Source organism: Triticum aestivum, chromosome 3B, assembly GCF_018294505.1.
Source record: "Triticum aestivum cultivar Chinese Spring chromosome 3B, IWGSC CS RefSeq v2.1, whole genome shotgun sequence".
NCBI lineage: Eukaryota > Viridiplantae > Streptophyta > Magnoliopsida > Poales > Poaceae > Triticum > Triticum aestivum.
Genome location: NC_057801.1, coordinates 438,146,257 through 438,218,345, shown reverse-complemented (window position 1 = coordinate 438,218,345; position 72,089 = coordinate 438,146,257). Strand labels below are relative to the sequence as shown.

The 72,089-nt window shown below is 43.7% G+C and overlaps 1 protein-coding gene across 1 annotated transcript; it reads left to right on the top strand.

Moving 5' to 3' along the window:
• The first annotated feature begins 47,304 nt into the window (after positions 1–47,304).
• On the top strand, positions 47,305–48,802 carry LOC123065485 (protein trichome birefringence-like 21). Its single transcript, XM_044488752.1, has 2 exons — positions 47,305–47,727; positions 47,814–48,802. Exons 1-2 carry the CDS (start codon positions 47,308–47,310, stop codon positions 48,561–48,563), a joined length of 1,170 nt encoding a protein of 389 aa, XP_044344687.1. The 5' UTR covers positions 47,305–47,307; the 3' UTR covers positions 48,564–48,802.
• The last annotated feature ends 23,287 nt before the right edge of the window (positions 48,803–72,089 follow it).

Genomic DNA, 72,089 nt, shown 5'->3' with positions numbered 1-72,089 from the left:
ATGAACATTAGACAAGTCGGATGACGCAACATACATCGTTCACTCAAACTAACCATGTGCCACGCCGGTGCCCCTGTCACGCACACATCCGCACAGTACATTGGCCTCCACGAGGCTCCCCCAAAATATCTGCCCGCCTCGAGGGTTTTTCTATTTCATAACACACGGTTGTTATCTCCGGACCGTGTGCGATGTTTCTTGTTCCCAATCCCGCCTGCATCCCTAGAAAATATCTGCCCGCCTCGAGGAGGGTTTTTCTGTTTCATAACACATGGTTGTTATCTCCGGACCGTGTGTGATGTTTCTTGTTCCCAATCCCGTCAGCATCCCTAGAAAATATCTGCCCGCCTCGAGGGTTTTTCTGTTTCATAACACACGGTTGTTTTCTCCGGACCGTGTACAATGTTTCTTGTTCCCAATCCCGTCAGCATCCCTAGAAAATATCTGCCCGCCTCGAGGGTTTTTCTGTTTCATAACACACGGTTGTTATCTCTGGACCGTGTGCGACGTTTCTTGTTCCCAATCCCGCCTGCTCCTAGAAAATATCTACCCGCCTCGAGGGTATTTCTGTTTCATAACACACGGTTGTTATCTCCGGACCGTGTGCGATGCACCATCATCAAAATTTTCAATAGCCCCGGCATTTCACTCCTGTGTAGTAAAATTTTCAGTACCCGCGTCATTTCCTCAAACACACCCCCCGCCCCCACCCCCTCCACACACACACATGCACACGCGCGCACACACACACACACACACACACACACACCAAAACCTCCTCGGGCGTGTGCGTGCACACACACACACACCCTCCCTCACTCGAAACCCTAGCAAGGTCCCCGCCGCCGCTGCCGCCGCAAGACCTCCATTGTCAACATCTACCGTTTTGCCCGTGCAGCTTACCCACCGATCTCCATACCCAGGCCGCCCTGAGTTTCTTAGATGACGGCTGCCAACCGCCCCCTTTCCCACAGATCCCCATCCCCATCCCCCACTCTAGAGCGTCGCAACCTAAGCACGGTTATGCTTCCCATGGAGCTCGAGGAGCGACTGTCCTAAAAGAGGTGTATCGCGGTCTCTTCGCCCGACGTCACCGAGGAAGTTGACGACCATTACTGCGGCAGGCACCAAGCAGCGGGCTAGAGTATGCGGGTATGTCGCGGACGCCGGCTACGACATCAAGGTCATCGATAGCGATGGCCTGAGGAGGGCTATATCACAGGTTAAGTGGCCCACCCCCAACCCCTCGGGTTGAACCGCCGTCGATCTCATCCATGGCCCCGCCGCGGATCTCCTCTGGCTCATTGTTAACAACTTGCCATCCTACGTCGCCATCGAGCCCCTTTTGTCATTTCTGAAGGACATGTTCTGCGACGCTGGCTTGGGATCCACAGCTTCCAAGTCAGACCTCATCGACAAAGACCATGAGGAGGGCACCCTCTCCGGCTCTTCCAAGGAGAAAGAGCCCATCTGCTTTTCCAAGGGGAAAGAGCCCGTCTGCGATATCAGGGAGGGCACCCTACAGTCGTGCTCTTCCAAGGGGAAGGAGCCCATCTGCGACAACATGGAGCACATCCAAGGTCCGTGCTCTTCCCACGGGAATGAGCCCATCTGTGACAAGTGAGGAAACTCATGATTTGTTTTGCCGTGCCTCTTCACAGGGGGAAACCCATGATTTGTTTTGTCGAGTCCCTTTTGTAGTGTACTGAGAATATGTCCAGATTTAATTGCTATATCTGGTTGTTTGCAGTATGCCTTGTTTATTTCAGTTGTTCACAATGTGATGCTCTATATGTGCAATTATTTACTGTGCAGTACATTTCATCAATCCAGTTTTAAACATACCGATAGGAATGCATATATTTGCTTGTTATTAAGCCTGTTATAGCTAGCATATGCCTCTTTTAAAGTTTTTTGATTGTTCTGTTGTTTGCAGTTAGCATATGTCCAGTTTCAAATGCTATCTCTGGTTCTTCGTATTATGCCTTGTTTATTCCAGTTATTCACAACGTGATGTTCTATATGTGCAAGTATGAACTATGCAGTTCAATTTCATCAGTACCAGTTTCAACAATACCACTATGAATGACTACATTTGGTTGTTGCATCTTGTAGTTAACACGCCTTTCCATTTTTATTTAACAATAACCGATGTATTTAGACCGGCACAATACCAGTTTGAATGACTATGTTTGCTTGTTGTTAAATGTTAGGCATGTTGCAGTTAACACACTTTTCCACTTGTTTTGCTTTACTAGCGTGCTTAAACCTGCACACTGAAGCTATCTTTTGGAGATTATTTTGTCTGCCATGGATAATTTTGGTTGATGTTTAGCCTGTTGTGCTTAACATGCTTCTCGGTGTACCTACACAGGACAATTCTGGGAACAACTGCTATTTTCCATCGAGGTTAGTTTCATCCCATGGCTTATAAATGCTCACTGTTCAGGATATCGGTAGCCGGTACCATATAGGCCGGGGGATGATAAGGGACTAATCGGTGAATTGGACTTTTAACTGAATATATCTGTAACCCATTTATCGTTAGTTTAACTAGGGCCATATGTAATATATCTGAGGCTACATAGCAACATGCACTGGACTTAATGTCTACATATGCAATCCTAGGCTACATAGCAACAAGGAAGAGTGTTACCTTAATGTTCTAATGATGTCTAGATATACGTAGAAGAGCAGCAGCAACAACAACAACACAGCCCTGTTTGGATACTCAACTTAGCTAGAGGTTAGTGAGGGAGTCCTGGATTAGGGGGTATCTGGACAGCCGGACTGTGTACAACGTCTGGACTATTGAAGCGTGAAGATACAAGACTCAAGACTTCGGCCCGTGTCCGGATGGGACTCTCCTTGGCGTGGAAGGCAAGCTTGGTGATCCGGATATTGTGTTTCCTTTCTTGTAACCGACTCCATGTAAACCCTAGCCCTCTCCGGTGTCTATATAAACCGGAGAGGTTGGTCCTTAGAAGGCCCATCACAATTACAATCATACCATTATAGGCTAGCTCTTAGGGTTTAGCCTCTACGATCTCGTGGTAGATCTACTCTTGTACTACCCATATCTTCAATATTAATCAAGCAGGAAGTAGGGTTTTACCTCCATCGAGAGGGCCCGAACCTGGATAAACATCTGTGTCCCTTGCTTCCTGTTACCATCAGCCTTGACGCACAGATCGGGACCCCCTACCCGAGATCCTCCGGTTTTGACACCGACATTGGTGCTTTCATTGAGAGTTCCTCTGTGTCGTCGCTACCGGGCTCGATGGATCCTTCAATCATCGTCAATGACGCAGTCCAAGGCGAGACTTTCCTCCCCGGACAGATCTTCGTGTTCGGCGGCTTTGCACTATGGGCCAATTCGCTTGGCCATCTGGAGCAGATCGACAGCTACGCCCATCAAATCAGGTTTGGAAACCTGAACTACACGGCGGATATTCGCGGAGACCTGATCTTCGACAGATTTGGGCCCGCGCCAGGGGCATCGGACAGTCACGACGAGCATGGCCTAGACCTGTTGTCGTACAACACTCAGGATATCAGCCCTGCAGTAGCCCCGGACTCAAATCTGGAGCAGGCTGCGTTGCCTAGGGACGGAGGGATGGACCCCGCCCCGCAGGCCGTACCCTCATCGGTGGTGGAGCCGAACACAGACCTCGCTTCTGAGGAAACCTGTGACTCCGGACCCCCGGATTCGTATCCGGTTGTAGGTTCCAGTCCGCGCATTCCCGAGCCCGCCGAGCCTGGTTGGGCTCCAGTAATGGAGTTCACCGTTGCGGACATCTTTCAGCACTCGCCTTTTGGCGACATGCTGAACTCATTAAAGTCTCTCTCTTTGTCAGGAGGCTCTGGGCCAAACTATGTCCGGCTTGAGTGGGAAGCAGGCGACGAAGGAATTCACTGCCCACCCACCACCCACTTCATTGCCACGATCGATGATTTAACCAACGTGCTTGACATCGACTCCGAAGACATCGACGGTATGGACGACGATGCAGGAGAATCACAGGAGCCACCGCTCATAGGGCGGTGGACGGCCACCTCCTCATACGATATATATATGGTGAACACTCCGAAGGAAACCAATGGCGACGAGGCAACATAGGATAACCCCTCAGGAAGAAAAGCAAAGCATGGGCGTCGTCGGCGCCACTCCAAGCCCCGCCACAGCAATACCGGCCCCGGAGAAGAAAGCAATCCGGATGGTGCCGAAGAGGAATATAACCCTAACCAGCCTGCCTTCAAGCAGGCCGAACAGGAAGATGAGCAGGTCAGCCCAGAAGAACAGGCGACTGACAGATACCCGGAGGAGGACAACTACATGCCCCCTTCGAAGACGAGATTAGCCTCGGCGACGACGAGTTCGGCGTGCCTGAGGATCCCGTGGAGCAGGAAGCCTGAAGAAGAAGAAGCAACTCCAAGCTGATCAAGACCTGCTCACAGACAGATGGACTGATGTCCTGGCAGCCGAGGAATACGGACACGAGTGCCAAACGGCTGACCAGCCACCTCGTGGACGGGATAAATCGGGATATCAGCCCGAATACCAGTCTGCACCCCCACGCCGATACACTACGGCCCAGGGCAACAGGCAAGACCTGCAAGATATTCTGGAAAACGAAGCAGGATAGCCAAGATCGATCTACGGATCGCGGGGGCGCGCCCCAGCGCGCGATGACGACCGTCACACCGGACACATCATCAACAAGTCCGGCCGGGCCGAACACAGCAACCCAGACCAATTCGAACTGCGTAGCCACATAGCCCGACACAGAGGCGCCGCACACCCCCTCTGCTTCACTGACAAGTGATGGACAAGACCCAATCCTAAGCATAGCACAAGATCGTGTAGTTCGTTTGCTAAAAGCTTTTCTGATGTCAAGTATCATTTCCTTAAACCATGAGATTGTGCAACTCCCGGATACCGTAGGAATGCTTTGGGTGTGCCAAACGTCACAACGTAATTGTGTGGCTATAAAGGTGCACTATGGGTATCTCCGAAAGAGTCTGTTGGGTTGGCACGAATCGAAACTGGGATTAGTCACTCCATGTGACAGAGAGGTATCTCTGGGCCCACTCAGTAATGCATCATCATAAAAAGCTCAATGTGACTAAGTAGTTAGTCACGGGATCATGCATTATAGAATGAGTAAAGTGACTTGCCGGTAACAAGATTGAAAGAGGTATTGGGATACCGACGATTGAATCTCGGGCAAGTAACATACCGATTGACAAAGGGAATTGTATACAGGATTGCTTGAATCCTTGACATCGTGGTTCATCCGATGAGATCATCGTGGAACATGTGGAAGCCAACATGGGTATCCAGATCCCGCTGTTGGTTATTGGCCAGAGAGCTGTCTCGGTCATGTCTGCATGATTCCCGAACCCGTAGGGTCTACACACTTAAGGTTCGATGACGCTAGGGTTATAAAGGAAGTTTGTATGTGGTTACTGAATGTTGTTCAGAGTCCCGGATGAGATCCCGGATGTTACGAGGAGTTCCGGAATGGTCCGGAGGTAAAGATTTATATATGGGAAGTCCAGTTTCAGTCACCGAAATAGTTCGGGGGTTATCGGTATTGTACCGGGACCAACAAAAGGTATCCGGAGGTCCACCGGGTGGGGCCACCTACCCCGGGGAGCTTGATGAGCTGAATATGGGAGGGAACCAGCCATTAGTGGGCTGGTGCGCCCTTCCCCAAGGGCCCGAGGCGCCTAGGGTTGAAAACCCTAGGGGAGGGGGGCGCCTCCACCTTGCTTGGGGGGCAAGCCTCCCCTCCTGGCCGCCGCCCCTCCCCTCTAGATGGGATCTGGAGGGGGCCGGCCCCCTCTCCCCTTCCCCTATATATAGTGGGGGGTTTTGGGGGCTGCCAAGAACATGAGTTTCCCTCTCTCCTGGCCCAGCCCTACCCCTCTCCCTCCTCGTCTCTCGCAGTGCTTGGCGAAGCCCTGCTGGAGTGCCACGCTCCTCCGTCACCACCATGCCGTTGTGTTGCTGCTGGACGGAGTCTTACCCAACCTCTCCCTCTCTCCTTGCTGGATCAAGGCACGGGAGACGTCACCGGGCTGCACGTGTGTTGAACGCGGAGGCACCGTTCTTCGGTGCCTAGATCGGATTCGGCCGCGATCTGAATCGCTTCGTGAACGACTCCACCAACCGCATTCTTGTAACGCTTCCGCATCATGATCTTCAATGGTATGAAGATGCACTCCCCTCTCTCTCGTTGCTAGTTTCTCCATAGATTGATCTTGGTGATGCGTAGAATTTTTTTGAATTTCTGCTACGTTCCCCAACAGTGGCATCATGAGCTAGGTCTATTGCGTAGATTCTATGCACGAGTAGAACACAAGTAGTTGTGAGTGTTGGTTTGTTCAATATGCTTACCGTTACTAGTCTTATCTTGATTTGGCGGCATCGTGGGTTAAAGCGGCCCGGGTCGACCTTACACGTACGCTTACGTGAGACAGGTTCCACCGACTGACATGCACTTGTTGCATAAAGGTAGCTAGCGGGTGCCAATCTCTCCCACTTTAGTCGAATCGGATTCGATGAAAAGGGTCCTTATGAAGGGTAAATAGCAATTGGCATATCACCGTTGTGGCTTTTGTGTAGGTAAGAAACCTTCTTGCTAGAAACCCATAGCAGCCACGTAAAACATGCAACAACAATTAGAGGACGTCTAACTTGTTTTTGCAGGGTATGCTATGTGATGTGATATGGCCAAGAAGGATGTGATGAATGAAATATATGTGATGTATGAGATTGATCATATTCTTGTAATAGGAATCACAACTTGCATGTCGATGAGTATGACAACCGGCAGGAGCCATAGGAGTTGTCTTTATTTATTATATGACCTACGTGTCACTGAATAACGCCATGTAATTACTTTACTTCATTGCTAAACCGTTAGCCATAGTAGTAGAATTAATAGTTGGCAAGACAACTTCATGGAGACACGATGATGGAGATCATGGTGTCATGCCGGTGACGATGATGATCATGGAGCCCTGAAGATGGAGACCAAAAGGAGCAAAATGATATTGGCCATATCATGTCACTATTTGATTGCATGTGATGTTTATCATGTTTATGCATCTTATTTTCTTAGAACGACGGTAGTAAATAAGATGATCCCTCATAATAATTTCAAGAAAGTATTCCCCCTAACTGTGCACCGTTGCGAAAGTTCGTTGTTTCGAAGCACCACGTGATGATCGGGTGTGATAGATTCTAACGTTCACATACAACGGGTGTAAGCCAGATTTACACATGCGAAACGCTTAGGTTGACTTGACGAGCCTAGCATGTACAGACATGGCCTCAGAACACAAGAGACCGAAAGGTCGAACATGAGTCGTATAGTGGATACGATCAACATGAAGATGTTCACCGATGATGACTAGTCCGTCTCACGTGATGATCGGACACGGCCTAGTTGACTCAGATCATGCATCACTTAGATGACTAGATGGATGTCTATCTGAGTGGGAGTTCATTAGATGAACTTAATTATCATGAACATAGTCAAAAGGTCTTTGCAAATTATGTCGTAGCTCACGCTTGGTTCTACTGTTTTAGATATGTTCCTAGAGAAAATTTAGTTGAGAGTTGACAGTAGCAATTATGCGGACTGGGTCCATAAACTGAGGATTGTCCTCATTGCTGCGCAGAAGGATCATGTCCTTAATGCACCGCTTAGTGTGCTGAACCTCAAGCGTCGTTTGTGGATGTTGCGAACATCTGACATACACGTTTTTGATGACTACGTGATAGCTCAGTGCGTAATGTTAAACGGTTTAGAATTGAGGCACCGAAGACATTTTTGAAATGTCGCAGAACATATGAGATGTTACAAGAGCTGAAATTGGATTTCAGGCTCGTGCCCACGTCAAGAGGTATGAGACCTCTGACAAGTTTCTTAAGCCGGCAAACTAAGGAGAAAAGCTTCGTTGAGCATGTGCTCAGATTGTCTGAGTACTACAATCGCTTGAATCGAGTGGGAGTTAATCTTCCAGATGAGATAGTGATGGTTCTCCAAAGTCACTGCCACCAAGCTACTAGAGCTTCGTGATGAACTATAATATATCAGGGATAGATATGATGATCCTTGAGCTATACGCGACACCACGAAAGTAGAAATAAAATAGGAGCATCAGTTGTTGATGGTTGGTAAGACCAGTAGTTTCAAGAAGGGCAAGGGCAAGAAGGGATACTTCATGAAATGGCAAATCAGTTGCTGCTATAGTGAAGAAACCCAAGGTTGTACCCAAACCCGAGACTAAGTGCTTCTGAAATAAGGGGAACGGTAAGCGGAACTACCCTAGATACTTGGTAGATGAGAAGGCTGGCAAGGTCAATAGAAGTATATTGGTGATACGTCTCCAACGTATCTATAATTTTTGATTGCTCCATGCTACTTTATCTACTGTTTTAGGCAATATTGGGCTTTATTATCCACTTTTATATTATTTTTGGGACTAACCTATTAACTGGAGGCCCAGCCCAGATTTGCTGTTTTATGCCTATTTCAGTGTTTCAAGGAAAAGGAATATCAGACGGAGTCAAAACGGAACGAAATCAACTGGAGAAGTTATTTTTGGAAGGAAAGCAACCCGAGAGACTTGGAGTCCACGTCAAGAAAGAAACGAGGAAGGCATGAGGTAGGGGGGTGCGCCCACCCCCCTGGGCGCGCCCTCCACCCTTGTGGGCCCCTCGTAGCTCCACCAACGTACCCCCTGCTCCTATATATACCAATATACCCTAAAACTTCCAGAACAGAAGATAGATCGGGAGTTCCGCCGCCGCAAGCCTCTGTAGCCACCAAAAACCAATCGGGACCCTGTTTCGGCACCCTGCCGGAGGGGGGTCCCATCACCAGTGGCCATCTTCATCATCCCGGCGCTATCCATGACGAGGAGGGAGTAGTTCACCCTCGGGGCTGAGGGTATGTACCAGTAGCTATGTGTTTGATCTCTCTCTCTCTCTCTCTCTCTCTCTCGTGTTCTCTCTCGTGTTCCTCTATGGCACGATCTTGATGTATCCCGAGCTTTGCTATTGTAGTTGGATCTTATGATGTTTCTCCCCCTCTACTCTCTTGTGATGAATTGAGTTTCCCCTTTGAAGTTTTCTTATCGGATTGAGTCTTTATGAGAACACTTGATGTATGTCTTGCCGTGATTATCTGTGGTGACAATGGGATATCATGTGCCACTTGATGTATGTTTTGGTGATCAACTTGCGGGTTTCGTGACACTTGGGAACCTATGCATAGGGGTTGGCACACGTTCTTGACTCTCCGGTATAAACTTTGGGGCACTCTTTGAAGTATTTTTATGTTGGTTGGATGAATCTGAGATTGTGTGATGCATATCGTATAATCATGCCCACGGATACTTGAGGTGACAATGGAGTATCTAGGTGACATTAGGGTTTTGGTTGATTTGTATCTTAAGGTGTTATTCTAGTACGAACTCTTTTATAGATCAATCCGAAAGAATAGCTTTGTGGTGGTTTCGTACCCGACCATAATCTCTATGTTTGTTCTCCGCCATTAGTGTCTTTGGAGTGACTCTTTGTTGCATGTTGAGGGCTTGTCATATGTTCTATCTATGTTATTATTGTTGAGAGAACTTGCACTAGTGAAAGTATGAACCCTAGGCCTTGTTTCCTATCATTGCAATACCATCTACGCTCGCTTTTATCATCAGTTACCTTGCTGTTTTTATTATTTCAGATTACAAAAACATATATCTACCATCTATTTTTCACTTGTATCTTCATCTCCTCGCCGAACTAGTGCACCTATATAATTTACCATTGTATTGGGTGTGTTGGGGACACAAGAGACTCTTTGTTATTTGGTTGCAGGGTTGCTTGAGAGAGACCATCTTCATCCTACGCCTCCTACGGTTTGATAAACCTTAGGTCATCCACTTGAGGGAAATTTGCTACTGTCCTGCAAACCTGTGCACTTGCAGGCCCAACAACGTCTACAAGAAGAAGGTTGTGTAGTAGACATCAAGCTCTTTTCTGGCGCCGTTGCCGGGGAGGCTAGGTAAAGGGTACTCACACTCCGTCATTAAGCTCTTTTCTGGCGAGGTGAGTGCTTGAAGGTATATCTTTAGATCTTGCAATCGAATCTTTTTGTTTCTTGTTTTAGCACTAGTCTAGTTTATAAAAGAAAATTACAAAAAAAATGGAGTTGAGTTTGTCTCATATGCTTCACCTTTTTAATATCTTTCGTGAGTATGATGGAAAGGATAATTGTGCTCAAGTGCTAGAAGAAGAAATCTATAGAATGTTTGGAACTAAATATGTGAATGATGAGCATGATTGCAATGTTGTTAGTATGAATTCCTTGAATATCCATGATGCTAATGATATGCAAAGCCACAAGCTTGGGGAAGCTATGTTTGATGAATATGATATATTCTATTCCCCAAGCTATGATGAGCAAATTTACTATGGTGAAAGCATGCCTCCTATCTATGATGATTATTGTGATGATACGTATGCCATAAAGAAGAAGTTTGCTTATGTGGAGAGTAGTAAATTTTCTATGCAAGTAGATCATGAAAAGAATGCTTTAGGTGCTGGTTATATTGTTGAATTCATTCATGATGCTACTGAAAATTATTATGAGGGAGGAACATATGCTTGTAGGAATTGCAATAATGTCAAGTTTCCTCTCTATATGCTTAAATTCTTGAAGCTATGCTTGTTGTGCCATCCTATGCTAGTTGATTATTGTTCCCATAAGTTGTTTTCTCACAAAATCCCTATGCATAGGAAGTGGGTTAGGCTTAAATGTGCTAGTCATATGATTCATGATGCTCCCGTTATGTTTCAATTCTTATCTTTTATGTGAGCATCATTGTCATCATCATGCCTAGCTAAAAGGCATTAAAGAAAAGCGCTTGTTGGGAGACAACCCAATATTTATCCTTACTGTTTTTGTGTGTCCACATGATTATGCTACTGTATTAATCATGTTTTATAGCTTTTGTTTCAATAAAGTGCCAAGTAGAACCTTTGGGAAGACTTGGGTGAAGTTTATGTGATCTTGCTGTGAAAAACAGAAACTTTAGTGCTCACGAGATTAGATGCCATTTTTTACTGGAGAGTGATTTTAGGTTGATTCTTTTGGCAGATGATTAATAGACAAATTTCTCAGGTCCAGCAATTTATTTCATAATTTTTTGGAGTTCCAGAAGTATACGTTTGATACAGATTACTACAGACTGTTCTGTTTTTGACAGATTCTGTTTTCTATGTGTTGTTTGCTTATTTTGATGAATCTATGAGTAGTATCGGAGGGTATGAACCATAGATAAGTTGGAGTACAGTAGATATTACACAAATATGAATTTAGAATGAGTTCATTACAGTACCTAAGTGGTGGTTTTATTTTCTTATACTAACGGAGCTTACGAGTTTTGTGTGGTTGAAGTTTTCAAGTTTTGGGTAAAGATTCGATGGACTATGGAATAAGGAGTGGCAAGAGCCTAATCTTGGGGATGCCCAAGGCACCCCAAGGTAATATTCAAGGATAACCAAGAGCCTAAGCTTGGGGATGCCCCGGAAGGCATCCCCTCTTTCGTCTTCGTTCATCGGTAACTTTACTTGGAGCTATATTTTTATTCACCACATGATATGTGTTTTGCTTGGAGCATCACTTTCTCCTGTTAGTATTTCCTTGCTTTTAGTTAGGATAATGTTTTTCATCTTTAGTTTCAATAAAGAAGTCAAGGATAGCCCTTGCCATGCTTATTTTGCTAGTATACATGTTGCTGTTTGGAAACAGAAAGTTTACCGCTGTTGCAAAAATTCCCTAGAAAAGTCAGAGAGTGGTATAATGTTGAATGTTTTTGCATATTGAGCTCTGATAAATTTATTACAGTGGGAATTTTAGTTCATAATTTTTGGAGTAAGGGAAGTACTGTTACTCTTGCATTCTTTACAGACTGTACTGTTTTGACAGATTGCTGTTATGTTTGCATTGTTTGCGTATGTTTGCTTGCTTAATGATTCTATTTGAGGATAGGAGTATTAAATATGCAGAGGAATTTAGTATTCAATGTGGAATAATAAATTTAGTGATTTGTTACAGTAAAAAATGATAAGGTTTTGCATTGGTTTATACTAACCTATCTCACGAGTCCTTGTTGAGTTTGTTGTGAATGAAGCTTTTGATAAAAAGAGAAACCATGATATGAGAGGAATTAAGGAGACACAAAAGTTCAAGCTTGGGGATGCCCAAGGAACCCCAAGATAATATTTCAATAAGTCTCAAGCATCTAAGCTTGGGGATGCCCAGGTAGGCATCCCACCTTTCTTCTTCAACAACTATCGGTTAGTATCGGTTGAGCCTAAGTTTTTGCTTCTTCACATGAGTTGTGCTATCCTTACAATGTAGTTTTCTTTAGCTTTGCTTGCTGTTTGAATAAAGTATCAAGATCTGAAATTATTAAATGAGGGAGAGTCTTTGCATAGTTGCATAATTATTTAGCTACTCATTGATCTTCACTTATATCTTTCGGAGTAGTTTGTTGTTGCTCTAGTACTTCACTTATATCTTTTAGAGCATGGTGGTAGTTTTATTTTGGAGAAATAGTTTAACTCTCATGCTTCACTTAAATTATTTTGAGAGTCTTAATTAGCATGGTAATTTGCTTAATGTTAATATACTTGGTATTCAAGATATGTGAAACTTACTTTTGAGTGAATTGAATACTAAGATAAGTTTGATGCTTGATAATTGTTTTGAGATATGGAGGTGATAATATCAAAGTCGTGCTAGTTGGGTGATTATGAATTCAAAGAATGCTTGTGTTGAAGTTTGCAAGTCCCGTAGCATGCACATATGATTAAAGTTATGTAAAAAATTTGAAACATGAAGTGTACCTCGCTTGTGCATCCTTATGAGTGGCGGTCGGGGACGAGCGATGGTCTTTTCCTATCAATCTATCCCCCTAGGAGCATGCGCGTAGTACTTGATTTTTGATAACTTTTAAATTTTTGCAATAAGTATATGAGTTCTTTTGACTAATGTTGAGTCCATGGATCATACGCACTCTCACCTTTCCTCCTTTGCTAGCCTCTTCGGTACCGTGCATTGCCCTTTCTCACCTTGAGAGTTGGTGCAAACTTCGCCGGTGCATCCAAATCCCATGATACGATACGCTCTATCACACATAAACCTCCTTATATCTTCCTCAAAACAGCCACCATACCTACCTATTATGGCATTTCCATAGCCATTCCGAGATATATTGCCATGCAACTTCCATCATCATCATCATGACATACATTACTTTTGTCATATTGCCATTGCATGATCATGTAGTTAACATCGTATTTGTGGCAAAGCCACCATGCATTATTTTTCATACATGTCACTCTTGATTCATTGCACCATCCTGATACACCGCCGGAGGCATTCATATAGAGTCATATCTTGTTCTAAGTTTCGAGTTGTAATCCTTATGTTGTAGTCAATAGAAGTGTGATGATCATCATTATTAGAGCATTGCCCAAATAAAAAAAGAGAAAGGCCAAAATAAAAAAAAGGCCCAAAAAAAGAGAAAGGCCAAAAAAAGAAAAAAAAGAAAAAGAAAGGCCCAAAAAAAGGGCAATGCTACTATCTCTTTTTCCACACTTGTGCTTCAAAGTAGCACCTTGTTCTTCATGTAGTGAGTCTCATAAGTTGTCTTTTTATACTAGTGGGAATTTTTCATTATAGAACTTGGCTTGTATATTCCTACGATGGGCTTCCTCAAATGCCCTAGGTCTTCATGAGCAAGCGAGTTGGATGCACATCCACTAGTTTTCTTTTGTTGAGCATTCATAGCTCTAGTGCATCCGTTGCATGGCAATCCCTACTCCTCATGTTGACATCAATTGATGGGCATCTCCATAGCCCGTTGATTAGCCTCGTCAATGTGAGATTTTCTCCTTTTTTTGTCTTCTCCACACAATCCCCATCGTCATATTCTATTCCACCCATAGTGCTATATCCATGGCTCACGCTCATGTATTGCGTGAAGGTTGAAAAAGTTTGAGATTATTTAAGTATGGAACAATTGCTTGGCTTGTCATCGGGGGCATAGAAGTTGGGAACATCTTTGTGTGGCGAAAATGAAGCATAGCCTAACTATATGATTTTGTAGGGATGAACTTTCTTTTGCCATGTTATTTTGAGAAGGCATGATTGCTTTGATTAGTATGCTTGAAGTATTATTATTTTTGTGTCAATATGAACTTTTGTCTTGAATCTTTCGGATCTGAATAGTCATATCACAAGTAAGAAGAATTACATTGAAATTATGTCAAAGTATCACTCCGCATCAAAAATTCTTTTTTATCATTTACCTACACGAGGACGAGCAGGAATTAAGCTTGGGGATGCTTGATACGTCTCCAACGTATCTATAATTTTTGATTGCTCCATGCTACTTTATCTACTGTTTTAGGAAATATTGGGCTTTATTATCCACTTTTATATTATTTTTGGGACTAACCTATTAACCGGAGGCCCAGCCCAGATTTGCTGTTTTATGCCTATTTTAGTGTTTCGAGGAAAAGGGATATCAGACGGAGTCAAAACGGAACAAAATCAACTGGAGAAGTTATTTTTGGAAGGAAAGCAACCCGAGAGACTTGGAGTCCACATCAAGAAAGAAACAAGGAAGGCACGAGGTAGGGGGGGCGCCCACCCCCCTGGGCGCGCCCTCCACCCTCGTGGGGCCCTCGTAGCTCCATCGACGTACCCCCTGCTCCTATATATACCAATATACACTAAAACTTCCAGAACAGAAGATAGATCGGGAGTTCCGCCGCCGCAAGCCTCTGTAGCCACCAAAACCAATCGGGACCCTATTTCAGCACCCTACCGGAGGGGGATCCCATCACCGGTGGCCATCTTCATCATCCCGGTGCTATCCATGACGAGGAGGGAGTAGTTCACCCTCGGGGCTGAGGGTATGTACCATTAGCTATGTGTTTGATCTCTCTCTCTTGTGTTCTCTCTCGTGTTCCTCTATGGCACGATCTTGATGTATCCTGAGCTTTGCTATTGTAGTTGGATCTTATGATGTTTCTCCCCCTCTACGCTCTTGTGATGAATTGTGTTTCCCCTTTGAAGTTTTCTTATCGGATTGAGTCTTTATGAGAACACTTGATGTATGTCTTGCCTTGATTATCTGTGGTAACAATGGGATATCATGTGGCACTTGATGTATGTTTTGGTGATCAACATGCGGGGTTCGTGACACTTGGGAACCTATGCATAGGGGTTGGCACACGTTCTTGACTCTCCGGTAGAAACTTTGGGGCACTCTTTGAAGTACTTTTATGTTGGTTGGATGAATCTGAGATTGTGTGATGCATATCGTATAATCATGCCCACGGATACTTGAGGTGACAATGGAGTATCTAGGTGACATTAGGGTTTTGGTTGATTTGTATCTTAAGGTGTTATTCTAGTACGAACTCTTTTATAGATTGATCTGAAAGAATAGCTTTGTGGTGGTTTCATACCCGACCATAATCTCTACGTCTGTTCTCCGCTATTAGTGTCTTTGGAGTGACTCTTTGTTGCATGTTGAGGGCTTGTCATATGTTCTATCTATGTTATTATTGTTGAGAGAACTTGCACTAGTGAAAGTATGAACCCTAGGCCTTGTTTCCTATCATTGCAATACCATTTACGCTCACTTTTATCATTAGTTACCTTGCTGTTTTTATTATTTCAGATTACAGAAACCTATATCTACCATCTATTTTGCACTTGTATCTTCATCTCTTCGCCGAACAAGTGCACCTATACAATTTACCATTGTATTGGGTATGTTGGGGACACAAGAGACTCTTTGTTATTTGGTTGCAGGGTTGCTTGAGAGAGACCATCTTCATCCTACGCCTCCTACGGATTGATAAACCATAGGTCATCCACTTGAGGGAAATTTGCTACTATCCTACAAACCTGTGCACTTGCAGGCCCAACAACGTCTACAAGAAGAAGGTTGTGTAGTAGACATCAATTGGATATACATTATATTAATGTGTACTTTACTAGTATTCCTAGTAGCACCAGGGTATTAGATACCGGTACGGTTGCTAAGTGTTGGTAACTCGAAATAAAAGCTGCAGAATAAACGGAGACTAGCTAAAGGTGAGATGTGTTGTAAGTGTTTCCAAGCTTGATGTGATCAAGCATCGCATACTCCCTCTACCATCGAGATTCGTGTTAAACCTAAATAATTGTTATTTGGTGTTTGCGTTGAGCATAGACATGATCGGATTATGTCTATCGCAATACGGTCATTCATTTAAGGAGAATAATAGTTACTCTGTTTATTTGAATAATACCTTCAATGGTCTTGCACCTAAAATGAATGGTTTATTGAATCTCGATTGTAGTGATACACAGGTTCATGCCAAAAGATATAAGATAGTGATGATAGTACCACATACTTGTGGCACTGCCATTTGAGTCATATTGGTATAAAATGCATGAAGAAGCTCCATGTTGATGGATCTTTGGACTCACTCGTTTTGAAAAGATTGAGACATGCGAACCATGTCCATTGGTGTATACGCATGAAGAAACTCCATGCAGATGCATCGTTTGGACTCACTTGATTTTGAATCACTTGAGACATGCAAATCATACCACATGGGCAAGATGACTGAAAAGCCTCGATTTCAGTAAGATGGAACAAGAAAGCAACTTGTTGGAAGTAATACATTTTGATGTGTGCAGTCTAATGAGTGTTGAGGCACGTAGTGGATATCGTTATGTTCTTACTTCACAGATGATTTGAGTAGATTCTGTGTATATTGACTTGATGAAACACAAATCTGAATTATTGAAAGGTTCAAGTAATTTCAGAGTGAAGTTGAAGATTGTCGTAACAAGAGGATAAAATGTCTATGATATGATCATAGAGATGAATATCTGAGTTACAAGTTTGGCACACAATTAAGACATTGTGGAAATTGTTTCACAATTAATACCGCCTGGAACACCATAGTGTGATGGTGTGTCCGAACATCATAACTGCACCCTATTGCATATGGTGCATACCATGATGTCTCTTATCGAATTACCACTATTGTTTATAGGTTAGGCATTAGAGGCAACCGCATTCACTTTAAATAGGGTACCACGCAATTCCGTTGAGACGACATCATATGAACTATGGTTTGGAGAAATCTAAGTTGTCGTTTCTTAAAAGTTTGGGGCTGCGACGCTTATGTGAAAAAGTTTCAGGCTGATAAGCTCGAACCCAAAGCGGATAAATGCATCTTCATAGGACACCCAAAATAGTTGGGTATACCTCCTATCTCAGATCCGGAAGCAAAAGGGATTGTTTCTAGAATCAGGTCCTTTCTCGAGCAAAAGTTTCTCTTGAAAGAATTGAGTGGGAGGATGGTGGAGACGTGATGAGGTTATTGAACCATCACTTCAACTAGTGTGTAGCAGGGCACAGGAAGTTATTCCTATGGCGCCTACACCAATTGAAGTGGAAGCTGATGATAGTGATCATGAAACTTCAGATCAAGTCACTACCAAACCTCGTAGGTCGACAAGGATGCATACTACTTCAGAGTGGTACGTAATCCTGTCTTAGAGGTCATGTTGCCAGACAACAATGAACCTACGAGCTATGGAGAAGTGATGGTGGGACCGGATTCCGACGAATGGCTCGAGGCCATAAAATCCGAGAGAGGATCCATGTATAAAAACAAAGTATAGACTTTGGAAGAACTACTCGATGGTCATAAGGTTGTTGAGTACAGATGGATTTTAAAAGGAAGACAGACAATGATGGTAAGTGTCACCATTAAGAAAGCTCGACTTGTCGCTAGGATGGTTTTCGACAAGTTCAAGGAGTTGACTACGATGAGACTTTCTCACTCGTAGCGATGCTAAGAGTCTGTTGGAATTATATTAGCAATTACTACATTATTTATGAAATCTTGCAGATAAGATGTCAAAACATTGTTTCCTGGACGATTTTCTTGAGGAAAGGTTGTATGTGATACAACCAGAAGGTTTTGTCAATCCTGAAAAATGCTAACAAGTATGCAAAGCTCCAGTAATCCTTCTAAGGACTGGAGTAAGCATCTCGGAGTTGGAATATATGCTTTGATGAGATGATCAAAGATTTTGGGTTTATACAAAGTTTATGAGAAACTTGTATTTCCAAAGAAGTGAGTGGGAGCACTATATCATTTTTGATGAGTATATGTTGTTAACATATTGTTGATCAGAAATGCTATACAATTTCTAGAAAGCATATAGGGTTATTTGAAGATTGTTTTTCAATGGAAAACCTGGATTAGGCTACTTGAACAATGAGCATCAAGATCTATAAGATAGATCAAAATGCTTAATAGTACTTTCAAATGAACACATACCGAGACAAGATTTTGAAGGAGTTCAAAATAGATCGGCAAAGAAGGAGTTCTTGGCTGTGATGTAAGGTATGAGTATTGAGTAAGACTCAAGACCTGACCTCGGCAGAAGAGAGAGAAAGGAAGGTCGTCCCCTATGCTTTAGACGTAGGCTCCACAATATGCTATGTTGTGTACCGCACCTGAAGTGTTCCTTGCCATGAGTCAGTCAAGGGGTACAAGTGTGATCCAGGAATGGATCACAACACAACGGTCAAGGTTATCCTTAGTAACTAGTGGACTAAGGAATTTTCTCGATAATGGAGGTGGTAAAAGAGTTCGTCGTAAAGGGTTACGCCGATGCAAACTTTGACACTAATCCAGATGACTCTGAGTAGTAAACCGGATTCATATAGTAGAGCAGTTATTTGGAATAGTTCCAAATAGCGCGTGGTAGCTGCATCTGGGAGATGACATAGAGATTTGTAAAGCACACACAGATCTGAAAGATTCAGACCCATTGACTAATAACCTCTCTCACAAGCAAGATATGATCAAACCCAATGGGTGTTTGATTCATTACAATCACATAGTGATGTGAACTAGATTATTGACTCTAGTGCAAGTGGGAGACTGTTGGAAATATGCCCTAGAGGCAATAATAAAATGGTTATTATTGTATTTCCTTGTTCATGATAATTGTCTATTGTTCATGCTATAATTGTATTAACTAGAAACCGTAATACATGTGTGAATACATAGACCACAACATGTCCCTAGTGAGCCTCTAGTTGACTAGCTCATTGATCAATAGATGGTTATGGTTTCCTGACCATGGACATTGGATGTCATTGATAACGGGGTCACATCATTAGGAGAATGATGTGATGGACAAAGACCCAATCCTAAGCATAGCACAAGATCGTGTAGTTCGTTTGCTAAAAGCTTTTCTGATGTCAAGTATCATTTCCTTAGACCATGAGATTGTGGAACTCCCGGATACCGTAGGAATGCTTTGGGTGTGCCAAACGTCACAACGTAACTGGGTGGCTATAAAGGTGCACTACGGGTATCTCCGAAAGTGCCTATTGGGTTGGCACGAATCGAGACTGGGATTTGTCACTCCATGTGACGGAGAGGTATCTCTGGGCCCACTCGGTAATGCATCATCATAATGAGCTCAATGTGACTAAGTAGTTAGTCACGGGATCATGCATTACGGAACGAGTAAAGTGACTTGCCAGTAACGAGATTGAACGAGGTATTGGGATACCGACGATCGAATCTCGGGCAAGTAACATACCGATTGACAAAGGGAATTGTATACGGGATTGCTTGAATCCTTGACATCATGGTTCATCCGATGAGATCATCGTGGAACATGTGGGAGCCAACATGGGTATCCAGATCCCGCTATTGGTTATTGGCCAGAGAGCTGTCTCGGTCATGTCTGCATGATTCCCGAACCCGTAGGGTCTACACACTTAAGGTTCGATGACGCTAGGGTTATAAAGGAAGTTTTTATGTGGCTACCGAATGTTGTTCGGAGTCCCGGATGAGATCCCGAACGTCACAAGGAGTTCCGGAATGGTCCGGAGGTAAAGATTTATATATGGGAAGTCCAGTTTTCAGTCACCGGAATAGTTCAGGGGTTATCGGTATTGTACCGGGACCACCGAAAGGTATCCGGAGGTCCACCGGGTGGGGCTACCTGCCCCGGGGAGCTTGATGGGATGAATATGGGAGGGAACCAGCCCCTAGTGGGCTGGTGCGCCCCTCCCCAAGGGCCCAAGGCGCCTAGGGTTGAAAACCCTAGGGGAGGGGGGCGCCTCCACCTTGCTTGGGGGGTAAGCCTCCCCTCCTGGTCGCCGCCCCTCCCCTCTAGATGGGATCTGGAGGGGGCCGGCCCCCTCTCCCCTTCCCCTATATATAGTGGGAGTTTTGGGGGCTGCCAAGAACATGAGTTTCCCTCTCTCCTGGCGCAGCCCTACCCCTCTCCCTCCTTGTCTCTCGCAGTGCTTGGCGAAGCCCTACTGGAGTGCCACGCCCCTCCATCACCACCACGCCGTTGTGCTGCTGCTGAACAGAGTCTTCCCCAACCGCTCCCTCTCTCATTGCTGGATCAAGGCACGAGAGACGTCACCGGGCTGCACGTGTGTTGAATGCGGAGGCACTGTTCTTCGGTGCTTAGATCGGATTCGGCCGCGATCTGAATCGCTTCATGAACGACTCCACCAACCGCGTTCTTGTAACGCTTCCGCATCGCGATCTTCAAGGGTATGAAGAGGCACTCCCCTCTCTCTCGTTGCTAGTATCTCCATAGATTGATCTTGGTGATGCGTAGAAATTTTTTGAATTTCTGCTACGTTCCCCAACATGGTGGGCATGCAAAGGTTAAAGTATTTCTACTAGAACACGATGATTATCTAGATGTTTTCATGAAGACCATGAAGGATGGGCGGTCGGCCATCACAAGGGGTTGGACTAGAGTCGTGTGTGCCTTCTACATGGAGGAGGGCACAATATGGGCATTCCGCTTCACCTTGTTCAGCAACCAGAATGTAATTCGCCTCTTTCTTTACCGTCTTTAATAGTACAAGTATAAAATTGTGGTTCATCATTCTTTATTTGGTTCTTATGTAATTCTTGATATGTACCTATGGATCGAATAATGCATTGGTTGTCTGAACCTGATGGATATGAATAAAGCTATAGCATACATTCAAATTCAAATCTAGTACAATTTGATATAGCAGCAATTTAATTACGGTGAAATTATGCTCCCCAGGTTGTTACGGCACACACGGTTGGTAAAACACAAACATTTGCGATATACACCAAAATCCGAGACAGTTCACAAAGAGGAAACATGTGCAAGCGTGCACACAATTGCTGTTTGCAAAGCATGTGCGATGTCAGACAATATCACAAATGGTGCAGGCAAACTAAGCGTTTGTGATACTTGCCTTATCATACACGATTCACAACCATGAACTGTTTCTGATGAAGTATGCATCGTAAACGTTGCACCACAGAATAGTGTGTGCGATAGTTGTCGTGTACGATGATTTTACGACGGTCCGACGTTTCGTAATCCTGTCCGACACTCGTACGACGATGAGCTAATCTTCTTAATTAGTTATCGCATACGATTTGGCAATGCTTATCATACACGTTCTATAATAGTGAACCATTTGTTATGGGCCGCGCATCGTAAACATAGCACCACAGAATACTGACTGCGATGGCAATGCGAGCACAATCGAGTAGGAGTACTGTATATGCATCTTGGCTCCCTATCCCCGACGGTTTCTGGGTCGTGTGGGAAGGACCCCCATATTGCCCACACTCACTTGGTGACGGTTCCAAATGCTCGCGAAAAGGGGTGAAAACCCATTTGTATAGCACCGACGCGTACTAGTGATTCTACGAAGATCTTATCGGTCGAACCTCGATGTCAAGGATTCGGCTAATCCCGTATGCAGTTCCCTTTGTCTATCAGTATGTTACTTGCGCGAGATTCGATCGTTGGTATCTCCATACCTAGTTCAATCTCGTTACCGGCAAGTCTCTTTACTCATTTCATAATACAAGATCCCGTGGCAAACTCATTAGTCACATTGCTTGCAAGCTTATTGTGATGTTGTATTATCGAGTGGGCCCTGAGATACCTCTTCATCATACGGAGTGACAAATCCTAGTCTTGATCCATGCCAAGTCAAAAGACACCCTTGGAGATACCTGTAGAGCACCTTTATAGTCACCCAGTTATGTTGCGATGTTTGGTACACACAAGGTACTCCTCCGGTGTCACTGAGTTGCATGATCTCATGGTCATAGGAACATATACTTGACATGCAGAAAACGATAGCAATAAACTTGACACGATCATATGCTACGTTCATAGTTTGGGTCTTGTCCGTCACATCATTCTCCTAATGATGTGATCCCGTTATCAAATGACAACTCATGTCCATGGCTGGGAAACCATAGCCATCTTTGATCAACAAGCTAGTATGGTAGAGGCTTACTAGGGACATGTTGTTGTCTATGTATCCACACATGTATTTGAGATTCCGATCAATGCAATTCTAGCATGGATGATAACGATTATCATGAACAGGGAAATATGATAATAACTAATTTATTATTGCCTCTAGGGCATACTTCCAACAAATAGACCATGACATTATATAATGCTTACAAACACATACCATAACCCTAATCCTAGTGCATAATGCTTACAACACATCATAAACCTCATAGAAATTCCACCATTTTTACAATGAATTTATGACAAACCCCCCAAACTTGGTATTCAGTTTGCCCAAAAGTTAGTTGCGCCACCAAAAAGGAGATTCAACCAATCAAATCGTGGAAGTTGAGAGAGGTTACCTCAAGGGATGGGATTCACCGAACAAATGTCACCGATTTGAGGTGCATTTGAGAGGAATTTGAATGAGGGAGAGAGGGCACCACCTCGGGTGGGAGAGAAGGAAGAAGGATGGGGGTTGAATGAGTAGGAGGGTGGCCACCCGACCATGCCCCCAACCACTTAACTCTTCTGGGGGGCTACAGTGGCCTTTCGTGGCGATAGGGTATGTAGCTAAGATATGACCATGGTCAAAGTACTCGCCGCTTGGCCATGTCAGAACAGTTAACGGGGCCTGCGGTTGTTTGAATTTTATGAATATTTTTTGAGATCATCAATAATTTTTAAATTTACAAACATTTTTAAAAACACAATCATTTTTACAAATTCACAAATACTTTTTAAATTGTTAACATCTTGAAATCCGTGTACATCTTTTTGAAACTCGTGAATATTGTTATTTTTAATCTATGAACATTTTTGAATTAGGGAACACTTTTTGAAATTCATGGACTTTTTCTGAAACAATGAACTTTTTCTCGCGAACATTTTTTCCAAAATCATGGACATTTTTTGATTTTATTATTTTTTCATAAAATTGTGAACATTTTCTGAATAAGCAAACATTTTTATTTACTCAAAAACATTTTTTTAATACACAAACATTTCATGATTTCATGATTTCTTGAACATTTTTTTTCAAAATTCACTTTTGTTTCAAATTTGGAACTTTTTATAAATCCTATATTATTTAATAAAAATGAAACACAAAAGGAAAAGAAAAAACGAAATGAAAAAAAACAGGGGGTTATCCCCACCCTACTCATGGGTCGGCCCAAAATGGCGCGGGTGGAGTGGAGGGTGCGCACTGCGCCTCTATCCAGTGCTTATTGCGCCAAATTGGAGCACCCCTCGCCCGCTCGGCTCTCCTGATCGCCTTTTTTTTGCGAAATAAATTCTTGCATTACTCAGAATTACATATTACAATCTCGTCCAACAAGTTCTACGACCTCCTCTGGACCAGAACAAAGCCAAACAATTATCCGGCGTTGCAATCTACCAAAATTAGCCAAGGCATGACTAACAGTATTATAGTTTCGACCGCTTCTTGGCTTATTAGCTCAGCTGGCCCGGTCTCTAGCCGGATCGGGTTGTTTTTTATGTTAGCTTAGGAAAGACACCGACCACCATTTTTATGGTTTGCGAAAAAAAAGTTTGTAGATTTAAATATGTATGATTATTTTAAAGTTCGTGAATATGAAAAAAAGGTATGAACTCAAAATCCGTTCGGTAGTTAAAAAATGTTCGTTGATTAAAAAAAGTTCATCTAATCCATTTTTTTCATTATATTTACAATTCTTCATCAAATTAAAAAAACTGCTCATCGAATTCAAAAAAAGTTCAACCTTCTTTTGTGTGGTTTTTTGTTTTGACAAAGAAAATACAAAGCATGGAATATTTTATTATTAAGAACATAGCATTTTATTATCTAATAGGATGGAATTTTTAATACTATGAACATGCCATTTTTATTCTTTAAGAGCATGTCATTTTTATTTTTAAGAGCATGGCATTTTTACTATTAAGAGCACGGCATTTTTAGTTTTCAAGAACTTTTTTTGTGCTTTCCAATTTATACAGCTAACATGGCAAACTATTGTTATTTTCTTGTCCCGTCACATGGCAGTTTTGTATTGGTCGATGGCAAAAATAAAGAAAAAAAGTTCATATTGCCCCTTCTTTTTTCGCATGGCAACTTTATGTGTGTTTTCTATTGACATTTGGCAATTTTATGCTATATCGCATGGCAAATCTATGTTTTTGTATGGCCATGATTTTCTGATTTTTAGAGCATTTTTTCTTGATTTTTATTAGATGTGTTTTTGCCATGTGACAACATTTTTCAAAAGGACTACTTTGGTATTGAGCCGGACAGTACTGAAAAATAAAAAGTTATTAGGATCTTTTTTAAAACATTTAGTACTAGTGCAGCAAGTACTATGTGATTTCTGTGACCACATATAAATGTAGAAGTGAGGAGAATAGTTCCAGAAGTTTTCTTTTTTGCGAATACGCAAAAGCTTTGCGTATCGTTGCATTGGCGTATCACCTGGCGCTCCTGGGTGCCGCTTCACATCAAATTCTTCATCTAGCTAGCGCTGCTTGGCCGCTGCTGGACCGCCGACCGCCTGGCACGCCATGACCTCCCCCACGAGCCGCTTTGCCAACTCTATGATCATGAACCAGAAACCATGCAACATCTTCTAGTTGGATGCTCCCTCTCCCGCCAAATATGGCATGAGGTGCTCTCGTGGTGCCGATCCACTGCACCCGTCCCCAACCCTGACGAGGAGTTCATCGGGTGGCTATCTTCAGCTCTATTTGCTACTACGAGTTGTCTGCGGCGTGGCCTCGCCTCTCTCGCCATTCTTACCGCCTGGCACATTTGGCGGCACCGCAACGACTGCCTATTCGATGGCGGCTCTCCGGATGTCGGTCGCGCTGTGGACATGATACGCGACGAGGCATGGCTGTGGGCTCGTGCTGGCGCTGCAGGGCTGGCCCTGCTCCCACCCGAGACGTAGCCTATGCCACACGCGGCTGACACGCCCGCTATCTCCGTTTGTCATGGCCCACCCTCTACGCGCCATCTCTGTGTACTCGCTAGTCAGCTGGGCATCCCCCCCTCTCTGTATTCACCAAATGTAATTTTAGTTCCAGAAGTTGCTTTGGTATCAATACAGGTTGTGCACTTTAAACTGGTTAGACCGGCTGATTTCATTCAAAACTGCTCCGCGTTGCGTAAGATAGAAGAATTGTTACGATTTTTGTACGATGACGTGAGCTCGTTACCCTGCCATGTGGATCCATAGTCATCTCTCTCTGTTCGTGCCTTGCCCTCCAGCCATCCTCCCGACGCCCAACTCCACACCACCAAGGCCACCGGCTGCCAGGAGGAAAACCTTAGCTGGCGTAACTGGCCTGAACCTGATTCGTAGCAGCCCCAGGTTGGAAGCAAAGAACAAAGACATGCCAATCGCGAAAATAGCTGAGAGATTACTTTGCCAGCGTTTGGGCATTGTTGAGGAAGGCGAAATGATCACTGAAGCAGCCATACAAAAGTATGTGTCTCTCTTCCGCGATCAGCTGCCCGACCTGGCGGTTGTGGCACTGAGAGCCCTGTTCAAGCTTGATTGTGATCTTGCAACTGCTGTTGAAGATGCCCTGCTGGACCATGGGGGAGAGGCTGGTTTGGAACTCCAAGGCCAAGGTGAAGAAGCCGCGACGGCGACGACGACTTCTTGATGCTTCTGCTTCGAGTAGTAGTTGATGTATCCCAGTTCTTATGATTAGCAATCTTCATGTTTTTATCCCGTTTGCTGGACTAGCTAGGCATGGTTGTCTACAACTATCTAGCGATGTTGCCCAGGCAAGACTTTTGTTAGTGTTAATAGTCATCAATGATGTAGCCCTTGTCTGCAATGAATGAAAGTTTATCTATCTTAAACTGGAATGTCCGTGGCCTCAACAGTCCAAACCGTCGTGCAACCGTTCATGAAACAATCGCCGCTACCTCTTGCAATTTTGTTTGCCTACAGGAAATGAAATTAGCTATTGTTGACCCTTTCGTGGCTTCTTTCCTTGGCGGTCAAAGACTGGAGAATTTTGCAGAGAAACCTGCCGATGGCACCAAGGGGGGAATTCTTATTCTCTGGAATGATGACTACATGAAGGTGGACGGCATCCATGTTGGCACATTTTGCATCTCCGCAAACATTTCTATTATCAATACTCCCATCTCCTTCAAACTCACTTCAGTCTATGGGCCTACAAGAAGTAATCTGAAAGACTCTTTCTTCCAAGAGCTTGTGAGCCTCAAGCCTGCACAGGGCACTAGATGGCTAGTGACGGGAGACTTCAACCAAGTTTATCGTGCCCAGGACAAAAACCATGCAAATGTGGACCGCTATCACTTAGTGCGCTTTCGAAATGCCCTTAACTCCTGTGAGCTGAAAGAAATCCATCTGCAAAATCGAAAATTCACTTGGAGCAACGAACAGACTAACCCGACTTTGAGCAAATTAGACTCTTTTTCTGCAATGAGGAATGGGACCTAGATTTCGGCACACACATTCTCCATGCCCTGTCGTCCTCGCTCTCGGACCATTGCCCGCTCCTGTTGGCTAGCGACAAGGGGCCAAAACGGCCAAAATCTTTCCGTTTTGAAAACTTCTGGACTAAAATGCCTAACTTTAAGAAGATCGTCCAGGATGCCTGGAATGAGGAAACCACCCACTCTGAGCCCTATCAGGTGCTTTTCCACAAGCTCAAGAGAACAAGTTAGTGTCTTCGCAAGTGGAGCAGGTCCATTTTCTCGAACAACAAAATCCAGCTCCACATGGCCCTTGAGATCATCCTCCGTCTCGACATCGTGCAAGAACAAAGGACACTATCAACGGGTGAACGAATCCTGAGAAAGGATCTTAAGAGAAAGGTTGTGGCCTTGGCGGTTCTTGAGCGGGCAAGGAAAAGGCAAAGCTCGAGAATTAAGTTACTCAAAGAAGGGGATGCAAACACTCGTTTTTTTCACCTTCGTATCAATCATCGACGGAGAAATAACTTCATCCACCGTCTTAAGCACAATAATGGCTGGGTTACGAGCCATGATCACAAGAAAGAAATTATCCAGAGCCACTTTAGGAAAGCCATTGGGAAGGCCCCCCCGCGCTCCAAGGACTTCAACTGGGCCTGCATCCCGTCGTCTCCCTGCGACCTCTCGGACCTTGGGACACCATTCACCGAAGAGGAGGTCCGCTTGGCGATCCAAGAGCTCCCAGGAGACAAAGCTCCGGGCCCGGACGGATTCACTGGAGTTTTCTTCAAAGTATGTTGGGACATCATTAAGACGGAGATTATGCTTGTGATCAATAATTTCTCCAATCTGCATGTGAACAACCTCCATTGGCTCAACTCAGCCAACATTGCCCTCATCCCAAAAAAAGATGGGGCTGAAGACATCTCTGATTTTCGGCCTATCAGTCTCATTCACGCGGTTGCAAAGATCATAGCTAAGATGATGGCTACTCGGCTAGCCCCTCACATGTCCGCGCTCGTCTCCAACACACAAAGTGCCTTCATTAGGAAAAGAAGTATCCACGACAACTTCATGTATGTCTGCAACTTGGCCCGCAGACTCCACCGTACCAAATCCCCTACTTTGCTTCTCAAGCTAGACATCAAGAAAGCCTTCGACTCGGTTAGGTGGGATTACCTTATGGACTTCCTGCGCCACCATCACTTCCCAAGCCGGTTCTGTGATTGGATATCTGCTCTCCTTTCCACGGCCTCCTCCAGAGTTCTACTCAATGGTGTTGCTGGCGACCCAATCACGCATGAATGTGGGCTTCGGCAAGGGGATCCTCTCTCCCCTCTGCTCTTTGTCCTTGCCATTGATCCCCTGCACCATATCCTAGCCAAGGCTACCGCGCAAGGCAACCTCCATCCACTCCGTGGCAACCCCATCCGGGCCTCCTTATACGCTGACGATGCGGCCATCTTTTTGGCTCCTTTTAAGGAAGATATACAATTCCTCGCTTCAACGCTTTCTGCCTTTGGTGAAGTCACTGGATTAGTCACCAATTGCAACAAGAGCTTAGTTGCGCCCATCCGTTGTGCCGACTTGGACCTTGATGACATCCTTCAGGCTTTCCCAGCGGTCCGGACATCTTTCCCCTTGCGGTACCTTGGCCTTCCCCTGTCGGTCACTAGACTCAAGCGCATACACTTTCAGTATCTTGAGGACAAGATTGCGGGCAAGCTGCCGCCTTGGTCGGCTATGCATGTTGCGACCCCTGGACGCATTGTTTTGGTCAAAGTTGTCCTCACAGCCATTGCGATCTACCATCTCACACCGATGGAGCTCCCTGCTGAGGTGTGGAAAAAGATTGACAGCCTGCGACGTGCTTATCTTTGGGCTGGCTGTGACAAGGTGTCTGGTGGAAAGTATAAGGTTAATTGGGAGCATGTTTGCAAGCCCAAGATCTTCGGTGGCCTGGGTGTGCTCAATCTTGAGAAATTTGCGACGCCCTTCGTCTTCGTTGGCTTTGGTTCGAATGGGCTGACCCTCCCAAAACTTGGATGGGGATGGAAACGCCCTGTACTGATACTGACAGAGATCTTTTTTCAGCATCCACGATTGTGACCGTTGGTGATGGCAAAAAAGCAAAATTCTGGGAGTCATCTTGGCTCAATGGCCTCCGACCTAAAGATATCGCTCCTAAAATCTTCGAAATATCCAAAAAGAAGGCATGTTTGGTTTGTAAGGCTCTTGACAACAATTTCTGGGTCCGGCAAATTGACATTTCACAGGGGCTCACTTTGGCACATATCCAGGAGTTTGCGGTCTTATGGGAATTGGTTACTGAAGTTGCTCTCAATCCGGATAGGAAGGACACCATTTCCTGGAAATTCACTTCCAGTGGTGAATATTTACGGCTTCAGCGTACATGGCACAATTCGAGGGCCTAGTTCTCAGCCCAACTGCTCCCACAATCTGGAAGAGTTGGGCTCCCCCAAAATGCAAGGTCTTCACTTGGCTTATCATCCAAAACCGTGTGTGGACGGCGGATCGATTACAATGGCGAGGATGGCCAAACTGTGGACTTTGTCCCCTATGCAAACAAGTCCAAGAGTTCGCCTCCCATCTCCTCTTCCAGTGTAGGTTCACTACCCGTGTCTGGCATGCGGTGGTCGCCTGGCTCGGCATGCAGGACCACTCGCCACTGATTTGGCGCCATGAAGACACGGTTCAAGATTGGTGGCTCAAGACGATAAACTCTGGAGGGCACATCAAGAAAGCCGCTGCCTCTGTTCTGATGCTTGTCATGTGGGAAATGTGGAAGGAGCGGAATGCAAGAGTCTTTCTCAACACGGCTTCACCGACCACCATTATTGTTGCCAAGATCAAAGAGGAGGCCCATCTTTGGGCGTTGGCGGGGGCCAACCACCTGAGTGAGCTTATGTCGCGAGAGTAATCTTTCTTTATTGCCGCTCTGCGGCTCTTGTCTAAACCTTCTCCTTAATTAATGAAAGTGGCAAGTATTTTACCTTGTTTCAAAAAAAAAAATCTCTCTAGATGTTTTATGCTTGGATCCGTTACACCGATCTCCGTATAACTAGAGAATACCACCTTTTTTTCATGCATATTGAGGTGAAAAGTGTGCATGAGATCAACTAATAATGGAAAACTATTGATGAGGTGACATGTTAAGATAAATAGGATGCCTCTCGCCGTCCAAAGTAGTGTGTCCCGCTCCTGATCATTTGCTATATGCCTCATCACGTGGAAACTGGGATCCTACGGCGTATCTATTCAGCACTGCCTGGATAGTTGAACTTGGATTCCTCGAAGAGATAAAACAAATGTTTCCATCTCGAAGCAAACGCAAGTGGTTTTGCGCCATTGCTAAGTTCAACTTCTTGGTAAGACTAAACAAGCAATTTTACGGGGGTGGTAAACCTTGATATCCATTGTTTTCTTGGCTGGTAAGCGTTTCAAGAATTGCACATGTGGATTACGAGGTACTTAGATCGACGCCCACTGTTTCCAGCTCTTATAATTTTGATCACCCTTTACGTTCCGAATTTTGACTTTGGTTGCAGTCTGGCACCAATACACAAAACGTGCACCTTTGCAGAGCATGTCAGGCTAGTCATTTTTTGGATAAAAGACATTTTATTGAACTGATACATCGAGCTAATACAACCGCATCAAATAATGTCCGGTCTCTGCATAGCGAGATCCACTCAGCCAACAAGTCTAACACACCTAAAAATAAACATCATTTTATAGTAAAAATAAACAAGTCCAGCCTAGAGTGCGGCGTTCCTATCCAGATATTACATCGTCATCCATGAAGGAAGAAAATCTCCCTGGCCGTATGCTCCAGCCGTGTAGTCGTCATCGTAAAATGGTATTTGTCCCCCCGCATCTGCAGGATAAACCAAGTACGGAGTCATCATGTACATGCATGAATAACCTGCACAGGAGATGAAACACATTTATTGTTAAAAGCCACATCATTCATGATAAACCACAATGCCTAGCATAAGGCAACCGTCCCCACCAGAATATGTGCAGAAAATTGTTTATAAATACTCCGTAATCAATTGCCGAACATGTTAGGTGCACTACGTAGGGATATATATTTAAAGCTACTTGAACTATGGCCCACACTACAAGAGCGAACTTACACTTCAAAAATAAGTGTTTAATTGACTTGTCATGTTGGCAAAAGATACATGTCTTACTACCTTGCCAATTGCGTCGTGCCAGGTCATCTCTAATTAAGATGACTCCTTCATTTAGAAACCAAGAGGAAAATCTTCACTCCTAGAGGAATTTTGAGCTTCCACAATTTCTTCTTATCAATCGCAATATCACTATGCACCATTGCATCGTACAAAGATTGAACTGAGAACATGCCGCTCTGATGTAAATTCCAGCGAAACTTGTCCAGTTCGCCTCACAGGTGAATGGCCTCCAGACGAAGGAGTAATTCATTCCATGCCGCCAGGCGAGGCCCTAAAAGCTTCGTCCGAAAACAAATATCAGGGCTTTCTCGTCCCAAAATTTGTTTGATCATGACGAATTTATGTCTGACAATCCTGTACAAGCAAGGGTATTGCACCTTAAGTGGGGGGTCCTGCTACCTCTTGAGCACTGCGTTGGATTTCCCCGAAGAGGAGAGGATGATGCAGTAAAGTAGCGTAAGTATTTCCCTCAGTTTTTGAGAACCAAGGTATCAATCCAGTAGGAGACCAGGCACAAGTCCCTCGTACCTACACAAAACGATAGCAACTCCTAACCAACGCTTAGGGGTTGTCAATCCCTTCACGGTCACTTACGAGACTGAGATCTGATAGAGATAATATTTTGGTATTTTTGATAGATAGATGCAAAGTAAAAAGTAAAAGCAAAGTAAAAACAAAGCAAGTAAATAAAGTGATATAGATTGATATTATGAGAATAGACCCGGGGGCCATAGGTTTCACTAGTGGCTTCTCTCAAGAGCATAAGTATTCTACGATGGGTGAACAAATTACTGTTGAGCAATTGACAGAATTGAGCATAGTTATAAGTATATCTAGGCAATGATCATGTATATAGGCATCACGTCCAAAACAATTAGATCGAAATGATTCTGCATCTACTAATATTACTCCACTCATCGACCGCTATCCAGCATGCATCTAGAGTATTAAGTAAAAACAGAGTAACGACGTAAGCAAGATGACATGATGTAGAGGGATAAATTCATGCAATATGATAAAAACCCCATCTTGTTATCCTCGATGGCAACAATACAATACGTGCCTTGCAACTCTTTCTGTCACTGAGTAAGGACACCGCAAAATCGAACCCAAAGCTAAGCACTTCTCCCATTGCAAGAACTACCAATCTAGTTGGCCAAACCAAAAAGATAATTCGAAGAGACTTGCAAAGATAACTCAATCATACATAAAAGAATTCAGAGAAGAATCAAATATTTTCCATAGATAATACTGGATCATAAACCCACAATTCATCAGTCTCAACAAACACACCGCAAAAAGAATATTACATTGAATAGATCTCCACGAGAGAGGGGGAGAACATTGTATTGAGATCCAAAAAGAGAGAAGAAGCCATCTAGCTACTAGCTATGGACCCGAAGGTCTGAAGTAAACTACTCACACTTCATCGGAGGGGCTATGGTGATGATGTAGAAGCCCTCCATGGTGGATGCCCCCTCCGGCGGAGCTCCGGAATAGGCCCCAAGATGGGATCTCGTGGATACAGAAGGTTGCGGCGGTGCAATTAGGTTTTTGGCTCCTGTTCTGATCGTTCGGGGGTACGTAGGTATATATAGGAGGAAGGAGTACGTCGGTGGAGCTCCAAGGGGCCCACGAGGTAGGGGGCGTGCCCAGGGGGCGCCCTCCACCCTCGTAACCTCCTCGGAAGCTTCTTGGAGTAGGGTCCAAGTCTCCTGGATCACGTTCGGTTGGAAAATCACGATCCCGAAGGTTTCATTCCGTTTGGACTCTGTTTGATATTCTGTTTCTTCGAAATACTAAAAAAGGCAAAAAACATCAATTCTGGGCTGGGCCTCCGGTTAATAGGTTAGTCCCAAAATTAATATAAAGTGTAAAATAAAGCTCAATATAGTCCAAAACAGTAAATAAAGTAGCATGGAGCAATCAAAAATTATAGATACGTTGGAGACGTATCAAGCATCCCCAAGCTTAATTCCTGCTCGTCCTCGAGTAGGTAAATGATAAAAAAGAATTTTTGATGCAGAGTGATACTTTGGCATAATTTCAATGTAAATCTTCTTAATTGTGATATGAATATTCAGATCCGAAAGATTCAAGACAAAAGTTCATATTGACACAAAAATAATAATACTTCAAGCATACTAATCAAAGCAATCATGTCTTCTCAAAATAACATGGCAAAACAAAGTTCATCCCTACAAAATCATATAGTTAGGCTATGCTTCATTTTCGTCACACAAAGATGTTCCTAACTTCTATACCCCGATGACAAGCCAAGCAATTGTTTCATACTTAAATAATCTCAAACTTTTTCAACCTTCACGCAATACATGAGCATGAGCCATGGATATAGCACTTTGGGTGGAATAGAATATGATGATGGGGATTGTGTGGAGAAGACAAAAAAGGAGAAAGTCTCACATCAACTAGGCATATCAATGGGCTATGGAGATGCCCATCAATATATATCGATGTGAGTGAGTAGGGATTGTCATGCAACGGATGCACTAGAGCTATGAATGCTCAACAAAAGAAAACTAGTGGGTGTGCATCCAACTTGCTTGCTCACGAAGACCTAGGGCATTTAAGGAAGCCCATCATAGGAATATACAAGCCATGTTCTATAATGAAAAATTCCCACTAGTATGAAAAAGACAACTTATGAGACTCACTACATGAGAAACAAGGTGCTACTTTGAAGCACAATATATGAGACTCACTACATGAAGAACAAGGTGCTACTTTGAAGCACAAGTGTGGAAAAGGAGATAGTAGCATTGCCCTTTTCTATTTTCTTTTTTTTGGGCCTTTTTTGGCCTTTCTCCTTTTCTTTTTTTTATTTGGGCAATGCTCTAATAATGATGATCATCACACTTCTATTGATTACAACACAAGGATTACAACTCGAAACTTAGAACAAGATATGACTCTATATGAATGCCTCTGGCGGTGTACCGGGATGGTGCAATGAATTAAGAGTGACATGTATGGAAAATAATGCATGGTGGCTTTGCCACAAATACGATGTCAACTACAAGATCATGCAATGACAATATGACAAAAGTAATGCATGTCACGATGATGATGGTGGAAGTTGCATGGCAATATATCTCGGAATGGCTATGGAAATGCCATGATAGGTAGGTATGGTGGCTGTTTTGAGGAAGATATAAGGAGGTTTATGTGTGATAGAGTATATCGTATCACAGGGTTTGGATGCACCGGCGAAGTTTGCGCCAACTCTCAAGGTGAGAAAGGGCAATGCACGGTACCGAAGAGGCTAGCAAAGGTGGAAAGATGGGAGTGCGTATAATCCATAGACTCAACATTAGTCAAAAGAACTCATATACTTATTGCAAAAATTTAGAAGTCATCAAGAATTCAAGTACTACGCGCATGCTCCTAGAGGGATATATTGGTAGGAAAAGACCATCGCTCGTCCCCGACCGCCACTCATAAGGATGCACAAGCCAGATACACTTCATGTTTCAAATTTGTTACACAACTTTAACCATACGTGCATGCTACGGGACTTGCAAACTTCAACACAAGTATTTTTCAAATTCATAATCACCCAACTAGCACGACTTTGATATTATCACCTCCATATCTCAAAACAATTATCAAGCATCAAACTTATCTTAGTATTCAATTCACTCAAAAGAAAGTTGCACATATCTTGAACACCAAGTATATTAACATTAAGCAAATTACCATGCTATTAAAGACTCTCAAAATAATCTAAGTGGAGCATGAGAGATCAAATAGTTTCTTTAAAACAAATCCACCACTGTGCTCTAAAAGATCTAAGTGAAGTACTAGAGCAAAAATTATCACGCTCAAAAGATATAAGTGAAGCACATAGAGCAAAACTATCAAGCTCAAAGATATAAGTGAAGCACATAGAGTATTCTAACAAATTCCAATTCATGTATGGATCTCTCAAAAGATGTGTACAGCAAGGATAATTTTGGTAGACTAACAATCAAAGACACAAATAATACAAGACGCTCCAAGCAAAATACATATCATGTTTGTGAATAAAAATATAGCTCCAAGTAAATTACAGATGGAAGTGGACGAAAGAGGGGATGCCTTTCGGGGCATCCCCAAGCTTTGACTTTTTGGTGTCCTTGGATTATCTTAGGGGTGCCATGGGCATCCCCAAGCTCAGGCTCTTGCCACTCCTTGTTCCATAATCCATCAAAAGAATTCACCCAAAACTTGAAAACTTCACAACACAAAACTCAATAGAAATCTCGTGAGCTCCGTTAGAGAAAGAAAACAAAAGACTACTTCAAGGTACAGTAATGAACTCATTCTTTATTTATATTGATGTTAAACCTACTGTATTCCAACTTCCTTATGGTTTATAAACTAATTTACTAGCCATAGATGCATTGAAATAAGCGAACAACACACGAAAAACAGAATCTGTCAAAAACAGAACAGTCTGTAGCAATCTGTAACTAACGCAAACTTCTGGAACTCTAAAAATTCTACCAAAATAGGAAGTCCTGGAAAATTTGTTTATTGATCAGCAGCAAAAATAATAAACGCAAAAGCAAGTTCCTGTGATTTACCATAACTAAATTCATGCGCGCAAAGTTTCTGTTTTTCAGCAGAATCAAATCAACTATCATCGTAGGTTATCCTATAGGTCCTACTTGGCACAAACAGTAATTAAAACATAAAACCACATCCAAACAGAAGGTAGATGGATTATTTATTCCTAAACATAAGCAAAAACAAAAAACACAAAATAAAATTGGGTTGCCTCCCAACAAGCGCTTTTCTTTAAAGCCTTTTTAGCTAGGCATTGAGAATTATGATGCTCACAAGAAAGACAAGAATTGAAGCGCAAAGAGAGCATCATGAAACATGTGACAAACACATCTAAGTCTGACATACTTCCTATGCATAGGCATATTATAAGCAAACAAATTTGCAAGCCAAACAAAAACTAGCATATGCAAGGAAGAACAAAGAGATGATAGCAATCTCAACATGAAGAGAGGTAATTTAGTAACATGAAAATTTCTACAACCATATTTTCCTCTCTCATAATAATTATATGTAGGTTCATAAGCAAATTCAACAAAATAGCTATCACGTAACATATTCTCAACATGATCCACATGCATGTAAAGTTGACACTCTTCCAAAATAGTGGGATTAACATTAACTAAAGTCATGACCTCTCCAAACCCACTTTTATAAAAAATACCATAAGATTGAACATTCTCCAAATATGTGGGATCTAAAGTTGACACTCTTCCAAACCCACTTTAAATATTATTGAAAACACTATTATCAATCTCATATTCATCATGGGGCTTAAATAAATTTTCAAGATCATAGGAAGAATTACCCCAATCATGATCATTGCAACAAGTAGTAAACATAGCAAAACTACCATCCCCAAGCTTAGGGTTTTGCATATTATTAGCACAATTGTCATCAAGAGAACTTATAGTAAAATCATTGCAATCATGCTTTTTATTCAAAGAGCTATCGTGAATCTCTTCATAAAGTACTTCATCACAATTTCTAGATTCATGAATTTCAAGCAAAACTTCATAAAGATAATCTAGTGCACAAAACTCACTAGCAATTGGTTCATCATAATTGGATCTCTTAAAAAGATTGGCAAGCGAATGAGGATCCATAAACTTTTAGCAAGCGAAGATGCAAGCAAAAAGAAGGTACAAGCAAACATAAGATCGAACGGCAGAATGGTGAATAAAACGGCAAGGGTGAAGTGGGGGAGAGGAGAACGAGAGGCAAATGGAAAATAATGTAATGCGAGAGATAGGGATTGCGATGGGTACTTGGTATAGTTGACTTGCTTGTGTGAGCCTCCCCGACAACGGTGTCAGAAATTCTTCTTGCTACCTCTTGAGCACTGCGTTGGATTTCCCCGAAGAGGAGAGGATGATGCAGTAAAGTAGCGTAAGTATTTCCCTCAGTTTTTGAGAACCAAGGTATCAATCCAGTAGGAGACCACGCACAAGTCCCTCGTACCTACACAAAATGATAGCAACTCGCAACCAATGCTTAGGGATTGTCAATCCCTTCACTGTCACTTACGAGAGTGAGATCTGATAGAGATAATATTTTTGGTATTTTTGATAGATAGATGCAAAGTAAAAAGTAAAAGCAAAGTAAAAACAAAGCAAGTAAATAAAGTGATATAGATTGATATTATGAGAATAGACCCGGGAGCCATAGGTTTCACTAGTGGCTTCTCTCAAGAGCATAAGTATTCTAGGGTGGGTGAACAAATTACTATTGAGCAATTGACAGAATTGAGCATAGTTATGAGTATATCTAGGCAATGATCATGTATATAGGCATCACGTCCAAAACAAGTAGATCGAAACGATTCTGCATCTACTACTATTACTCCACTCATCGACCGCTATCCAACATGCATCTAGAGTATTAAGTAAAAACAGAGTAACGCCGTAAGCAAGATGACATGATGTAGAGGGATAAATTTATGCAATATGATAAAAAAACCATCTTGTTATCCTCGATGGCAACAATACAATACGTGCCTTGCAACTCTTTTTGTCACTGAGTAAGGACACCACAAAATCGAACCCAAAGCTAAGCACTTCTCCCATTGCAAGAACTACCAATCTAGTTGGCCAAACCAAAAAGATAATTCAAAGAGACTTGCAAAGATAACTCAATCATACATAAAAGAATTCAGAGAAGAATCAAATATTTTCCATAGATAATACTGGATCATAAACCCACAATTCATCGGTCTCAACAAACACACCACAAAAAGAAGATTACATTGAATAGATCTGCACGAGAGAGGGGGAGAACATTGTATTGAGATCCAAAAAGAGAGAAGAAGTCATCTAGCTACTAGCTATGGACCCGAAGGTCTGAAGTAAACTACTCACACTTCATCGGAGGGGCTATGGTGATGATGTAGAAGCCCTCCATGGTGGATGCCCCCTCCGGCGGAGCTCCGGAACAGGCCCCAAGATGGGATCTCATGGATACAGAAGGTTGCGGCGGTGGAATTAGGTTTTTGGCTCCTGTTCTGATCGTTCGGGGGTACGTAGGTATATATAGGAGGAAGGAGTACGTCGGTGGAGCTCCGAGGGGCCCACGAGGTAGGGGGCGCGCCCAGGGGGGCGTGCCCTCCACCCTCGTGACCTCCTCGGAAGCTTCTTGGAGTAGGGTCCAAGTCTCCTGGATCACGTTCGGTTGGAAAATCACGATCCCGAAGGTTTCATTCCGTTTGGACTCCGTTTGATATTCTGTTTCTTCAAAATACTGAAAAAGGCAAAAAAACAGCAATTCTGGGCTGGGCCTCCGGTTAATAGGTTAGTCCCAAAAGTAATATAAAAGTGTAAAATAAAGCCCAATATAGTCCAAAACAGTAGATAAAGTAGCATGGAGCAATCAAAAATTATAGATACGTTGGAGACGTGTTAGGTCCCCAGTCAGGTGTCTTCCTAAAATTAAACTTGAGAATAATCCCTAACCGAGAAAGTGCCAAATTGGAAAAAGAATTCTCGGGCCTTCATCACACCACACAAAAAATGTGAATCACTGGGTTCCAATGAACTTGAGAAATGGTTTTGGACCCCACGTACTTGTTACGAATGACTTCCTGGCATACTCCATTCTCAGTGAGTAGTTTCCGAACCCATCTACTCAAAAGAGCGATGTTTTTAATCTCAATATCTTGACTCCCAAGGCCCCCTTGATTTTTAGGTCGGCATAAAACACTCCACCTAGCCAGCCAATATTTCTTGGATTCATTATCACACTGTCAAAAAAATCTGGATAAAAGTAATCGAGATGCTGAAGAACCTCTTTCGTTAAGTGAAAGAGTTTGGCCTTCCAATTAGCTAGACGTTTACCAAGGTTCTCTTCCACATGCTTCCACTCAGCGATAGTTAAACGCCGTTAGTGTATCAGAATACCCATATAGCAAATCGGGAACTGCCCAAGCTGGCGGCCGAAAAATCTTAGCATGCTCAGATGCGGACTCTCCAGCATCATTGAACCAGAAAATCTCGCTCTTTTGGAAATTAATTTTTAGACCATATAGAGTTTCTCAAATGCACATAAAAGCATCTTGAGGCTTTTTGTTTTATCTAGGTTGTGATCCATAAAAAATATAGTGTCATCCACATATTGTGCAATAGATAGACCGTCCATGTTATCTCAGGCTAGTCATGGTGGGGAGTAATTTAAACTAGTGACATGCATATGAAGCAAGTCCATGTTAATATCTTCGTAGTGCAAAGTGTCATATCGAAAAAGGCCCACATCCCACTTCATAAATAAAGCACCGATCACCATACAATCCAAAACATACAACTCAACCCCACACCACACACACTCAAGGCAAGATACAAGGGTGTATAAAATAGCTAACAACCCCATCCACTCTAAGCAAACTACATGTAGGAAGAGAAGGTACCAGTTGGAGTCTTCGGAGACATCAACCGTCAAGGAGTCACCGCAAAGAGAGGAAACCGTGCATGAGGAACTGACTACTCCTAGGCGGCGCGTTCAGGAAGGGCATGACACCAGAGTATTGCCACCGACCGATCTAGAGATCAAGGTTTCCCCTAGAGCAACATGAGAATGCAGAGGAACCGTGACGACGCCTTCAAGAAGGAAATGATGCCCATAGGTGATGCCACCGTCAGCTTGGCAGATTCACCCCAGCTAGTCCTCAATGCCTCTGAGAAGTGGCACAGTAAGCCAGGCTCGCAACGCCGACTGTGACACCCTGGCAAACACACCGCCTGCACGGCCATGGCAACCAGCTCACACCTGAGCCGCGAGCTTCGCCCATGAGTACCACGCCTCCCAGCTCCAGGGTCATCGCCACGACACCCATGGTCCTGACACCATCCCCATCCCAAGCTTGCAGCCATGACCGACAAGAAACGGGTGGGAAGGCACCTCCTTTCCCACTCCTCGTAACCCCTCAGGTATGAGGGCCCCTGGGCCGGTCACAACTGGCCACCACTGCACCGACTGTGCAAGGAACAAGCTCCTCGGCGGTGCACCGCCACCAGACGAGAGGTAAGGATGGTTCTATGGCCCTCCCAATGATGGACCCATCCCTAGTACAGGTCCAACCCTAAGTCACATCTTCCTCAAGCGCGACAGGGAATGGACTAGACCGCACTCGGACCGGCGCCACTTCTGGATGAGACGAATCCATCCACCGGCGGCCGCCATCCACCACCAACGTCCACACAACCGGACAACGAGGTGCAGTGGCAACCAGGATCATCGTTGTTTGAGTTGCGGAGCAAGCCAACCACCCTGACTGCTACTGAGCCCGTGCCATCCACAGTGTAGCCGCCACTAGATCTAGGCGAGCACAACCCTAGCCACCAGCGACACTGCATCCACTTCTGCCACCACGGAGCCACCCGGGCGAGCACCACGCCCAGGCGTGCCACTTAGAGACCAAATGGCACTCCACCGTGCCCCCGTTTACATCGCGCCTCCACATGGGAGCGTCATCCTTCTCCACACTCCATCATGCAAGGAGGTAGAACTGCCCTCTAGTGGTGGCAGGAGAGGCAAGAAGGGAAGAAGGAGTTCCTGGTGACGGCACAAGGTTTCTCCCGTGACGCGTGTCACGGAGCGCGTCGTGGGAGCTCCTTTGTTTTTTTACCTGTAAACTTTCGATGTTATCGATGTAAAGTGTCATAGAAGTAGTATCTTAGATGTTTGCATTTATTAGCTTGTAGAATCATTTTTTTGGGAATCTCTATGTGATGGTAACATAATATTTTATCACCATAATCTCTTTTGTCATCTAATACTATGTCATGTCATCAATATGCCTAGTTGGCATGTCATGAAGATGCATGTTACTACCTATGTTACTCCCACTAAGACTAGCCTTAGAGCCAAGGATCGCTTGGGAAGGATTCATATCAAGTTGTCTCACATAGCCATGTTGCTCTGGAATGGCATGAGAACTTCGAGGACATTGACATGTCGATGGCTGTTACTTAAGAAAACTGATGGCTCTTTGAAAACAAATGGAGGTTGGGTTATACATTGTCAGACCTCTCTATTCACGAGGTTGTTTTTTTTCAAGGATGTAATGACACCTTTAGATAAAAGCCCTCGGTCTGTATTTGTACCCCTTCGGCACCAATGATCTCATGAATACATTTAATCAAACCTCTACATCAGTGTACTCTTCAAAATAGGTTGGAAATCATTTGCGGAGAACTCTTTGTTGCCATCCAATAGGAGGAAAATTTATGTGGAGATTTCCTAAGCGTCCTCAACCTAGTCAATATAATGTTGTTTCCAAAGAAAAGGATGGTGCTATGAAGCATTTCAGACCTATCAAGTTTTTGTGACTAAACTTTTGAATTTATATTAAAAACTTCCAACATTACAACACACCCAAAGACACAAAGAAACTACAACTTGGTTCCTATAGATCCAAACAAACTTAATCTCCATCACAAGCCGAAGGCACGCCATCACTACCGCTCCATCATCGGAGCTGGTACCATTTGATCAAGCGATCGAAAATTCATTATGCCAAGGTCCAGCTAGAACAACACCCTGGAGAGCAAGCCACCATCGTAGAAGCCTTGTGTAGATAAAAACTCAAATAGACAAATAGTGTCCTAGATAACAATTTTGTCAGCTTCTCAATGACATCGAAGTGACGTTGTTGCAATGGAGAGGGAGCACAAATCACCAGAGAGCAATCTTTTGCATCTGGAGACACCCAAGGGAGAAAAGGAGGCTAGGGCCTCATCACTTCCGCAAGATTGACTAGGGCACATCACCCCGACGCCCAAGGATCCTTGTTTCGCCCTTCAAGCCGAGGGTTGCCCGCAATACAACCACCAAAAATAGCAGAAATAAGACACACGTAGCACCATCCAGATACGAAGGACCCGCAATTGCAGGAGCCGAAGCCATGGACATCCAAAGACCTAACTAAGACACTGGACTACTAAACGAAGCGAAAACAATGTCCCGAGGTTCCCCCTGCTACCGCTGCCGGAACAATGAGTGGAGGTGAGGGAACTCCAGTGTCGTGGGACAGGGGTGCTTCTCTCGGCTGCAGTGGAAAGGTTTCATAGGCAAGGCTTTGTATCATAATGCACTTTAGACAGACCATAATGCATTTAGCGATACAGACAATGCCATTTTCTTTTGATGATGATTGTACTGAATCTTTTGAAACATTAAAGAAAGCTCTTGTATTGTACCTAGAATTCAACCACCTGATTGGAACATACCTTTTGAAATTTTATGTAGGATGCTAGTGAATGTTGTAGAAGTTGTCCTAGGACAAAGAGTATATAAGAGACTCAATATTATTCACTATGCTAGTAGAACCTTGGATGATGCTCAAAGAAACTATGCTACCACAGAAAAAGAATCATTAGTGGTTGTTTTTGCCTGTGAAAAATTTAGATCTTACATTGTTGATTCTAAAGTCACCATTCATACTAATCATGTTGCTATTAAATATATTATGAACAAGAAGGATGCTAAACCTAGACTTCTAATGTGGGTTTTATTGTTGCAAGAGTTTGATTTGCATATTGTTGATAGTAAGGTGGAGGACAATCCCATAGCTGATCATTTATCTAGAATACAAAATATAGTTGATGATCCCCTCCTTATCAATGATGGTTTTCCTGATGAACAACTAGTTGTTTTTAAAACTTGTGGCATCCTAGCTTAATTGGAATGATAGAGTACTCATATCAACAAGGTGCACCTTCTTTTTGGGAGTCCATCTGAAAGGAACCTCAAAGTTAAGTGTGCTTGGTTTGGAGCAATTTGAGGACGGGTGACCAACTGGGAAGTTAATCCTGGGTGCGCACGAGTTAGGAAAAAGTGTGCAGGAAGGTTGGTTTGTAGCGCAAGTCCAGATCATAAGTGGTAACCAGGCACAACAGACAGGAACCGTTTGGTTTGGTCGGGGCTTTTGTCAGGGATATTACCCGTGCACTAAATCCGACTACCCGGCCCGATCACCAAGAGCCGACCAAAGGAAGAAAGCTGGCGCATGAATATCATAAGTCCCAGGACCGGGTCAAGGTGTATACCTAATGAGACGACTTTTGGTTGCTGCACGCCCACATGAGACCCGACGATATACGATCGGACCCGAATCATGGAGATTGGGTGTGAACTGGAGTTTCCTTAACTTGGGAAGTACAAAGGAATTAGAGTAGAATTCCTACTGCGGGTAGAGCCCGAATTACCTTGTAAACCAGGGACCCGGTCTATTTATAAAGGGGGTTCCTGGTCGTACAGGGTGACAAGTTAGAATCTCTCAAGTCATTGGTAGCAAAACAACACCCTGTAATCGAGATCATCATCATCAATGGCAATCCAACAAGAGTAGGCTATTACCTCCATCGTGAGGGGCCGAACCTGGGTAAACCCGTGTCTCTCATTTCTGATCAACCCCATCCAAGCCTTCACCTAGCAGTGATGGCCTCACAACGTAGTTCTCCTATGAGGACATCTGTCGTGACAAAACCACGACAGCTTTACAATTGGTATTAGAGTCGACCCTCACGGTTACACTAGCGTGTGTGGGTCAAGTGCTCAGGGCATGCGATGCATGGCGCGTATGGCCCGTCGTGGCACATGTGCCAGACTGGACGTGTGCCAAGAGGGAACATTCCTATTAGTAGGACGTCGGTTCCTTTGAGTGGGGGTGTATGTGACATCCCAACTTAATAGAAATGACAGAATACTCATATCAACAAGGTGGACCTCTTTTCCTAGAGCCCATCTAAAAGAAATCTCAAAGTTAAGTGTGCTTGGCTTGCAGTAATTTGAGGATGGGTGACCAACACGGAAGTTGATCCCGGGTGCGCATGATTCAACATAAAGTGCGCAGAAAAGACTAGTGTTGTTCTATAGGGTAAGTCTAGATCCTAGTTGGTAGCCAGTTGTCGCGGCCACGCCGATGGGTTTGGCCGGGGCGTTACACAACTTCAGTTTCTAAACCTTTGTTTGTTGGTTATGCCAACTACATTGGTCCTAAACACATTCCTACCAATTTTACTTACCAACAAAAGTGAAATTTTTAATATTTTGAGACATTATTTTTGGGATGACCCTCATTTATATAAAATGTTAGTATATGGTATTATTAGACGTTGCGTACTTGAAAATGAATTGGGTCATTTCTTGAGAAGGTGTCATTTAAGTGCTTATGGGGAACATCATGCTAGAGAAAGAACTACACACAAGGTGTTATAGTTTGGTTTATATTGGCCTACTTTATTTAAAGATGCTCATAAAATTTATTATATCTTGTGATGAGTGTCATAGGATAGGCATTATTGGAAGAAGTCAAGAACTGCTCATGAACTATTCTTTAGTAGTGGAACAATTTGATGTATGGGGAGTTGATTACATGGGACCCTTTTCTAGCTCTCATGGGTACACTCATATTTCAGTAGTTGTTGATTACGTAACCAAGTGGGTAGAAGCAATCCCTACAAAAAAGTGTTAAACCTCCATTAAAATGCTTAAATAAATTATTTTCCCTAGGTTTGGTGTTCCTATGTATTTGATGACTGATAATGGTTCTCATTTCATACATGGTACTTCTAGAAAAGTTTTGGCTAAGTATCGGTCTTCTTTAATCCAGTGGTCAAGTAGAATTATCTAACCAAGAAATCAAGTTAATTCTGCAGAAGACCGCTAATAAATCATGTAAGATTGGTCTTAAAAAAATTACACACTTTGGGCTTATAGGACTGCTTTTAAAAATACTATGGGCATGTCTATGTACAAAATAGTTTATGGTACAACTTCTCATCTTCCACTTGAGTTAGAACATAGAGCTTATTGGGCGATCAAACAGTTGAATTATGATTTTAAACAAGTTAAAGAGAAGAGATAGCTAGACATTAGTGCCCTCGATGAGTGTAGAAACGGAGCCTATGAAAATTCAAAGTTGTTTAAAGAGAAAGTCAAGGTATGGCATGATAGGAGAATTCAATGTAGTATTCAAATTCATTGGAAAGAAAGAAAGACATCCGTCTAGGTGTGTAAGTCATCTTACGAAAACCAAATAATCCCAAAACACTTAGGCGCGGTGCATTAACTTCTACCTCGTTTCTTGTTTCTTGACATATCAACCAATAAGAGATGAGGGATGTGCATGCTTTTAATGACTTGAGACTATCAAACACGACATGCAGTGGTCAGTTCATTGCATGCAACACTATTAATTAGCAAATAAACAATAATGTCTCTTGGTTTCCCCTCCTCCTTGGTCACGATGCACATCCTAAGATGACTTACTCACCTAGACGGAGGGAGTACATCTGTTCCATGTAGTAACATCTGATCCATGTAGTATATGGCGCAATTGTCGCCCACTACATCTGTTCGGATTTATTAGTCCTTGTTTTTTGGGTCAACTTTTGACCCTAAATCTAACTACTAGCAAAAATTGACACAATGCTATTTTATATATTTTTGCTAGTGTCAACTTGCCCCATCAAATTTTTTGGGTCAACTTTCGGAGCACTATTTTTACGACATATAAAATATATTTTGCTGGTCAAGTCTATCGTTAAAATTTATTGGGGCCTAATAAACCTGAACAGATATTAAGAACACAAGTTGCAATCTGTCAGTGCATTAATAACATTGGCACTGGTACACCCTTTGTTTTTATTTACTCCGCATATTAGATTTGTCTAAAGTCAAACTTTATATACTTTTAACAAATTTGTAGAAAATTATATTAACATATACACCAACATCTATCATTGGATTCATCGTTGCATAAGTTTTCCAATCATATAAATTTGTTACTGTGAATGTTCATTTTGTTTTCTACAAACTTAGTCAAACTTTACAAAGCTAATAGGCGGAATAAATAAAAACGGAGGAAGTACCTACATACGAGTCAATCAAACTTAGTGTCAAAATTGGAAGGACTAAGAGCAACTCCAACACAGTGACCCAAACGGACACGGATTTCGTCCGTTTTTTGTCCGTTTGGGTCGCCCGTCGGCATAGTGGACATGCCACAGACACACGCGGACGGAAGATGCACCCAACGCGGGACACAAGAGCGGACAGGCGCGAACAAAGCAACACCACACAAGCACCTTCTCTGCACGCGCCCCGTCTCCTCCGCCTCAACGCCGCCGGCGCCACCGTGCCCCTCCGCGCGCCGCCCCTCCGCTCTCCCACGCGCCGCTGTGCCTCTTCGCTCCCCATCGCCGCCAGGCTGCTCCGCTCCCCCTCGCGCCGCCAGCCCCCTCCGCGGGCGTGCCGACATAGGACACGCAGGTGTCGAGCTCCAGCCGCCGCCGCAGAACACGAGATCCAGTAAGATTGATGCAGTTGAAGCCACCAGCCAAGCCCATGACCACCTGTACACGGGAGGCCATGTCCGACAACCGCCGCATCACCATGGCCATCGACCACGAGCCGAGATGCACGAGCACCAGGTGGCAGTGCAGAGCAGGGAAGGCATGCAGGAGATGTCGAGGAGGCACATTAGAAAGCGCAGGCAACACAAGGAGAGGTGGCGAGAGGCAAATCGCCTTGGTGGAGAGGTAGGGCTCGTCGAGGGGGAGTTGTAGGCGCGTAGCACGGCAGCAAAGCGTAGCGGACTCATCGGAATCAGTCGGCGTAGCGGCAGCGACAGGGGGAAGGGGGAGAGAGAGAGAGAGAGTTGTACGAGAGAGGCGAGAGATGCGAGCGCGGCCCTGCGCAGTCACTGGTACATGGGACCAAGGCGGACATGAGTGGACGGTAGCGAGCGACGGGAGCGTCCGTTTTTATCCATTTCATACCCATTTGTGGCTCATATTTGGACCAAGTTTTGGTCGGGCGGATAGCAGGCGGGTCGCCCCGTTAGGCCAAATTTATATTCGAATGACCCAAACGGATAAAATAGGTCGCTGGGTTGGAGTTGCTCTAATAAATTCAAACGCATAAAGTAAGATGCAATATAATATTGTCTATACACGATTATTCTAAATTCTAACAGATAAAGTAAGATGCAATATAATATTGTCGATACACGATGATTCTAATAGTGGTACCTCCATTTATGGTACTGACATTTATGAACTCCTCGAAACAAGTGTGGGGACACTTTAAGTACTCTGAATTATCACCAAGTGCACACTCATCAGACTACCGCGCACAGCTCGCCATGGTTCTGCTCATCAAGCTTCTCTTCGTCCCCGCCACCGTGTTCCTCTCGGCGCTCATCATTTTGTCCTACTTCACCAGCGTGCCGTACCTGAGCTACTCCGACCTCCCCTACTACGGGTCCTACTTCTGGCGGATCCCCAAGTGCGACATCTACCAGGGCGAGTGGGTCCCGGACGCGGACACGCCGCCGCAGTACACCAACGAAACGTGCTCCTACATCCAGGAGCACCAGAACTGCATGAAGTACGGCCGGCCGGACTTGGAGTTCCTGAGGTGGCGGTGGCAGCCGAGCCGGTGCGACCTCCCGCGGTTTGACGCCGACAAGTTCTTCCGGCTCGTTGGGAACAAGACGCTCGCGTTCGTAGGGGACTCACTCGCCAGGAACCACATGCAGTCCCTACTCTGCCTCTTGTCCAAGGTACGTTACGTAGAAAGTAGAATCCATTTTTGCATGTGTGGCTCGGGTACTAACTAATGTCCACGGCGGCGCGCGCTGGGTGGCAGGTGGCGTCGCCGACGGAGGTGACGGAGAGGACGGACCCCATCAAGATAATGCACTACGAGCGCTACAACTTCACCCTAAAAATCATCTGGTCGCCTTTCCTGGTGAGGACGGAGGAGCCGGACAACAACTCCGGTGTGTTCAAGCTCTACCTCGACGAGCCCGACGGCAGGTGGTTGTCCGGCGTGGCCGGGTTCGACTACGTGATCCTCTCGGGGGCCAACTGGTTCACGCGCCAGTCCATGTTCTACGAGAGGGGGCAGCTCGTCGGCGGCAGCTTCGTCGCGCTCAACATCACCAGCAACCTCACGCTGCGCTACTCCCACCGGATGGCGTTCCGGACAGCGCTTCGGGCCATCAACAATCACGGCAGCGTGAAGGCGAAAGTCATCGTGCGGACGCTGTCGCCGATGTCTCACTTCGAGGGAGGGTCGTGGGACAAGGGCGGGGACTGCCGCCGGACGCAGCCGTACCGGAGCAACGAGACGACGATGGGTGACCTGGACCTCGACTTCTACACGGGGCAGGTGGAGGAGTTCAGGGAGGCGGAGAAAGCGGCCGCGGTTGCGGGAGTGGACATGGTGCTCATGGACACGACGGGCGCCATGCTGCTGCGGCCGGACGGACACCCGAGCAGATACGGGCACTGGCCGGAAGAGAAGCGGGTACTCTCCAACGACTGCATCCACTGGTGTCTGCCCGGGCCGGTCGATGCCTGGAACGACATGTTGCTTCAAATCATGTCAGACTAGCAAACATACACAGGTTTGTTACTAGTACTATTTGGTTTAGTTCAGCTTCACCTCAATACGGAGTGTCCGTGTGATCCAGTGGACACGGTTAGCCCGAGCACTCGAATTTTGTTCCTTCAGATCGATTAGGCAGACGCATTCTATATATAGTACGTAGTTTCTTCTTCTTCTTCTGAGGGCAGCATTTTATCATAGTTGCGGTTGTACTGCACCTGTAACTTTGCAATTGCAAGTTCCTAACCAACGATTTACGTGCTTACAATTTACACGGTGTCTCCTCTACGCTCCCCACAAAAGACTTCCACCCCACTAGGGATTCTCCGCCTCCAGTCGGTACCGCCACTGATCTGCCTCGTCTTTTATGGCTTTGGTGCCATGAAGGCATGATAGATTCCGGCTCCTACTGGTGAAAGGGCTACCACTTGGTTTTTAGGTGTTTTTCTGAATTTGTTCAGGGTTTGTGTCGAAGATGAGGTGGCGATAGCTCGATGAAGATCAAATAAGTTCTTTCCGCCGGCCCGTCCTGGCCGTGCACCTAGTATCACCGGTGACCATGTCGAGGTGTGTCTTCGCCGGATTTGTTCGATGTTTGTTTTTGGTGGATCTACTTGGATCATGTCTTTGTTCGTCCGCACTCGTGTGTCTACAGCTTGAATCCTTTTGACCTACGTTTCTCTTTATCGGCTACGGTTCCGCTGGTCTTTGGGGCCTTTGCATGACGATTTTTTGACTGTCTACTACAATAAGATTTGTCCGACTCGGGTGAGGGAGAGGCGACGACGCTGACACACCTTCTGCTCATTGCTTGTACTCCTTGTTAGGTGGTCTACGAGGAACATGGGTGTAGTTTCTACTACTTCTCTTGTTCTTTGCTTTGTCATGATGTTTGATAAATAGATCAGAAGTTTTTTCCGTTAAAAAAACTTACACGGCGTTACAATTACACAACCTGATGACGTTCAAACGCTTAGCTTGCTTGGAGGGCATGTGGTTTGCTATGCAATGGTCCCAGCTGCCGGTGGATGTGGAGTTGGACTGTCTCCATGTTGTTGAGTCCATCCGTGCGCATGCGGAGGACAGATCGGTGTACCCGATGTTGATCAGTGAAGTTAAAGAACTTCGTGGTGATAGGGAGTGTTCTATTACTCATGTTAGTAGGCACCAAAATGTTGTTGGTCATAAATTAGCTTCTTTTGGTCGTGTAGAAGCTAGGCCAACAGTTTGGCTTCGTTCTGGCCCTGCTAATGTACCTCAACTTTGTTCGGAGGATCTTCCTCCACCTTGAGTAATGAAATTCCTTTTAACCCCAAAAAAAAAGTCACTCATGGGGCATCTTGTGTGGCCCATTAAGTACTTCAGAAAAGATGTATGTCTGAACGTTCGCGGATTAAATTGACCGGACCGGAGGGCCACGGTCAAGGCATCTCTTGACAGCACCTCTTGCCACCTTGTTTGCCTCTAGGAGACGAAGCTTGCTTCGGTTGATCAGTTCATTGCTGCCTCCCTCGGTGGTATCCGCCTCTCTGGCTTTGCATAGCGGCCGGCTATCGGCACCAGAGGAGGCATCCTCATGCTGTGGGATGAAAACCTCCTTGACGTGACCAACGTAGTCGCTTTGACCTACAGCCTTTCGGCGATGGTGCGTATCCGTGCGTCTGACGTGTGCTTCAAGGTGACTTCGGTCTATGGACCTACCGACTCATCTTGCAAAGATGCATTCTTCGCCGAGTTGATCAGTCACAAGCCTTTGTCGGGAGTGGCCTGGCTTGCTTTGGGTGATTTCAACCAAATCTACCGAGCCAGGGATAAGAACAAAAGAAACGTCAACCGAAGTAGAATTACCCGCTTCCGTGCCGCTCTGCAATACTGCGAGCTTAAGGAGATCCACCTTCAAAACCGTGGTTTCACCTGGAGCAACGAGAGGGCCAACCCAACTTTGTGCAAGCTTGATTCCTTTTTCTGCAATGCTGATTGGGATACAACCTTTAATTCCCACGTGCTTCATGCCTTGTCTTCGTCCCTTTCGGACCACTGTCCTCTCCTTCTCGTCGATGACAAGGGTCCCAAGAGACCGCGGACTTTCAGATTTGAGAACTTCTGGGCTTCCCTGCCGGGTTTTGCTGAGATCGTGCGCAAGGCATGGGACGAGCATGTGGCCCACTCTGAGCCTTTTCTGGTCCTGCATCACAAGCTCAAGAAAACTGCGCTTCGTCTCACCGAATGGAGTAAGAAGATGTTCTCCAAGGCCAAAATCCAGCTTCATGCGGCCTTGCTCATCATCCTTCGTCTTGACATTGCCCAAGAGGAGAGGTCCCTATCTAATGAGGAGCTTGATTTGCGTTCGCGGCTGAAGAGGAGGGTAATCTCCTTGGAGGTCCTCGAGAGGGCTTGAAAGAGCCAATGCGCTAGAATTGCAAACCTCAAGGATGGTGACGCCAACAAAAACTTCTTCCACCGTCGTATCAATGCTAGAAGAAGAAAGAACCACATCTGCAGGATCAAGCATGACCTTGGATGGGTAACTGAGCATGTGGCAAAGGAGAAAATCGTCCATGACCACTTCTCCGCGGTCATGGGAAGGGGGGCCTGAGCAGCAACGATTTCTGCTGGGATGACCTTCACCTCGAGCAGCATGACTTGCAGGACCTTGATGCTCCCATCACCGAGGAGGAGGTGTGGGCGGCCATCAAGGAGATGCCGGTCGATAAATCTCCTGGGCCAGACGGCTTCACGGGGATTATTATTCAAGAAATGTTGGGGGTTCATTAAGCCTGACATCATGAGGGTCATCCAAAATTTCGACTCTCTTCACACTGCCAACCTACAGTGGGTGAACTCTGCCAATGTTGTGCTTTTGCCAAAGAAGGATGGTGCAGAGGAGATAGCTGACTACAGGCCTATTAGTCTCATCCATGCTATCGCCAAAATCATCGCCAAGGTCCTCTCCTTGCGGCTTGCTCCTCGCATGGATGGCCTCGTCTCCAATGCTCAGAGTGCCTTCATCAAAAAGAGGAGTATCCACGACAACTTTATGTACGTGCAGAACATGGCTCGTCGGCTCCACAAGTGCAAGACCCCCGCCCTCCTCTTCAAGCTTGACATTAGAAAGGCTTTTGATTCCGTCAAATGGGAATACATTCTGGACCTCTTGCAGCGCTTGGGCTTCCCAAGCAAATTCAGGGCCTGGATTACCGTGTTGCTCTCCTCAGTTTCCTCGCGCATCCTTCTCAACGGGATTCCAGGCCCTCCCATCAGGCACGGCCAAGGGCTTCGGCAAGGGGACCCAATCTCGCCGCTCCTATTTGTCCTCGCGATTGACCCGCTTCGTCGAATCCTTGATCTTGCAACAAACCGAGGCCTTCTCCGCAAACTTCATGGTCGTGGCACCATGGTGCGAACTTCTTTGTATGTGGATGATGCAGCTGTTTTCCTGGCTCCGATCAAGAGGGACATCGAGAACTTCTCTGCTATCTTAAGGAGTTTTGGCGAGGTCACGGGCCTCCACACCAACTTCCACAAAAGTTCTGTTGTGCCCATTCACTGCAACCACCTTGACTTGGACAATATCCTTCATGGCATGCCGGCTGCAAGAGCTTCTTTCCCTGTGAAATATTTGGGCCTCCCACTCTCGGTCTGGCAGCTTAGGAAAGTGGATTTCCAATACCTTAAAGACAAAGTGGCTGAAAAGTTGGTCACTTGGGAGGGCCAAAATATTACCACCATCGGCCGTATGACTCTGGTCAAGTCGGTTGTCTCCTCCCAGGCAGTGTACTCCATCACGCCTCTTGTTGTGCCGCCGAGCACTTTACGAAACCTCAACAAGATAGAGCGAGCGTTTTTGTGGTCTGGCTCGGATAAGACGACGGGTGCCAAATGCAAGGTCAACTGGGAGGTGGCATGTCATTCTCGTGAATATGGTGGCCTTGGGGTACTAAACACTGACAAGTTCGCCCGTGCCTTGTGACTGAGATGGCCATGGTTTGAATGGAAGGAGCCCAGCAAGCTTTGGGTGGGGCTTGGTAACCCATGCTCAGAGGAGGACCTGAATTTTTTCTATGCCTCAACCACGATTACTGTTGGAAATGGTGCGAAAACGCCTTTTTGGGACTCTCCTTGGTTGCTTGGGTGCAAACCCAAGGACATTGCCCCGCTAATCTTCGGTGCCTCCAGGAGAAAGAATTGGAAGGTGTGTGAGGCCCTTAAAGGGAATGCATGGATCCTGAAGATCAAGATTGACATGCCCGTCACCGCTGCCCACGTTCATGAGTTCTTCTTTCTTTGGATGCTCGTGAATGAGGTCCACCTTGACGAGCATGCCGAGGATGATATCACCTGGAAGCACTCCAGCGACGGGATTTACTCGGCATCCTCTGCCTACAAGGCTCAATTCCTTGGGTTGATTCTCTCCCCTATGGATTTCATGGTGTGGAAAGCTTGGGCTCCACCCAAAGTTAAATTCTTCTCGTGGCTGGCTCTAAAAGACCGGGTTTGGACTGTAGACATGTTGGCCAGGCGTGGCTGGCCCAACTGTGGCCTTTGCCAACTTTGCAAAAGGGAGCAAGAGTCTGGCGTCCATCTTTTCTTCAAGTGCCGCTACACTCTTAGGCTTTGGAGGATGCTCATTGACAAGTTGGGACTTGTGCACATGGACACCACCACTTGGCATCTTGCTGGCTCGGTGAAGGAGTGGTGGGAGAAGCGAACCAACTTGCAGAATCCTAATAGATGAGCAATGGCCTCTCTCACTATGCTCGTCTCCTGGTCCGTTTGGAACGAGAGGAATGCCAGAGTCTTCCGCCACAAGAGTGCTCCACCGACCATCCTTCTTCAAATGGTCCTCGATGAGGCAAAGCTTTGGGTCACTACGGGTGCTAGAAAGCAAGGGGACATTATATTGCGAGAATAATTGTCATGACGTGTGTTCGGCTCTTGTAACAACTCTATCTTCTCCTTATTTAATATATGGGGCAAATCTTTTGCCTCCGTTTTGAAAAAAATATGCGTAACTACCGTCTAAGTAATTAATTGCGTGCAGGTATGGGCGGGGTAGAGATTGACCAAGGGATAATAGTGATGATTTTTCGGTATTAATGGTTGTGGATGAAACGAACGAAACAACTACGGACTCTGTTAGAGATACGATAGGCAAATCAAACGACGAAGAACAAAATCAACACAAGGAGACATGAGATTTTAACGTGGAAAACCCCTCCCACATGAAAGGGGAAAAACCACGGGCACCAGTCAGCAAGCTTCACTATATCGGGAGAGGTTATAAACGTCGGGGATTTACAACTGATCAAATTATCCCGTATGGTGGCTCACAAGAGGTTTATATAACAGTGGTGACCTAGGCCAATATTGATCTATTTTTCACTCCTTCCTCCATACCAGCCATGCATTCGATGTGGATGGGCTGAAGGAAATATGCCCTTGAGGCAATAATAAAGTTGTTATTTCATATTTCCTTATATCATGATAAATGTTTATTATTCATGCTAGAATTGTATTAACCAGAAACTTGATACATGTGTGGATACATAGACAAAACACAGTGTCCCTAGTAAGCCTCTACTAGACTAGCTCGTTAATCAAAGATGGTTAAATTTCCTAACCATAGACATGTGTTGTCATTTGATGAACGATATCACATCATTAGGAGAATGATGTGATGGACAAGACCCATCCGTTAGCTTAGCACGTTGATTGTTCAGTTTTATTGCTATTGCTTTCTTCATGACTTATACATATTCCTTTGACTATGAGATTATGCAACTCCCGGATACCGGAGGAATGCCTTATGTGCTATCAAACATCACAACGTAACTGGGTGATTATAAAGATACTCTACAGGTACCTCTGAAGGTATTTTGTTGGGTTGGCATAGATCGAGATTAGGATTTTTCACTCCGACTATCGGAGAGGTATCTTTGGGCCCTCTTGGTAATGCACATCATAATAAGCCTTGCAAGCAATGTGACTAATAAGTTAGTTGCAGGATGATGCATTACGGAACGAGTAAAGAGACTTGCCGGTAACGAGATTGAACTAGGTATGGAGATACCGACGATTGAATCTCAGGCAAGTAACATACCGATGACAAAGGGAATAACATATGTTGTCATAACGGTTTGACCGATAAAGATCTTTGTAGAATATGTGGGAGCCAATATGAGCATCCAGGTTCCGCTATCGGTTATTGACTGGAGAGGAGTCTCAATCATGTCTACATAGTTCTCGGACCCGTAGGGTCCGCACGCTTAACGTTGACGATTTGTATTATATGAGTTATGTGATTTAGTGAACGAATGTTGTTCGGAGTCCCGGATGAGATCACGGACATGACGAGGAGTCTTGAAATGGTCGAGAGGTAAAGATTGATATATTGGATGATAGTATTCAGACAGCGGAAGTGTTTCAGAATGTATCGGGTACATATCAGAGTACCGGGGGGTTACCGGAACCCCCCGGGGGAAGATATGGGCCATATGGGCCTTAGAAGGAAGCACACCAGCCCACATAGGGGTGGAGCTCCCCCCCCCCCCAAGGAAGGAGGCCGAATTGGATTAGGAGGAGGGGGCGGCGCCCCCCTCTTTCCTTCTCCCCCCCTCTTCCCTTCTCCCCCTTCCGGTAAAAGGAAAGGGGGGAGGCCGACTTGGACTAGGAGCCCAAGTAGGATTCCTCCTACTTGGGTGTGCCTAGGGATGCCTCTCTCCCCCTCCCTTCTTTATATACATGAGGAGGGGGCGCCTAGAAGACACATCAAGCATTGTTAGCCTTGTGCGGCGCCCCCTTCCATAGTTTACGCCCCCAGTCATATTCACATAGTGCTTAGGCGAAGCCCTACACGGATCACTTCACCATCACCGTCACCACGCCATCGTGCTGACGGAACTCTCCCTCGTCACTTTTCTGAATCAAGAGTTCGAGGGACGTCATCGAGTTGAATGTGTGCAGAACTCAGAGGTGTCGTACGTTCGGTGCTTGATCGGCCGGAACGAGAAGAGGTTCGACTACATCAACCACGTTAACAAACGCTTCCGCTTTCGGTCTACGGGGGTACGTGGACACTCTCTCCCCCTCTCGTTGCTATGCACTCCTAGATAGATCTTGTGTGAGCGTAGGAATTTTTTTTGAAATGGCATGCTACGTTCTCCAAGAGTGGCATCCGAGCTAGGTCTATGCATAGATGATATGCACGAGTAAAACACAAAGAGTTGTGGGCGGTGATAGTCATATTGCTCACCACCAACATCTTATTTTGATTCAGCTGTATTGTTGGATGAAGTGGCCCGGACCAACCTTACATGACCACGTTCATGAGACCGGTTTCACCGACAAACATGCAACTAGTTTTGCATAAAGGTGGCTAGCGGGTGTCTGTTTCTCCAACTTTAGTTGAATCGAATTTGACTACAGCCGTTACTTGTTGAAGGTTCAAACAACAAACCTGACGAAACACCGTTGTGGTTTTGATGCGTAGGTAAGAACAATTCTTACTAGAAGCCCATAGCAACCACGTAAAACTTGTTTTTGCTGGGCATGTGATGTGATATGGTCAAGACATGATGTTATTGTAGGAGATGATCATGTTTTGTAAAAGTTATCGGCAACTGGAAGGAGCCTTATGGTTGTCGCTTTATTGTATGAAATGCAAACGCCATGTAATTGCTTTACTTTATCACTATGCGTTAGCGATAGTTGTAGAAGCAATAGTTGGCAAGATGACCATGATGCTACGGTGGAGATCAAGGTGTCAAGCCGGTGACGATGGAGATCATGACGGTGCTTTGGAGATGGAGATCAAAAGCACAAGATGATGATGATGGCCATACTATGTCACATATTTTGATTGCATGTGATGTTTATCTTTTATGCATCTTATTTTTCATAGTACGATGGTAGCATTATAAGATGATCCCTCACTAAAATTTCAAGGTATAAGTGTTCTCCCTGAGTATGCACCATTGCGATAGTTCTTCATGCTGAGACACCACGTGATGATCGGGTGTGATAGGCTCTACGTTCACATACAACGGGTGCAAGATAGTTTTGCACATGCGGAATACTCGGGTTAAACTTGACGAGCCTGGCATGTACAGACATGGCCTCAGAACACTGGAGACCGAAAGGTCGAACGTGAATCATATAGTAGATATGATCAACATAGAGATGTTCGCCATTGATGACTAGTCCATCTCACATGATGATTGGACATGGTTTAGTTGATTTGGATCACGTGATCATTTAGATGACTCGAGGGATGTCTATGTAAGTGGGAGTTCTTAAGTAATTTGATAAGTTGAACTTAATTTATCATGAACTTAGTCCTGATAGTGTTTGCATATCTGTGTTGTAGATCAATAGCTCGCGATATAGCTCCTATATATTTTTGATATGTTCCTAGATAAAAGTTGAAAGATGATAGTAGCAATGATGCGGATTGGGTCCATGATCTGAGGATTATCCTCATTGCTGCATAGAAGAATTATATCCTTGATGCACCGGTAGGTGACAGACCTATTGCAGGAGCAGATGCAGACGTTATGAACGTTTGATAAGCTCGGTATGATGACTACATGATAGTTTAGTGCGCCATGCTTTACGGCTTAGAACCGGGACTTCAAAAACGTTTTGAACACCACAGAGCATATGAGATGTTCCAAGAGTTGAAATTAGTATTTTAGACTCATGCCCGTGTCGAGAGGTATGAGACCCCTGACAAGTACTTTGCCTACAAGATGGATGAGAATAGCTCAGCCAGTGAGCATGTGCTCAGAATTTCTGGTACTACAATCGCTTGAATCAAGTGGGAGTTAATTTTCCAGATAAGATAGTGATTGACAGAGTTCTCTAGTCACTATCACCAAGTTACTAGAACTTCGTGATGAACTATAATATGCAAGGGATAACAAAAACGATTTCCAAGCTCTTCGCGATGCTGAAATCGGCGAAGGTAGAAATCAAGAAAGAGCATCAAGTGTTGATGGTTAACAAGACCGCTAGTTTCAAAAAAAGGCAAGGGAAAGAAAGGGAACTTCAAGAATAATGGCAAGCAAGTTGTCACTCTCGGGAAGAAACCCAAAACTGGACCCAAGCCTAAAACTGAGTGCTTCTACTGCAAAGGAAATGGTCACTGGAAGTGGAACTGCCCCAGATACTTGGCGGATAAGAAGGATGGCAAAGTGAACAAAGGTATATTTGATATACATGTTATTGATGTGTACTTTACTAGTGTCCATAGTAACCCCAGGGTATTTGATACCGGTTCAGTTGCTAACATTAGTAACTCGAAATAGGATTAGCAAAATGAACAGATACTAGTTAAGGGCAAGGTGACGATGTGTGTTGGAAGTGATTCCAAGGTTGATAAGATCACCATCGCACACTCCATTTACCTTCGGGATTGGTTTTAAACCTAAAATAAATGTTATTTGGTGTTTGCGTTGAGCATGAATATGATTGGATCATGTTTATTGCAATATGGTTATTCATTTAATTCAAAGAATAATTGTTGTATTGTTTACATGAATAAAAACCTTCTATGGTCATACACTCAATATAAATGGTTTATTGAATCTCGATTGTAGTGATACACATATTCATAATATTGATGCCAAAAGATGCAAAGTTGATAATGATAGTGCAACATATTTGTGGCACTGTCGTTTAGGCCATATTGGTGTAAAGCGCATGAAGAAACTCCATGCAGATGGATTTTTGGAATCACTTGATTATGAATCATTTGATACTTGCGAACCATACCTCATGGGCAAGATGAATAAGACTCCATTCTCTGGAACAATGGAGCGAGCCAGTGACTTATTGGAAATAATACATACTGATGTATGCGGTCCGATGAGTGTTGAGGCTTGCGGCGGGCATCGTTATTTTTTGACCTTCACAAATTATTTGAGTAGATATGGGTATATCTACTTGATGAAACACAAGTATGAAACATTTGAAAATTTCAAAGAATTTCATAGTGAAGTGGAGAATCATCGTAACAAGAAAATAAATTTTCTACGATCTGATCGCGGAGGTAATATTTGAGTTACGAGTTTGGCCTTCATTTAAAACAATGTGGAATAGTTTCACAACTCACGCCACCTGGAACACCACAGCGTAATGGTGTGTCCGAACGTCGTAACCGTACTTTATTAGATATGGTGAGATCTATGATGTTTCTTACCAATTTACCACTATAGTTTTGGGGTTATGCATTACAGATAGCTACATTCACTTTAAATAGGGCACCATCTAAATCCGTTGAGACGACACTGTATGAACTGTGGTTTGGCAAGAAACCTAAGTTGTCATTTGTTAAAGTTTGGGGTTGCGATATTTATGTGAAAAAGATTCAGCCTGATAAGCTTGAACCCAAATCGGAGAAGTGCGTCTTCATAGGATACCCAAAAGAAACTGTTGGGTACACCTTCTATCTTAGATCCGAAGGCATGATCTTTGTTGCTAAGAATGGATCCTTTCTAGAGAAGGAGTTTCTCTCGTAAGAAGTGAGTTGGAGGAAAGTAGAACTTGATGAGGTAATTGTACCTTCTCTTGAATTGGAAAATAGCTCATCACAAAAATCAGTTCCAGTGATGTCTACACCAACTAGAGAGGAAGCTAATGATAATGATCATGAAACTTCAGATCAAGTTACTACCGAACCTCGTAGGTCAACCAGAGAACATTCCACACCTGAGTGGTACGGTGATCCTGTTCCGGAAGTCATGTTACTAGACCATGGCAAACCTATGAACTATGAAGAAGCGATGATGAGCCCAGATTCCGATGAATGGCATGAGGCCATGAAATCTGAGATAGGATCCATGTATGAGAACAAAGTGTGGACTTTGGTTGACTTGCCCGATGATTGGCGAGCCATAGAGAATAAATGCATCTTCAAGAAGAAGACTGACGCTAATGGTAATGTTACAAAGCTCGACTTGTCGTGAAAGGTTTTCGACAAGTTCAATGTGTTGACTACGATGAGATTTTCTCACTTGTAGCGATGCTTAAGTCTGTCTGAATCATGTTAGCAATTGCCGCATTCTGTGATTATGAAATCAGGAAAATGGACGTCAAAACTGCATTCCTTAATGGATTTCTTAAAGAAGAGTTGTATATGATGCAACCAGAAGGTTTTGTCGATCATAAAGGTGCTAACAAAGGGTGCAAGCTCCAGCGATCCATCTATGGACTGGTCCAAGCATCTCGGTGTTGGAATATACACTTTGATGAGGTGATCAAAGCATATGGTTTTATACAGACTTTCGGAGAAGACTGTATTTACAATGAAGTGAGTGGGAGCTCTGTAGCATTTCTGATATTATATGTGGATGACATATTGCTGATTGGAGATGATATAGAATTTCTGGGTAGCATAAAAGGATACTTGAATAAAAAATTCCAATAAAAGACCTCAGTAAAGCTGCTTACATATTGGGCATCAAGATCTATAGAGATAGATCAAGACGCTTGATAAGATTTCAATGAGTACATACCTTGACAAGATTTTGAAGGAGTTCAAAATGGATCAGTCAAAGAAGGTGTTCTAGCCTGTATTGTAAGGTGTGAAGTTGAGTAAGAGTCAAAACCCGACCACGCTAGAAGATAGAGAGAGAATGAAAGCCTGATACGTCTCCAACGTATCTATAATTTTTTATTGTTCCATGCTATTATATTATCTGTTTTGGATGTTTAATGGGCATTAATATGCTATTTTATATTATTTTTGGGACTAACCTATTAACCGAGGGCCCAGTGCCAGTTTCTGTTTTTTGCCTATTTTAAAGTTTTGCAGAAAAGGAATACCAAACGGAATGAAACCTTCGTCATGATCTTTCTTGGACCGAAAGCAAACCAGAAGACTTGGAGATGAAGTCCGAGACGCAACGAGGCGGCCACGAGTCAGGAGGGCACGCCTAGGGGGGTAGGGCGCGTCCCCCACCCTCGTGGGCCCCTTGTGGCTCCCCTGACCTAGTTTCTTTGCTTATATATACTCTTATACCCTGAAAACATCCAGGGGAGCCATGAAACCACTTTTCCACCGCCGCAACCTTCTGTACCTGTGAGATCCCATCTAGGGACCTTTTCCGGCATCCTGATGGAGGGGGCTTCGATCACGGAGGGCTTCTACATCAACACCATTACCTCTCCGATGAAGCGTGAGTAGTTTACCACAGACCTTCGGGTTCATAGTTATTAGCTAGTTGGCTTCTTCTCTCTCTCTCTCTGATAATCAATACCATGTTTTCCTTGATGTTCTTGGAGATCTATTCGATGTAATATTATTTTGCAGTGTGTTTGCCGAGATCCGATGAATTGTGGATTTATGATCAAGATTATCTATGAATATTATTTGGTTCTTCTCTGAATTCTTATATGCATGATTTGATATCTTTGCAAGTCTCTTCGAATTATCGGTTTAGTTAGGGCTACTAGATTGATCTTTCTTGCAATGGGAGAAGTGCTTAGCTTTGGGTTCAATCTTGCGGTGTCCTTTCCCAGTGACAGTAGGGGCAGCAAGGCACGTATTGTATTGTTGCCATCGAGGATAACAAGATGGGGTTTTCATCATATTGCTTGAGTTAATTCCTCTACATCATGTCATCTTTCTTAATGCGTTACTCCGTTCTTTATGAACTTAATACTCTAGATGCATGTTGGATAGCGGTGGATGTGTGGAGTAATAGTAGTAGATGCAAGCAGGAGTCGGTCTACTTGACACGGACGTGATGCCTATGTTCATGATCATTGCCTTAGATATCATCATAACTATGCGCTTTTCTATCAATTGCTCGGCAGTAATTTGTTCACCCACCATAATATTCGCTATCTTGAGAGAAGCCACTAGTGAAACCTATGGCCCACTGATAACCCACAAGTATAGGGGATCAATTGTAGCCTCTTTCGATAAGTAAGAGTGTCGAACCCAACGAGGAGCTAAAGGTAGAACAAATATTCCCTCAAGTTCTATCGACCACCGATACAACTTTACGCACGCTTAACGTTCGCTTTACCTAAAACAAGTATGAAACTAGAAGGACTTTGTAGGTATTGTTGGATAGGTTTGCAAGAATATAAAGAGCACATAAATATAAACTAGGGTCTGTTTAGATAAAGACGCAATAAACTTAGTATAGCGAGTGTGGAAAAGTGGTGGTAGGAGTTGTGAAATTGTCCCTAAGCAATTGACTACTTTACTAGACCGATAGCAAGTTTTATGTGGGAGAGGCCACTGCTAGCATGTCATCCCTGACTTGGGATTCTATGCACTTATGATTGGAACTATTAGCAAGCATCTGCAACTACTAACGTTCATTAAGGTAAAACCCAACCACAGCATTAAGATGTATTGGTCCCCCTTCAATCTCGTATGCATCAATTTCTATGCTAGGTTGAAGCTTCTGTCACTCTTGCCCTCTAATACATAGTCCTATCAACATACAACTAACCCTATGGTGTGATCCACGTGCACGCTCATATGATGGGCACCAAATGACAGCAACATAACCCCAAGCAAATTAAACCAATCATAGTAATTCACCAATTACCGATAGGATAATGAAAATCAACTTAGACATCATAGGATGGCAACACATCATTGGATAATAATATGAAGCATGAAGCACCATGTTCAAGTAGAGGGTACAACGGGTTGCGGGAGAGTGGACCGCTGTAGATAGATGGGGAAGGTGATGGAGATGTTGGTGAAGATGATGGAGGTGTTGGTGTAGATCACGGTGATGATGATGGCCCCGACGGTGTTCCGGCGCCACCGGGAGAGAGGGGAAGAGATCCCCCCCCTTCTTCTTCTTCTTCCTTGACCTTCTCCCTAGATGGGAGAAGGGTTTCCCCTCTGGTCCATGGTCTCCATGGCGTGGGAGGGGCGAGAGCCCCTCCGAGATTGGATATGTCTCTCTGTCTCTCTCTGTTTGTGCGTTCCAGATTCTGGCCTTTCACCGTTTTTTATATTTCCGGAGATACGTAACTCCGATTGGGCTGAAATTTGAACACGATTTCTATCCGGATATTAGCTTTCTTGCGGCGAAAGAAGGGCACCAACCTCCTTACGAGATGGCCACGAGGGTCAGAGGTGTGCCCACCCCCTGGGGTGCGCCTCCCAGCCTCGTGGCCCCTCGAGCATCGTCTCACGTTCATTCCACTTCTCAAAATGCAGATATATTCCAAAAAAATCTCCGTCCGTTTTTATCCCGTTTGGACTCCGTTTGATATGGATTTTCTACGAAACAAAAAACATGCAACAAACAGGAACTAGCACTGTGCACTGGATCAATATGTTAGTCCCAAAAATAGTATAAAAAGTTGCCAAAAGTATGTAAAAGTTGTAGAATATTGCATGGAACAATCAAAATTATAGATACGACGGAGAGGTATCACCCCTGGGTCTCTTTTCAATATTATTTAATCTCATTTACATCTTGCTAGTTTCCGATCTACTATTTTGCAATCTTTACTTTCCAATCTATAAACCAAAAAAATACCAAAAATATTTAGTTTACCGTTTATCTATCTCTATCAGATCTCACTTTTGCAAGTGACCATGAAGGGATTGACAACCCCTTTATCGCGTTGGGTGCAAGTTGTTGATTGTTTGCGCAGGTATTCGTTGACTTGTGCGTTGTCTCCTACTGGATTGATACCTTGGTTCTCAAAACTGAGGGAAATACTTACGCTAGTTTGCTGCATTACCCTTTCCTCTTCAAGGGAAACCAACGCAAGCTCAAGAGGTAGCAAGAAGGATTTCTGGCGCCGTTGCTGGGGAGATTTATGCCAAGTCAAGTCAAGATTTGTCTCCCGTCAACTTGCCAATTTCTGACGCCGTTGCCGGGGAGATCTACGTCAAGTCAAGCCATACCGAGTACCCATCATAATCTCTTCTCCCTTGCATTACATTATTCGCCATTCGCCTCTCGTTTTCCTCTCCCCAACTTCTAGAACGATTTTCGAAAACCATTGCCTTTTTCCTCGCCCCTCTTCCGTTCGTCTCTTTTCTCTTGCTTCTTGTGTGCTTGTGTGTTGGATTTATTGCTTTGTCACGATGGCTCAAGATAATACTAAATTGTGTGACTTTTTCCAATACCAACAACAATGGTTTTATTAGCACTCCGATTGCTCCTACTACTAATGTTGAAACTTGTGAAATTAATGTCGCTTTGTTGAATCTTGTTATGAAATGAAAGATCAATTTTCTGGCCTTCCTAGTGAAGATGCCGCATCCCATCTAAACAATTTCGTTGATTTGTGCGATATGCAAAAGAAGAAAGATGTGGATAATGATATTGTTAAATTGAAGCTATTTTCATTTTCGCTTAGAGATTGTGCTAAAACTTGGTTTTCATCTTTGCCTAAAAATAGTATTGATTCGTGGAATAAGTGTAAAGATGCTTACATCTCTAAGTATTTTCGTCCCGCTAAGATCATCTCCCTTAGGAACGATATTATGAATTTTAAGCAACTTGATCATGAGCATGTTGCACAATCTTGGGAGAGGTTGAAATTGATGACACGTAATTGCCCTACACATGGTTTGAATTTGTGGATGATTATAAAAAAAATTATGCTGGATTGAATTTTGCTTCTAGAAATCTTTTAGATTCGGCCGCGGGAGGCACTTTTATGGAAAACACTTTAGGAGAGGCTACTAAGCTCCTAGATAATATTATGGTTAATTATTCTCAATGGCACACCAAAAGATCCACTAGTAAAAAAGTTCATGCGATTGAAGAGATTAACGTTTTGAGTGGAAAGATGGATGAACTTCTGAAATTATTTGCTAATAAAAGTGTTTCTTCTGATCCTAATGATATGCATTTGTCCACTTTGATTGAGAATAATAATGAATCTATGGGTGTGAATTTTGTTGGTAGGAACAATTTTGGTAACAACGCGTATAGAGGCAATTTTAATCCTAGGCCGTTTCCTAGTAATTCCTCTAATAATTGTGGTAATTCCTACAACAACTTTTATGGAAATTTTAATAAGTTGCCCGATGATTTTAGTGTTAAAGCATTTATGAGTTTGCAAAAGAATTTCAATGCTTTGAATGAAGAAAAATTGCTTAAGATTGATGATTTGGCTAGGAACGTGGATAGAATTTCTCTTGATGTTGATTCTTTAAAACTTAGATCTATCCCACCTAAGCATGATATCAATGAGCCTCTCAAGGCCATGAGAATTTTCATTTATGAATGCAAAGAAAGAACCACTAAGATGCGTGCTGATACGTCTCCAACGTATCTATAATTTTTGATTGTTCCATGCTATTATATTACCCCTTTTGGATGTTTATGGGCTTTATTTTACACATTTGTATCATTTTTGGGACTAACCTACTAACCGGAGGCCCAGCCCATATTGCTGTTTTTTTTGCCTATTTCAGTATTTCGAAGAAAAGGAATATCAAACGGCGTCCAAACGGAATGAAACCTTCGGGAGCGTGATTTTTGGAACGAATGTGATCCGGAGAGCTTGGAGTGCAAGTCAAGAAGCTTCCGAGGGCCCCACGAGATAGGGGGCGCGCCCCCCACCTGTAGGGCGCATCCCCTGTCTCGTGGGCCCCTCGGGCGGCCACCGACGTACTTCTTCCTCCTATATATACCTACGTACCCCGAAAACATCCAGGGGCACCATGAAACACAATTTCCACCGCAGTAACCTTCTGTATCCGCGAGATCTCATCTTGGAGCCTTCGCCGGCACTCTGCCGGAGGGGGAATCGACCATGGAGGGCTTCTACATCAACATCCTTGCCCCTCCGATGAGTTGCGAGTAGTTTACCACAGACCTACGGGTCCATAGTTATTAGCTAGATGGCTTCTTCTCTCTTTTTGAATCTCAATACAATGTTCTCCCCCTCTCTTGTGGAGATCTATTCGATGTAAACTCTTTTTGCGGTGTGTTTGTCGAGATCCGATGAATTGTGGGTATATGATCAAGTTTATCTATGAATACTATTTGAATCTTCTCTGAATTCTTTTATGTATGATTGAGTTATCTTTGCAAGTCTCTTCGAATTATCAGTTTGGTTTGGCCTACTAGATTGGTCTTTCTTGCCATGGGAGAAGTGCTAAGCTTTGGGTTCAATCTTGCGGTGTCCTTACCCAGTGACAGAAAGGGTTGCAAGGCACGTATTGTATTGTTGCCATCGAGGATAACAAGATGGGGTTTATATCATATTGCATGAGTTTATCCCTCTACATCATGTCATCTTGCTTAATGCGTTACTCTGTTCTTATGAACTTAATACTCTAGATGCTGGCAGGAGTTGGTCGATGTGTGGAGTAATAGTAGTAGATGCAGGCAGGAGTCGGTCTACTTGTTATGGACGTGATGCCTATATACATGATCATGCCTAGATAATCTCATAACTATGCGCTTTTCTATCAATTGCTCGACAGTAATTTGTTCACCCACCGTAATACTTATGCTATCTTGAGAGAAGCCACTAGTGAAACCTATGGCCCCCGGGTCTATCTCTTATCATATTTGCTTTCGATCTACTTTTATTTGCATCTTTACTTTTTGCATCTATATTATAAAATACCAAAAATATATTTATCTTATCATACTATCTTTATTAGATCTCACTTTCGGAAGTGGCCGTGAAGGGATTGACAACCCCTTTATTGCGTTGGTTGCGAGTTCTCAGTTTGTTTGTGTAGGTGCGTGGGACTTTTGAGGAGCCTCCCACTGGGTTGATACCTTGGTTCTCAAAACTGAGGGAAATACTTACGCTACACTTGCTGCATCACCCTCTCCTCTTCGAGGAAAACCAACGCAAGATCAAGACGTAGCAAGAAGGATTTCTGGCGCCGTCGCCGGGGAGGTCTTCGCTCAAGTCAAGACATACCAAGTACCCATCACAAACCCATCTCCCTCGCATTTACATTATTTGCCATTTGCCTCTCGTTTTCCTCTCCCCCACTTCACCCTTGATGTTTTATTTGCCCTCTCTTTCCCAATATCCTCCTCTCTTTTTTGTTTGCTTTCCCGTTGCCATGGCTGAATCAAAAAGAACTAAGGGCCCTTTCCTAGGTTCTAGTACCTTGGATAACCCCTCTATCCTCTCTAAGCTCATGAATAATGATGCTATAGAAAGACCCATCGGGGTCTCCAATGAGAGCTTGAATAATTTTGATGAGGATGACTCTGGAATTTTTCGCTGTTTACTTGATGAGTCTTTAAAAGATGCTTGGGATAGGTTATTAAGGATTCAGGCTAGCTATGTGCCACAATATCAAATTGAAGATTACTTAAAAAGTTTTTATGTTGGCTTGCCTGCTTCCTTTAAACAAGTCTTAGATTCTATTTTTGAAGGAAGTTTTCTTGAAAGGGATGCTGTAGATACTTATGAAAAAATGAAAACCATATTTGGGCACCCTATGAATGATAAGGTTGAATCAACTACTCTCTTGTGCTTTTATCAAAATGAAATTGTTAAAGAGATGAAGTCTAGTTTAGAGGCAAACTTCTATAACGTGCTTAATCTTACTTCTTCCATCAATGGACATGTGCTTACCTTAAATATAAGAATGAGTGCTATAGAGAGGAGATCCTCCCATCCTAGTGCCAAAGATGGCACTCGTTAGATCTATCCTTGTTTTTATGCCTAGCTAGGGGCGTTAAACGATAGCGCTAGTCGGGAGGCAACCCAATTTTCTTTATGTTTTTTGTTTTTTCTCCTGTTTAGTAATAAATCTTGCATCTACCTTCTGTTTAGATGTGTTTTCATCTTTTAATTAGTGTTTGTGCCAAGTAGAACCTATAGGATAACCTACGATGATAGTTGATTTGATTCTGCTGAAAAACAGAAACTTTGCACACACGAATATAATTTTGTTAAATCACAGGAACGTGCTTTTGCGTTGATTCTTTTTGATGCTGTTCAATAAACAAATTTTCCAGGACTTCCTATTTTGGTAGGATTTTTAGAGTTCCAGAAGTTTGCGTTAGTTACAGATTGCTACAGACTGTTCTGTTTTTGACACATTCTGTTTTTCGTGTGTTGTTTGCTTATTTCAATGCATCTATGGCTAGTAATTCAGTCTATGAACCATAAAGAAGTTGGAATACAGTAGTTTTAACACCAAAATAAATAAAGAATGAGTGCATTGCAGTACCTTATGTGGTGGTTTTGTTTTCTTTCACTAACGGAGCTTATAAGATTTCCTGTTGAGTTTTGTGTTGTGAAGTTTCAAGTTTTGGGTAAAGCTTTTATGGACTATGGAATCAGGAGTGGCAAGAGACTGAGCTTAGGGATGCCCATGGCACCCCAAGGTATTCAAGAATAGACAAAATCCTAAGCTTGGGGATGCCCCGGGAAGGCATCCCCTCTTTCGTCTTCGTTCATTGGTAACTTTACTTGGAGCTATATTTTTATTCGCCACATGATATGTGTTTTGCTTGGAGCGTCGTGTATTATATTAGTCTTTGATTTTTAGTTTACCACAATCATCCTTGCTGTACACACCTTTTGGGAGAAGCCTATTTGATTAGAATTTGCTAGAATACTCTATGTGCTTCACTTATATCTTTTGAGCTTGATAGTTTTTGCTCTAGTGCTTCACTTATATCTTTTAGAGCACGGTGGTGTCTTAATTTTGAAGAAATTGCTAGTCTCTCATGCTTCACTTATATTATTTTAAGAGTCTTTTAGAACAGCATGGTATTTGCTATTATCATAAAGTTGGTCCTAGAATGGTAGGCATCCAAGTTGGGTATAATAAAAACTATCATAGAAAGTGAATTGGACGCTATGATCAATTTGATACTTGATAATTATTTTGAGATATGGAGGTAGTGATATTAAAGTCATACTAGTTGGGTGATTATGAATTTAAAGAATACTTGTGTTGAAGCTTGTGATTCCCATAGCATGCACGTATGGTGAACCGCTTTGTGATGAAGTTGGAGCACAATTTTATTTATTGATTGTCTTCCTTATGAGTGGCGGCCGGGGACGAGCGATGGTCTTTTCCTACCAATCTATCCCCCTAGGAGCATGCGCGTAGTGCTTTGGTTTTTGATGACTTTTAAATTTTTGCAACAAGTATATGAGTTCTTTTGATTAATGTTGAGTCCATGGATTATACACACTCTTTCACCCTTCCACCATTGCTAGCCTCTCTTGTACCGTGCCACTTTCACCGGTACCATACACCCACCATACTCCTTCCTCAAAACAGACACCATACCTACCTATTATGACATTTCCATAGTCATTCCGAGATATATTTCCATGCAACTTTCCACTGTTCCGTTCATATGACACGCATTAATTTTGTCATATTGCTTTTTGCATGATCATGTAGTTGACATTGTATTTGTGGCAAGGCCACATTCATAATTTTCATACATGTCGCTCTTGATTCATTGCATATCCCGGTACACCGTCGGAGGCATTCATATAGAGTCATATCTTGTTCTAGCTTTGAGATGTAAATCCGTAAAAGTGTGATGATCTTCATTTTTAGAGCATTGTCCTAGTGAGGAAAGGATGATGAAGACTATGATTCCCCCACAAGTCGGGATGAGACTTCGGACTTTACAAAAAGAAAAAAAAGAAGAAAAAAGAGAAAGGCCAAAAAGAAAAAAAGAGGGCCAAAGAAAAAGAAAAAAGGAAAAAAATAAAAAATAAAAAATAAAATGAGAGAAAAAGAGAGAAGGGACAATGTACTATCTCTTTTTCCACACATGTGCTTCAAAATAGCACCATGATCTTCATGTTAGAGAGTCTCATATGTTGTCACTTTCATATACTAGTGGGAATTTTTCATTATGGAACTTGGCTTGTATATTCCAATGATGGGCTTCCTCAAAAGTGCCCAAGGTCTTCGTGAGCAAGCAAGTTGGATGCACCCCACTTAGTTTCTTTTGTTGAGCTTTCATATATTTATAACTCTTGTGCATCCGTTGCATGGTAATCCCTACTCACTCACATTGATATCTATTAATGGGCATCTCCATAGCCCGTTGATACGCCTAGTTGATGTGAGACTATCTTCTCCTTTTTTGTCTTCTCCACAACCATCCTTCTATTCCACATATAGTGTTATGTCCATGGCTCACGCTCATGTATTGCGTGAAAGTTGAAAAAGTTTGAGATTATTAAAGTATGAAACAATTGCTTGGCTTGTCATCGGGGTTGTGCATGATTAAATACTTTGTGTGATGAAGATAGAGAAATAGCCGGACTATATGATTTTGTAGGGATAACTTTCTTTAGCCATGTTATTTTGAGAAGACATGATTACTTTGATTAGTATGCTTAAAGTATTACTATTTCTTATGTCAATATGAACTTTTATTTTGTATCATTTGGATCTGAACATTCATGCCACAATAAAGAAAATTACATTATGAATTATGCTAGGTTGCATTCCACATCAAAAATTCTATTTTTATCATTTACCTACTCGAGGACGAGCATGAATTAAGCTTGGGGATGCTTCATACGTCTCCAACGTATCTATAATTTTTAATTGTTCCATGCTATTATATTAACTGCTTTGGATATTTAATGGGCATTAATATGCTATTTTATATTATTTTTGGGACTAACCTATTAACCAAGGGCCCAGTACCAATTTCTGTTTTTTTGCCTATTTTAGAGTTTTGCAGAAAAGGAATACCAAACGGAGTCCAAACAGAATGAAACCTTCACGATGATCTTTCTTGGACCGAAAGCAAACCAGAAGACTTGGAGCTGAAGTCGGAGATGCAACAAGGCGGCCACATGGTAGGAGGGCACGCCCAGGGGATAGGGTGCCCCCCCACCCTCGTGGGCCCCTCGTGGCTCGCCTGACCTAGTTCCTTCACCTATATATACTCTTATACCCTGAAAACATCTAGGGGAGCCACGAAACCACTTTTGCACCGTCGCAACCTTCTGTACCCGTGAGATCCCATCTAGGGACCTTTTCGGGCGTCCTGCCGGAGGGGGATTCGATCATGGAGGGCTTCTACATCAACACCATTACCTCTCCGATGAAGCATGAGTAGTTTACCACAGACCTTTGGGTCCATAGTTGTTAGCTAGTTGGCTTCTTCTCTCTCTTTGGTTCTCAATACCATGTTCTTCTCGATGTTCTTGGAGATCTATTCGATGTAATATTCTTTTTGCGGTGTGTTTGCCGAGATCCGATGAATTGTGGATTTATGATCAAGATTATCTATGAATATTATTTGATTCTTCTCTGAATTCTTATATGCATGATTTGATATCTTTGCAACTCTCTTCGAATTATCGGTTTAGTTTGGCCTACTAGATTGATCTTTCTTGCAATGGGAGAAGTGCTTAGCTTTGGGTTCAACCTTGCAGTGTCCTTTCCCAGTGATAGTAGGGGAAGCAGGACACATATTGTATTGTTTCCATCGAGGATAACAAGATGGGGTTTTCATCATATTGCTTGAGTTAATTCCTCTACATCATGTCATCTTTCTTAATGCGTTACTCCGTTCTTTATGAACTTAGTACTCTAGATGCATGTTGGATAGCGCTCGATGTGTGGAGTAATAGTATTAGATGCAGGTAGGAGTCGGTCTACTTGACACGGACGTGATGCCTATGTTCATGATCATTGCCTTAGATATCATCATAACTATGCGCTTTTCTATCAATTGCTCGGTAGTAATTTGTTCATCCACCATAATATTTGCTATCTTGAGAGAAGCCACTAGTGAAACCTATGGCCCCAGATCTCTTTTCCATATTATTTAATCTTGTTTACATCTTGCTAGTTTCGGATCTATTATTTTGCAATCTTTACTTTCCAATCTATAAACCAAAAAATACCAAAAATATTTACTTTACCATTTATCTATCTCTATTAGATCTCACTTTTGCAAGTGACTGTGAAGGGATTGACAGCCCCTTTATCGCGTCTGGTGCAAGTTGTTGATGGTTTGTGTAGGTATTCGGTGACTTGTGCGTTGTCTCCTACTGGATTGATACCTTGGTTCTCAAAACTGAGGGGAAATACTTATGCTACTTTGCTGCATCACCCTTTCCTCTTCAAGGGAAAACCAACACAAGCTCAAGAGGTAGCAAAGCCATTCCCTATGCCTCAGCCATGGGTTCTATAAAGTATGTCATGTTGTGTACCAGACCTATTGTATACCTTGCCATGAGTTTGGCAAGGGGGTACAATAGTGATCTTGGAGTAGATCACTGGACATCGGTCAAAATTATCCTTAGGTACCTAACGAGGACTAAGGAAATGTTCCTCGGTTATGGAGGTGACATAGAGTTCGTCTTAAAGGGTTACGTCGATACAAGTTTTGACACTGATTCGGATGACTCCGAGTCTCAATCTGGATACATATTGAAAGTGGGAGCAATTAGCTAAAGTAGCTCTGTGCAGACATACGGATCTGAATGTGGCAGACCCATTGACTAACTTCTCTCACAAGCAAAATATGATCACACCTTACTCTTTGGGTGTTAATCACATGGCGATGTGAACTAGATTATTGACTCTAGTAAACCCTTTGGGTGTTG

What these genes read in the sequence shown, in the direction of transcription:
- LOC123065485 (XM_044488752.1), top strand. Translation starts at nt 47,308, where the DNA reads ATGGTTCTGCTCATCAAGCTTCTCTTCGTCCCCGCCACCGTGTTCCTC. An exon ending in TACTCTGCCTCTTGTCCAAG is followed by an intron (nt 47,728 to 47,813) that starts GTACGTTACGTA and finishes GCTGGGTGGCAG; the next exon opens with GTGGCGTCGCCGACGGAGGT.